At 48.4% G+C, this 70827-nt stretch overlaps 1 protein-coding gene across 4 annotated transcripts; it reads left to right on the top strand.

Moving 5' to 3' along the window:
• Nucleotides 1-2220: 2220 nt before the first annotated feature.
• Gpam (glycerol-3-phosphate acyltransferase, mitochondrial) lies at nucleotides 2221-59870 on the top strand. Of its 4 annotated transcripts, XM_013111923.3 has the most exons (23): nucleotides 2221-2430; nucleotides 24305-24464; nucleotides 29287-29369; nucleotides 30183-30313; nucleotides 31568-31690; nucleotides 33519-33592; nucleotides 36001-36114; nucleotides 38565-38711; nucleotides 39281-39377; nucleotides 42084-42220; nucleotides 44779-44878; nucleotides 45185-45397; nucleotides 47068-47181; nucleotides 47314-47399; nucleotides 48249-48361; nucleotides 50269-50339; nucleotides 50994-51258; nucleotides 51609-51751; nucleotides 52745-52822; nucleotides 53760-53900; nucleotides 54707-54896; nucleotides 55825-55883; nucleotides 56484-59870. In XM_013111923.3, exons 4-23 carry the CDS (start codon nucleotides 30212-30214, stop codon nucleotides 56598-56600), a joined length of 2484 nt encoding a protein of 827 aa, XP_012967377.1. In that variant the 5' UTR covers nucleotides 2221-2430; nucleotides 24305-24464; nucleotides 29287-29369; nucleotides 30183-30211; the 3' UTR covers nucleotides 56601-59870. The 4 variants fall into 4 exon arrangements, with proteins under 4 accessions (XP_012967377.1, XP_012967384.1, XP_040598705.1 ...); XM_013111930.3 differs by lacking the exon at nucleotides 24305-24464; XM_040742771.1 differs by lacking the exon at nucleotides 2221-2430 and having other exon boundaries at nucleotides 24118-24464.
• Nucleotides 59871-70827: the final 10957 nt, after the last annotated feature.

Here is a 70827-nt window from a genome sequence, read left to right on the forward strand (position 1 = left end):
ACCCGGAGCTCCCGTGTCTCCTGCTTGAACAACCAAAGCATCAGGGGATGTACTACCTTTAACCCAGTTTCGGGGAGGATGGCAACCTGAGTCAGTGGCGTCCGGGAGGAAGACACTGCACTGTGGAGGAGCCTGCTGGCTCTGAGCCTTAAAGACAAGGCGTTTCATCCCCGCTAGCCTTATGTAAAAACCTTTAGTCATGGTTCTCAACGATAGGCTCCCTCCTTCACTTTAGAAGAGTCATCTTGGTTTCTTCTCGCATCGAGCTAGGCATCCTGAAAGCCAAGGCTGACTCTGGACAAGAGCAAGGAGACGTTGATGTGTGAGGAACCAGGGTAGAAAGGACGGAAAACTTCTGGTTTGAGTTCCTGGATGGGTAGCTTTTGTAAATCACTCAAACTTGCCGGCTTCCCACGGCCAACCCCTTGAGATGGCAAAGTGTCCCTTTGTCTTGCCATGGTTGACAGAGTGGGGAGGGTGTGGAAATGAACGTGTAACCACTGCTGTGTTACCCCGCTTCTGCTGAGGGAAAAGCCCTTCGGTGGCTGCTTCTCTCATCCGCTTCTCCATCTTGTCCCCCTGTGACTTTGAGGGTGAATATCCCTCGATCGTTATTCATAGTTGCAAAATTTCTTTATCAGCGGGCAAGCAGGTTGTAGTATGTTTATAGAGCGGATATTCCTCCCAGTAGAAGCGGAAGGCATTACGCTAAGTGAACGAAGCAATGCGTGGAGGTGACACATTTATGACAGCCTTTCGGGAAAAGTGTTCGGGACAGGAGAATCCACAGAGAATACAAGTAGAGTGTGGTGGCAGGGGTTCTTCTGGGGGAGTTGGGGAAGAGGGAGATGGATGGGAACTGAGTGCTGACGAGAAGAGGCACCTTAAAACTCTCTAGAAGACGGCGTGACCCTCTTTCAGTGTTCAGCTGTGACGTGGCAACATGGTTAAAGGGTTTACGTCTCTGGAGTTGGGGGAAGTTCCCCTGCATTTAGCTTCTGCAGTCAGGTCTCAGGGCTGGCCGGACGACGCAGTGCCCTTATGTAACCCCGGGCCAGCTGAGCCTCCAGAGTACGTCTTCTTTACCATAAGTCTTTTATCTTAAAAGATCAATGCTGCCTTGGAAAGAACGTGTCTGCAATGGCTGGGCAGATGGAGACTCCCCGTCACTTACAAACAGGAAAGCTGACATCAGGAAGGTACCATCCAGTCAAAGTGAGGGAGGAGTGGTACTGTGAACAAGGGAGTCAAGACCATGACAGGGAAGCCCATGGAATCAGCTGACCCGAGCTAGAGAGAGATCACTGAGTCAGGTCGGACAAATGGGGAATCTGCATGACATCAAGCTAGACTCCCTTAATACAGGTGACAGTGGTGTGACTGGGACAATATATGAGGCCACTGGCAGTGGGCTCAAGATCTAACACTAATGCACAAACTGACTTAGTGGAGCCCAGTCTATACTGAGAGATACTTTGCCCAGCCTAGACACAGGGATGTGGGGGTGGAGAGGTTCCTTGGTCCTGCCTCAACAAGATGATGGGGCAGACTTAGAAGACTTCCTACGGGAGGCCTTACCCTCTCCATGGAGCAGGTGGGGGGAGGGGGTGGGGAGTGGAGGGAGTGGGAGGAGAGAAGGGAGGGGGAACTGGGATTGGAATGTAAAAAAAATAAAAAGGCTATTATCGTATGTGGGTGCCATCTCAAAGGGGTGAGCTAAGATCCCCAAGGTGTCTCTGACCTCATCAGCATCGCCAACAGGGAGCTGCATACCCAGTGTCAAACATGCTTGCCCTCTGCTGACCCCATACCATTGCTCAGCTCCACTCAAGTCTCCTTCCCAGCCCCCAAGAGGCAGTGAGAAAGAGCTCTGGCAAGGTGGACAACAGCCAGGCTGGGAGCCTCGAGCTTCGTGCGACCCCTGTGATGCTCAGGGCAGCTGCCCCACTTAGAGAATGGGCTATTGAGCTCAGAGCTTCACTCTCTGGTTAGGAAATCCCCACCAATCGAGACACCCCAACACCCCCCTGTCCTCCCCCCCCCGGCAGTGCAGCATCATTAAATTGTAACAAGCCCTAAAACTGGCTCCAGGAGCTGGGCCTGCCTCCTCTCATGCTCTCAAGCTTGCGATTGGCCGGTTAAGCTCAGCCTAGCAGGCCTTATCTCCTGCTGGTTATTATTTGATGAGAGAGCCTCCCTTTCCCTCTGATGTTGCAAAACCCATCCTGGGAGTGTTGGCTGCCGCCTGAGGTGCTTTCCTGGGGTTACTGCCGTGCGCCCAAAGGCCTCCGGCCTCCAGCCACAGAAATAGGCCCCTGGAGGAGCATTCATCACCCACGCTCCAGGCTGTCTTCTTCTGCAGTCGTGTGGGACAGCTTTGCTAGTCAACTGACTGGAAATAATTCCTCGGATACCACGTCAAGGATACAGGTACTTGAGCAGCTGGGGACATGGGGACCAGTTTCTTGGTACAATGGCTTCAGATGTGGGGATGGGATGAGTCTGGGGAAGAAATGAAGTGGAACACGGAACAAGCAGATGGAGGTGGGGGGGAGCACGTCTAGGAAGAGAGAGCTGAGAACCGCGGACACTCTGGCGGTGTGGAAGAGCAGCACTCTTGGGCGGAAGACGTTTGCAGCTTGGGTGAAGGAAGTGCATGGGGTGTTTTTCTAAGACAGCCGTTGTGCGAATTTGTTTGTTTGCACCTCCCAAGAAATTCTTCTTGAGGTCTGCACACTCTTTGGACGTCTGCCATCTGTCACCCTGGCTCAGAGGAAAAAAAACGCAGTTGCTTTCTCTTGAAACGTCCCTGAATCTGAACGTGCAACTGGGACATGACCTTCAAATGTGCTGTTGAGGGATAAGAATCCAAGGCCTTGTGTCCATATTCAGGCAAAATAAAAGGACAAAGGAGAAGCTCTGAGCTGAGGCACTTCGTGTCCGGCTTAGCTTCCCAGTTTGACTGACATCTGTGGTGTTGGAGTGTCCCAGTGCCATTGTCCTCAGCACAGCGGCATTTTTGAGCTGGCATCTGGTAGAGAGCTCTGTGGTTGACGATCTCCTACAGATGTGGGCTGGGCTCCAGGGCGGATGAAAGACAGGTGAAGGGACCTAATTGTTAGTTCACACCTGGAGGTGGTTGAATGGGAAAGGTTCTTTCATGCTACTTTGGGGTTCTTTTGTTTGTTTGTTTCTTTGAGACAGGGTCTTACTCAGCATCCCTGGCTGGCCTCAGACTCACAGAGATCTGCTTGCCTCTGCCTCCCAAGTGCTGGGATTCAAGGCGTGTGTCACTGTGCCCGGCTACGTTGGGTTTCTTAAGTGCATCCCCAGTGCCCACAGCCTGTCACAGGTGAAGGACTAACCACACAGATAGCCTTTCTTGGTCACTATCTTTATTCCCAGGTGTGCCTCTCCTGTTGTCACAGTTCTTAAATGTTTGGGTCTAGATCGTCTCTACTTTGCTGTCCGTGGCGGAAGGGAAGGTTTTGTAGGCCTCTACTCAGAAGGAGGTCTCTCCTGGCCCTCTACTGTGTGGGTTCCCCAGGAGCTGCTTTTATGGGGCCCCAGTGGCCTTTCTGGGAACAAGTCAGGTCTGAGGGGCTCACCGGAGTGAATCCTGCTCTTCTGTGTCACTGAAGGGGAGTGTGGGGTGGGGCAAGCCACGACAGGGCTTAGCCCCCGGCCTGCTTCTCCGCTGTTTGGGGAACGTTTCCTCTTTCCCATGGCCTGGTTGACCTGGGTTTGCTTCTTCTGCTGGCCTTCTTCTTCAGTCTTTTTCCTCTCTGCTTTGCTAAGTGGATGTCACTGGAGTCCCACAGCCCTCCATGCACAGACCAACCACATCACGTTTAACGCTGTCTGCTCCAAAGCACCCTTGCTCTGCCCCTGATCGTGGGTCAGGTCAAGTTAAAGGGCTACTATGTGGCTTTCTCTCTGCTGAGTTTGCCTACTCTCTCAGCTAGCACGTCAGGAGTCGACGAACTTCCTTTACTGGACTACTGCAGGTTGTCCTGTGATCGCTAGTTTCTGATCTGTTTCTGGTGCCGGATGGGCAGTTCCGCTCGGACACGGAGCAGGCTTAGCATGGTAGCCAGACCCTGGAGCCGCACAGTTGCTGACTTGCGGTACTCTCACTGCTCACAGCGCCTAACCCTGATGGAGAAAACTTCTGTCTGCTCAGCACTCCTAGCGCTCCGCCATTGCCTGGCTCAACCTTCAGACCAAGCTGGCGGAGAAATGTGTCAACACATTTGGGGCGTGAGCAGACTGTAAGTTAAGGAACTCGTGTGAATTTCTGCAGTAGATGTCGATTCTAGAGTCCCACGTTTTCACAGCACAGTGACATGGAGCGGAGGAGAGAAACAGCTGGTGAGGGACAGCAGGCTGAGAGCAGGGGCGCGCAAGGGCCCCACCTGTCCTGTTAGACCCTTCCATGCCTGTGAGCTGAGAGCACTGACTGCGTGTCAGCGTGTGAGCCTGGCCGCGAGGTCATGGTGGTTACGCGGGTACAGACCTCCAGATGAAATGCTCTGGGGTCTGAGCTTCACCCTCTGTCAACATCTGCCTTCCCCGTTAGCCACCCTCCTGCTTCTGTAGATGGCCTTACCCGTCACAGCTCCTTCTACAGACGGAGGGAGATTTCACACTCGGCATTGAAACAAACTAGCTAGCAATGTGAAGGCTGGGTGTCTCATGCACCGTGCTCTGTCCTGATGAATCTCATTGTCTCCTGCACAGAATGAGGATATCGTTCCCCCCCCCCCCCCCGTCATCTCCTACTTCAGAGTAGCATGGATGGGGTACCGTCACCCTGTCCCCCTGTCCCCCTGTGCTTCAGCACGGCCACTGACAAGAGCTGGAGCTGGGGCCACACATCAGGCAGGTCTAGACTCAGCCTGGAACTTTGTCACCCAACGTGCTCATTCTTTGGACCCTTGGCTTTGGACTCACTGCGCCCTGCTGCCTGGCCTCTGGAATATTCCTGTTGGGCAGATAACCTGGCCCTGTCTCCCTCCCTGTCGCTGGAGGATCCCCCATGTAGAGAGAGGGTCCTCAGCCTCCCGTTTCTTCCTTGGCCCATCTCTCTGATGGAGGGGCTGTTTGAGAAGGAGGGACTGGTCCACTGCATTCCCCAGAAGTCCCTGGCCAGCATTTACTTCCTACCTCCCACTCGCAGTGACAAGTACTTCCTTTTTACTCCATCTCAGGGACTGTGTTCCTCCTTCACCCCACATCCTACAGGTACAGCGTGGAGCTGACCTGGGAGCTGAAGATCTGGAGACGGGATCTGGGTCTCCTGATAGTCCACGCGTGCTCCCAAAGCGGCCCATTCGGCCTGCCCCAGGAGTACCATGTGCCTGCATCTTTTATGAACTCAGGCCCGGACATTAGAGACAGCATTTATAAAAGTTGGTTAGCATATTTTCTAGACAAAGCTAGTGACTAGGGAGGCGGCTGGAAGGTTGAATGACAAGGAGACTGCTAGCCTTAGGCCCCTGAACAAAGGTGAAGGATGATTCCTTAACTTTCTCCCACATTTCCTTGTAAGATCTGCTCCCAAGGTCTTTGGCAGCACACCATCTCCCTTTCCTTGCTGGGGCCTCGCTCCTGCCGTTAGCAGTCTGGGGGTCAATCCCTGCCCATTGCTTCCTGGGCACAAGGTGTAAAGGGACCTCCCAGGGACCTGGATGTTTTGGCTACAGATGGCCCAAGGAAACAATTACTGGGAGGATGGACCAGCGCTGTGATTTGAGGCACAGAACAGTCTGCACTTGTGTTCTGGGTTTTAAAAGTCCTCATTGGATTGGATACTGAGAAAGGGACAAAGATGTTAGGCAGGGAAACAGTACACCAAGAGTATTTCCAGAGGCATTTCAGGCGGCACACAATACTCCAAGGCAACCCACGCCTCTCCCTCCACTCAGAAGAAACTGACCATTCCAAGGGGGAGTCCATTGTCAGCATTCTGTTCCCAGAACCCGATCGCCCCACATCATCCAGTTCTTCAATTGCCTGCAGCGTTTCAGATGTGGAATGGGGTTCTGGGTGTCATGCCGGGTGTGACAATGAAAGTACTCTGTCACCAGTCCAGGGGCCTCAGCAGCAGCCTCAGCTGCAGCAGCAGCAGGCCTGGCTTCCTGCTTTCCTGCCTCCTGCTACTGCCTCACTTGATCAGGATGCTTAGCTTTGTCTCCTTCCAGAATGGGGGTGTGGCTGTGTATTGGGCTTCAAGTCCCCTGCCACAAACCAAGGCACTCAAGCCCCCTAAAACAAAATAAAAAAAACACCCCCCAAAAACAAACTACCACCACCAATCCCTTTAGCTGCTATACCTGAGTCTTGAAAGGCCAGACATCCCTTTCCCTGTGACCCTCTCTGTAGAGGAGGGTGGTGGCAGTGCATGGGGACTCTTGAACACCGCTGGCAACACTGTGTATTCTGAATCAATTCCTAATAGCGACTTGGGAGAACTGGGCCTGGGAAAATGGGAGCATCGGCCTTGACAATAGAAACTAGAGGATGAGGCAGCAGCAGAACGCTGGCTCCTTCTCCCTTGGTGCCGCCCCTAACTGGGCCTGTGCAGGGACTCGCAGCAGCTGCTGAGATTGTGTGGACAAGTCCACAAGCACCTCGCAGAGTCCTAATCCCAGCGAACTTCCCTTGAGCCCCATGGGATTATCTTGTTCACTGATGCTTGGGGTGAGCCAGCTGAACAGGGTGGGGTGCCCGCATACCAGGCAGCACGGCGGGCGCCCAGGTAAGCATCACTCTGGGTCCTTAGTACTTTGTTTCTTCAAAGCCCCTTTGGTAGGCCCGCATTCGCATTCCTACCTCTACTTAGTCCTGGACTCAGCAACAAGGCGGAGGCACCCCCACTTACGGAATTCACAGCCCAGAAGAGGGGGAGGTCATTAACAGGAACTGATTGTGACATCGTAATGTGCAGAATGTGACTGTGGAGCAGTGCAGTGTGTTCACAGGGCAAGGCTGTTTCTCGTGTGACTCCTGCTCCCCTCTCTGCCCTTGCCTTGGTGTAGCTTCTTACTAGCCAGACCTCTGAGTCACATCTCCAACCATCTCTCCTGGCTCCTCCACACCCAGAGCCACATACAAAGCAGTGAACTAACAATAAAACTGCACGGTGTGCGCGTGTGTGCATGCGTGCATCATGTGTGTGTGCGTGCATGCGTGCGCTGCAAGTGTGTGCGTGTGTGACTGTATGTATGCATGTGTGTATGTGGGTGTGTGCACGCATGTGTGTGCGTGCATGTGTGTGCACGTGTGCCTGTGTATGCATGTGTGTGTGTATGTGTGCCTGTGTGCATGCATGTGTGTGTGGGGGGTGGGTGTGCACGTGTGTACAGGCGTATGTGTGAGGATGTGCATTGAGGAACGGAGGGTGGTCTCAAGTGTTGTTCAGGAAATATCCACCTAGTTTCTGAGACAAGGTTTATCACGAGGACCTGGGGCCTGTGTCTGCCACCCTAGTGGCAGAATTACAAGTGTGCACCACCACACCCAGCTTCTGACTTGAGTGCTGCCGATAGAACTCAGGACCTCATATGGGGTGGCACACGCCTTTAATCCCAGCATTTGGGAGGCAGAGGCAGGTAGATCTCTGTTTGAGGCCAGCTTGGTCTACAGAGCAAGTTCCAGGACAGCCTCCAAAACAATACAGAGAAACCCTGTCTCGAAAAACCAAAAAAAAAAAAAAAAAAAAAAAAAACAGAACTCAGGTCCTCATATGAGGTAGCAATATTCTACCGACAGCTTATCCCAACCCCCAACTTTCCCTAATTGCAGGTTTTTAATACATATGTACATATCCAATTTAAGGACTTTGTCTTTCTGAGAGTCTGTCTTTCATGCTTGTTGGGGTGGGAAAACATTCTCTTCTTACAGAGGACGGTGTTGGTCCATTGACCGATGTCCCAACCCAAGCAGAGCCACTGGAGTGTGCCTCACAGTGTCTGAGTCCCAGCCTGGCTGAGTGGCAGGGACACAGTTGAATTTTATCACTTCCTAAGATGCTCAGCCAGTATTGTGACAGTCAGGCCCTTAAATAGAATGCACTGTGTCCTTAGTGTCCCAGGCTCCTGTATGTTTAATGCCTTGAGTATCTGCTTTCTGGGCCAAACTCATGAAATTCTAAAAGGGAATTATCCATCTCAGACAGCACTTGCAATGGAAATAAAAACCACTGGCACACCATGTTAGCAGACTGCTCAATGTTTCATTGGTATCAAGATAAAAGGGGTTGTGTTAACCCAGGTTGTCACTTCCTCTTAGATGTGACCTCTTATAGACCATTGTAAAAGCTGCCAGTACCCTGGTCTAGGCTCCTCTGTCCTCCTGCTGAGGCTGGGGAATCATAGGATCATTAGATCTACTCTGCGTACACAAGGGGTCAGAGGGCATCTGGCTACCTCACTATTTTCAGTATGGTCCAGAGCATTGGCAACCCACCCCCCACAAGTCAGTGCTTGAGGGAAACGAGAAAATGCCCACCATGTAACTGAAATTCCAATAATAACAACAGTAGTGTCCAAGTAATTGGCCTGTAGTTGCTTGTTTCCAGGTTAGATGTTGTTTAAAATAAGCAGGTCTTGCTCAGCTTGGATGTTCATCTGATGGGGAAGTCCTGTGTATATGTAAATAAAGCACTGTTGGCCAATAGGGAAGCAAGATAGGTGGGACTAGGAGTTGAGGAGGATTCTGGGAAAGAGAGACACAGGCAGACATCATGTAGCTGCCATAGAAGTAAGAGGTCTGGACCCTTTCTCCCGTAAGAGAAATACTTACATGGGTTAAATACTTAAGTCAGAGATAGCCAGTAAGAAACAAGCAAACGGCCAACAGCTTCATAATTAATATAGTGCCCTGTGTGTTATTTGGGGGTTCAGACAGCACAGCAGGGTCCAAGCAGCTGGCAAGGAAAAGGCTTCACATTCACCCTACATTCATCTGTAAGGTGGGTTTGGCACATTCAACTGCACAGAAAAAGCTCATGCCTGGCAGAGAGCTGCATGGAGTCCCCTCGCTGTCTGCCACATTTCTCCCTTGGGACTCAACACATCTCTTTGCATGTGCCATACATAGCATTATCCCCTGTCTAATGCAATTTACTAATCTGTTTTAGAGATAACTACTTTCTGGAAAGTTTCTACCTTAATCTATGTGACCCTTGACTGCTCCTATTTTTGACTTGCCCGTTTAGCTATTAAAAGTTTCCTTTGCCTTCTTTACTGTGACCGGTCAGCGACACAAGCCCGGGAAGGGGTGGAGTGTGGGGAGCAGGAGGCAGCAACAGCCCGCAGGTGAGTATGACGTTGGGTTGCTGCTTGGTCTGGAGCTGCTGTCTTCTGGGACCTTCCATGGATGCTTATTCCAGAGTTGTCCGGACTGGTGAACAGCAGGCACTGTCCATTTGAGCTCACATAATTGGAGTTGACTTCCCTGGGCTTTCCCCACCGCACTGGATCTCCAGCAACAGCATCTTGCTGACTGCTCAGGGTGTGTGCCTCGAGCACAGGGAGGTATCATCAGCGGTGTTCTTACCGTAGTCGTCCCATCAACCAGGCGTGTGAGCAGAGCAAGGGTCTTTTATTTTGTAGATTAAGAAATTCTAGCATCTCTGTGCTTTGAAAACTTCCCACATGTATACAGTGTATCTTGATCGTACCCCATACTCCTTCCTGCTGACCCACCCACCCTGCATCCCCGCCCTCCTCAACAGAACTATCTCCCTACCAACTACACGGTTTTTTTTTTCAAAATAATTTATAACCCCAGAGTCCTGCTAAGTGCCACCCATATGCAAGTGGGCATGGGGTCCCCTTCTGGGATCCCACACAAAGGAAAGTGATTCACCCTCCCCCAGAGTCACCAACTGCCAATAGCTCCTCGGCCATGGGCAAGGCCTTAGGACTCCTCCTGGCTTAGTGCTGGAATTTTAATTAATTAATTCATTCATTTTGAGACAGGGTCTCACTGTGTGTCTCTAGTTGCTCTGGAATTCATATGTATACTAGAATGACCTGGAACTCACAGAGTGAGTGTTGGGATTAAAGGTGTGTGCCACCACATCTGACTCATGCTGGAAATTAATTAACTAGCGTTACCTCAGGGAGGGGATCTAATTCTCCATCTTAGCAGGAAGGAGAGAATAAGTATTACACATCACATGTTCACACACACAGAGACACGCAGACACATACACAGGCACACACACACCCATACATACATGCCATACAGATAGACCACACACATAACTACACATACCATACACATATCACACATATATTATAGATACATACTATACGCCCCATACACATATAGACCAAACATACCATGTGCAAGTCACACAAGTCATACATGTCACACATACATATACTATCTACACATCAGATATACACACCATATTCACCATATACCACATATGCGCACCATACTACTTACACACAACACACATCATATATATACCATGTGCACACAATACTACCACATATATCACACACACCACATATATATATGCCACATACATACCATGTATACAATATGCATACCACATACATGCACCATAGACACCACATCCACACCACCATACACACCACGTACATATCACACATGTACACCACACACATACCACAGACACATCCAACACATTTCACGCACACATAGACTACACACACACATACCACAGATACATCCAACACATTTCACACACACATAGACTGCACACACACACACACATACACACACACATTACAAAATACGCAATTCTTCCCCAGCACCATCCACTCCCTTTCTGCATACCACATATACTTCATACATACATGTGCATGCTCACATTCACTCTCATGCATTAATTGCCTCTCAATGCAGAGCACCAAGGAGGACAGACCCTTTAAAATCCACCCACAGCTGTGTTGCTGATGCACAGCCAGCGCTGTAAAAACATATCCTTTGTCCCTTGCTCACGCCATCTCAAAGTTCAGCACAGATCCGGGACTGGCAAGCTGGTCTTGTGCTGTGATGCTGACACTCAGGGCTGAGAGCTGAACACAAGCAACGCTCAGCTTCTCAGTGAGGTGGCAAGAGATCCCTCTGGGCTGGTCAGAGCTATGGTCCCCATTTTGCTTGCGACCTGTCATCTATCACCCCAAGTCTGCCTGCTGGGAAATCACCAAAGTGTCCAGGCTCGGTTGGGAGAGGCAGCACCCAGCAGTCACTTCATACGCTCCTTCCTTCGGTGGACGGTGACTCCTGGTGTACACGTGTGTGCAGGTGTTTGAGGGTGTTGGCGTGTGACATCATGTCTCATTACACTGTGAAAGAAACCTTGGCCGAAGGACGTCAGCTGCGTTAGTCTCCATTGTGATCCTGAAGGACAGTTACACTGCAGTGAAGACCATAGTTAAGTACAGTCAAGGGTTCAGCACAGCCCTGTTTCCTGTCACAACCCTGCCTCTGTCTAACCTTCCCAGCTGGCATTTGCCTGCCTGCTGTCTTCCTGTCTAAGAGACTCACCGTGCTTACTTCCTTTCTTACACTCTGCTCCCTGTCGCTGTCTGTCTCTGCCTCTGTGTGTGTGTGGTTAAGTGTAGTTCTGTGTGTTCATGTGTGTGAGAAGGTGTGTGTACATGTAGTCTGTGTGCTCATGTGTGTGTGTGTAGTGTAGTCTGTGTGTTCATGTGTGTGTACATGTAGTCTGTGTGCTCATGCGTGTGAGCAGGTGTGTGTACATATAGTCTGTGTGTTCATGTGTGTGAGCAGGTGTGTGTACGTGTAGTCTGTGTGGTCATGCGTGTGAGCAGGTGTGTGTATGTGTAGTCTGTGTGTTCATGTGTGTGTGTGTGTAGTCTCTGTGTTCAGGCATGTGAGCAGGTGTGTGTATGTGTAGTCTATGTGTTCATGTGTGTGTATGTGTAGTCTCTGTGTTCAGGCATGTGAGCAGGTGTGTGTATGTGTAGTCTGTGTGTTCATGTGTGTGTATGTGTAGTCTCTGTGTTCATGTGTGTGTATGTGTAGTCTGTGTGTTCAGGCATGTGAGCAGGTATGTGTACGTGTAGTCTGTGTGCTCATGCGTGTGAGCAGGTGCATAGCTGAGTGGAAGCTGAATACTGAGTCACATGCTTTTCTCCATTGTTCTTCACCTTGATGCTTGAGACAAGATCCTCTCCCAAACCTGAGTTCACCAACTCATCTAGACTTGCTGGCGGGCACACCCCAGGAACCGTCTCCCCGCCTTCACAGCACTGGGATTGCAGGTGTGTGTTTCAGTTTCTTCCCAGAATTACATGGAATAAGGACTTCATAGACGGATGGTTACTGGTAGCCCCTTGGCCAATTCCTGCCCACCACCTGCTTGGTAAATAAAGTCATGCTGGCACACATCCCCATTGATTTGCCCACGTATTTTCTGTGGTCACTTTCACAAAGCAGGATCGAGCAGTTGTCATGGAGACCACATGGTTAGCAATGCCCACAATATTGACTGTCTGGCTCATTAAAAAATAATGTACTGGCTCATAACTTATAGTATTAGTGTTGGGGTCAGTCACGCTGGCATTCAAGTGGGCTTTGGGTGTCTTGTTAGCTGAGATGTTGGGGAAGGTGCATAACCCCTCTATGACCCCGGCATCTACTCAATGGGGATGACTGCCTACTTTGAGGACGGGGGGGGGGGGGGGAGGATTGAGTGAGACTGTAGACGCCTACACCATGTGCCTGGCACTGAGGAAGTGCTCAGTAGGAGGTAGTGCTGATGGCCATTCACTCCCATATCAAAGCAAGTTTGAGTGTGGATGACCGCCCACCCTTCTGCATGGCAAATGTCTCTCATACTGTAAGCCTCACACACGTAAAGACTGTAGTCTGCCCTCCCTGAGTTTGCACTCTGCTAGGAGCAAGAAAGGTGGTGATCAGGAAAAAGAAAATGACAGGTTAATTTTAGGCGGCGGTAAGTGCTGTAAATAAAACAGAACGGCATAGAATAAAATGACAAGCCCGGGACAGAAAGTGCAAACGGGGCTAAGAGCTAAAAATAAGAATGAATCAGCAATACAAAACACCCGAGAAGGCCCGTTCCTGGCAGGAGGAGTCAGAAACACGGAGGCCCTGAGCCAGAGATGAGCTTAGACTGGTTCCCGCAGAAAGAGGTGGCCGCAGGGACGGTGGCATTGAGGGAGAGGAAGAGGCAAAGGGTACACGAGGAGCAGCAGACAGGGGTGGAAGCAGGGGCGAGCCTGTGCCCTGGGGAAGGGGTTCAGCTCAGCATCAGGGAGATCTGAGACACAGCGAAAGCCCGCCTGTGGCCTCTTTCTTCGTCCTTTGTAGGAAGAGGTGTTCCTCCTTGATGCTGGCATTGGTCACCACTGGAACCAGGAGTGAGCACAGGAAGGAGCAGGCCCCCGTCTCTTTTGTGAAAATCCCCTCACTCCAGCCTGCTGAGCTCAACCATCTCCTGGGGCCTTTTTCCACACAGGGCCCTAACCTACCTGACAGATCTTTAGGCCGACGCCAGTAACTCTTTGAAATCACTCTTTATCGGGGATCTCGGTGCTTCTCCAGGTGGAGCACTTAAATGACATGTCAGTGAATGTAGTCTCAAGAGCTCCAGCAACAGAAGACCACCAGATAAGCATTTATGGCTCTGGTCCCCATGATTAGCATTTCTCTTTTGTCTGAATTGCTGGGTGGGCGTGAAGGGCCTACGTGATGATGATATTTTACCTGTTTGAAGCTTTGTGAAAGCCCCAGATACCATCAGCTACCCCAGCTGCCCCCACAACAGCTAATAATAGCCACGTAGTAGCCACAGTCATGGAGTGCAACTATATACCCCAGTTGGTAGTGACAGTGTGCTCTTAGATTGCCTACTGTATCAATTACTTTTCTTGTTGCCATGACAAAAATCCCTGACGGGAGCAGCTCACAGAGACAGGGGCCATTTAGGCTCACAGTTCCAGAAGGTGCCATTCACCCTGGGGGAGCATGTGCGGTGTCTTCAGGGGCTCACTCCGGGGTGGCAGCAGTGGTGGGACAGCTCATTCACATCTTAGTGGACCAGGAAATGGAAATCTCAGTGGTAGAATGAGGCTGGGCTAGAAATCTGAAGCCCCTTCCAGTGGCTTACATCTAACAGCTAGGCCCTATGTGCTAATGGTTCCAGAACATTCTCCAAAGCATCCCCAGCTGGGACCAAGTGTTTGAACACACGGCTCTTGTAAACGGAGGCGGAGCTTTCACATATGGGACTGCACAGACCCAAACAACCACAAAGAGACTTAATAATAATTATAAAGGCTCAGCTGGTAGCTCAGGCTTATTACTAACTAGCTCTTACACTTAACCCATTTCTATTAATCTATGTATTGCCACGTGGCTGTGGCGTCTACCAGTCTGCTTGTGTCTCTCTCTTTCTCCACTGCTACTCATCCCAGTCCTCAGTTTGATTGTTCTGTCTAATGCTATCCTGATTGTCTAATGCTATCCTGATTGTCTATTGATCAAACAGCCCCTTATTATCAACCAATGAAAGCAACGCGTATTAACAGTGCACAAAAGTGCTATCCCACAGCAGACCCTGTGAGGGACAATTCATATTCCAGCCATAGTCCCTACTTTCTAATTTAGATTACTCCTCTTCTTTTTTATCTTCATCCTCCTCCTCCATCATCTTCATCATCCTCAAAAAACCCTTTATTGAAGTATTTAATGACCTTTGTGTCACTATAACAAAACCCAAGGCAGGCTGATTTTACAAACAGGTCTATATATTACAAAAGAGGTCTATATAGTCAGAATTCTGGGGGTGTAAGGCTGAGGGACCACGTATGGTGATGGCATTCTTGCTGGCAGAGATCTGTGGCATCACAGGGCAAGAAACATGGAGGCCATGTGTGTATCTGTAATTCCTTCCTACTTGTCTCAAAAGTGTCAGGACCCAAGCGTGGGCTCCCCTTCTTGTTGCTGTACATAACCCCAATCACTTCTGAGAGGTCCCACTTCTAGATATCATACTTGGACTAAGTTCCTGTTCTTATTACCGTTCACACGTGACTCTGCTGATTAAGCTTCTGTGTGAGGGCTGGGATAACAGCAGCTCCGTGGTAAAGCACTTGCCCAGGATGTCCAAAGGCCTGGGTTTAAGCCCAGGATAGCTCCTCTCTGTCTCTGTCTTTCTCTCTGTGTCTCTGTCTCTGTCTCTCTGTCTCTGTCTCTGTCTCTGTGTCTCTGTCTCTGTCTCTCTCTCACACACACACACACAACATATCCTATATTAGAAGTATTGTGCAAATGTGTGTTTCAAGAAAACACATCTTGCTGCTGGGAGGTGGTGGCGCATGTCTTTAGTCCCAGCACTTGGGAGGCAGAGACAGGCGGATCTCTGTGAGTTTGAGGCCAGCCTGGTCCATTGAGTGAGTTTCCGGACAGCCTCCAAAGCTACAGAGATAAGCCTGTCTTGAAAAGAAAGAAAGAAAACACATCTTTGCCTCACATATGTAGCTGTCTTACTTATTCATTCTTTCACTCATTTATTTAGTTATTTGCTTATTTATTTTTAATTTCAAGGCAGAGCCTTGTGTAGCCCAGGCTGGCCTCAAGCGGAGACTGGCCTTGAACTGCTGATCCTCTTGGCCCCACCTCCTAAGGGCTGGATTTCTGGAATGTGTCACCATACCCAACTGTGTAGCAGTTTTTGGTGGTGAGAGTGTTTAAAAATCTACTCTCTCAGCAATTTTCAGAAATATCATCTCCCATTGCTTGTCTCCTCTGCCAGCCTGGGTCACTACTATTATACTCCCTGCTTCTCTTTGAGAACAACATGGTCATAGTTAATGCCAACTTGAAGTTATAGAGTATTTTATTTTTAGTGCCTGGTTTATGATGCTTACTATAGTACATTCCAGGTTCACAATTGTCTTGACAAATCATGGGATTTCTTTTCTTTTTTAAAAGCTGATTAGTTTTCTTTGTGTGTGTTTTATATATTCATCCATCAGTAGGTGTTTTAGGTTGATTCTATATTTTGGCTGTTGTGAATAATACTTTAATAAACTCTCTTCAACACACTGATTTCATTTTCTGTGGATTTACAACCAGAAGTAGGGTGGGTCATTTTGTAGTCCTGTTTGTAAAAATTTAAAGGAACCTAACACTGTTTTGCATGATAGTCCTACAATAGATACATATTCTAAAGCACAGGGCCCATCAATGACCTTAGAAATGTTTGTGAACTGGCTAAGAAGAAATGTAAGCATTGACACACTTATTTTTCCAGAGGGAATGCTTGAAATTCCATGGGATCAAGCTCGTTACTTTGATGTCACAATGTTATGAACTATTGCTTTACAAACTCTGTCAATAGTATGGTTGCCACCCCTACAAGCGAAGCCTCTAAGATAAGGAAGCTTATAGTTATCAACTAGCATCCCTGAAAGCAACTGGGACTGATTCCTGGGTTACTTTTCCAGTTCTTCTAAAGGTACAACACAGTTATCTGTTATGAATCAGAGTCTGTCTCAGAGATTTATATTTTTCTTAGACAAGGTCTTGTTATACAGCTTAGGCTGCCCTCATACTTACTAATTCTTCTACTTCAACCTCCTGAGTGTTTGAATTATATGTATGATGTCTTTTAACTCTAAACCTTTGTCAAAGTTTAAAGTAAGCACTATTACAAGCTTTGTTAGACAGATGCAAAAAAGGGGGAATAAATGAGGGAGTGAGAGACGGAACATTGACAGTTATATGATAGATGATGATAGGGAATTAAAAACAAATTGCATAATTGCATTTACATCCACATTCCTTCCCTAAATATGGATTTGTGGTTGGTCAGGCTTAAGTATGTGTTCAGAATAATTATACTTTTGCATTTACATCCACATTCCTTCCCTAAATATGGATTTGTGGTTGGTCAGGCTTAAGTATGTGTTCAGAATAATTATACTTTTGCATTTACATCCACATTCCTTCCCTAAATATGGATTTGTGGTTGGTCAGGCTTAAGTATGTGTTCAGAATAATTATACTTTTGGACATATCCGAGCAGCAGCTATGCCTTGCTGTAATCCCAAAGCAATTCCTAACTAATAACAGGATACATATATGTGCCACCATGGTTTTAGGATAATAAAAGTTTGCCAGTCCTATGTTGAGGGCAGGCAATTGATTGTTCTGCTTAATTACAGTTTGTCTGAGAGTCACTCTGGCTAAACACATAGGGTTAATTAGCTACACAGGACATTTTATTTTAGGTAGGATTATCATTATTTAAGATTCACATAGTGTACATGGGCTTGGCTCAACTCTGTAGAGCTAAGAATCAAGGAAGTCTTATCTCTGAGAAGACAAAATTCCCTTCATTCCAGCATTCGATCAATTGCCGAGGCTTTAGATAATCATTAATTCTTGGTCTGGATTGTATTTGTTTAGTAGTTAATGAGCAAGTGACCTAGAGATTTAGGTGGACTACTCTAAACACTTCACTTATAAATAACCCAGAGAAAAACCAACCTCACTGGTATTGACATTTACTTACCTATCTGTTGACTGAAGTTCCTAGGAATTCTACGATACGTGTGTGTAATCTACACATGGACGTGCAGCAGGAGCTCATGAACAGAACTGATCACACCCTTCAAATAGAGTAACCGTAGTGTCCTTGATAAATGGGGGCATGCTGTGTCACAAACAGAGAAACATGTGCAGAGGCATGGATGTACTCTTTGCCCTCAGTGACAAGCTGGTTTCACCATTCAGCTAACTCGTAGGGTAACAAGAGCAGATGGAGAGGGAGCTGCAGCCTTGGATTCACCTGTGACTTTGGAAAATGAAAACCCATTCCCCAGAGTCTGTGTTATGAGATGGCTTTTTAACATGACAAGTGACTGTCGAGCTAGATTTGATTAAAGCCATACTCAACTGAATTTTGTATGTACATTTTCCTTTGTGTTTGATTTATGTAATGAGGTGGACATACTCATCACTTTGAGTGACAGGTTGGCTGATGATTAACTCTTTATTTGGAAACCATTTCTTTGGGAAATTTGTGAGTTAAAAAAACCAAAGACATTTGGATAGAGGATGTTTCTGATGCCCAAGTGAATACATTTCCTGAAAGAAAATCTTTGAGCCTTTTTATGTCTTTGGAAGTAATAAAACCAAATTTTCTCAGAAGTATGCTAAAAAAAATAGGGTGTTGATTAAACTTGGTTGATCTTTTTCTCAATTAGACTTAATGAGTGGAGTCCTAGTTTTCTTTGAACTCATTAGAAACAGAAAACATGCCAAGTAGTTCTGACCTTAGGGTTTCTACTGCTGTGAAGAGACACTATGACCACAGCAATGTTTATATAAGAAAACATTTAATTGAGGCTGGCTTACAGTTTCAAAGGTTTAGTCCATCATTTCATGGCGGCGTGCAGGCAGAGGTGATGCTGGAGAAGGAGCTGAGAGTTCTACATCTTGGTCTGCAGGCAGCAGAAGCAGCTGTGTGGCAAGGTGGGTGTAGCTTGAGCATGGAGACCTCAAAGCCCGCCCCCACAGTGACAGATGTCATCCAACAATGTAGTATCCACTCCAACAAGGCCACACCTCCAAGTGTGCTACTCCCTATGGGGCCATCTTCTCTCAAACCATTACACCTTCCTTTTCATGAAAGTTCCTTCCTTTGACAGGCTGACACTAAGAGGAAGGATAGCGAGAAGACCATTTCTGGCCACTTCTTGTTCTTCCTTTTAAATATTTGAAACGTTCTTTCAGGGTTATTGGGCAGAGGCGTGTCTAGCTCTCATCTTCAACTTGGCTTTTATTCACGGCGGTGATATTCTAGTCCAGTGGCTCTCAACTTGTGGCTTGAGACCCCCATGGCAAACCATTATCTCCAAAAGTATTTACACCACAGTTCACAATAGTAGTAAAAGCACTGTGAAGAACTATCAAGAGAAAACATTTTACGGTTGGGGGCACCACTACATGAGGAACTGCATTAAAGGGTTGTGGCATTAGGAGGTCGAGAACCTCCGTTCTGGTCCATGACCCTCATGTAGTCGCTCACTACTCCCTTTTGCGCTTATATTGTTTCCTTCACGCTGACCCAGATGTGGGTGCGGTGTGGAGCGGACAGGAAATCCATGGTCATTTCCCCCTCCGTTGTCATAAGAAACAGTGTGCTCAGGCAAGCGCACCTGTGTCTTTCTTGGGGGAACTGAAAGAACGTGCATCAGTTGTTTTTCCGTTGCTGTGGTGAAACACCACAGCTGAGGCAGCTTACAGAAGACCAGGTTTGTTTGGGGTTGAGATTCCAGAGGGATACGAGTCCGTCATGGTGAGATGGCAGCCAGAGCGGGAAGCTGAGAGCTTGCATCCTCCACCACAGCCATGACGCTGAGTGAGTGAACCGGAAGAGATGGGAGGGTTTGACTTGGGATGGGCTTCCTCTAAGCAAGGCTGCAGCGCCTAAAACACCCAAAATGATGCCACCATTTGGGGACAGAGTGCGCAAATGCCCAAGACTGTGGGGCCATTTCTCGTTCAAATTAACACTAGATGCCAAGGTGACTAAATTTAGAAGAAGGATGAGAGGAAAATGAGGGTAGGGAGCTAGGTAAAGGCAAATGTTGACAGGCAGTAGAGAGAGAATATGTTTAAGACATTAGTGTATAGGGGATGGATATTGAACACATTCTAACCAGTGGTAGCAGGGATAAGCGTTTGCCATGGCCTGTGGTCTGCGTTGTCTTTTTCGATTTTGCTTAGGCGTAGAGAAGTTCCTAGGCTCCCTCATTCCTGCCAGGTCTTACTTTCCCCAAGCAGCTTACACAATAGCGTTCAAGAGCAAAAGACAAGTTTCAGAGACACAGTTCGAAACAATATTTAGGAGCAAAGAGTTTTTCCTAAACAAAGCGTTGTCTTCAGAGTTGCAACGCCCTGGCTCTGAGCAGAGACGTAGACGTGCTTTGTGCTGGCACGTGCAGTGAGCTGGATCCCTAGAACTTGCTCTGCTTCTTCAGGCCAGAGCGAGGCCTTTGTCTTATCCCAGCCCAACCGGAATTGCCACTGACTGTTCTGAAGAGCGTCTGGGCCGCTCCTTTCTTTCCCAGCATGCTTGGCGGGATTACTGTGTCTAGTAAAATGTGAACAGACTGATTCATGGGTGAGGAGGGCGTGGCCACCTTTCCCCAGTCTTAACAATCAGAGAGCCGTCTGTCAGTACAGGGCTACCTTTTGCTCGGCTTACTCAGTGATCTTCATGAGTACGGTCCCCGTAAGAGCCGTTTGCCAAGGTGCACATAGCATCTGCCCAAATTAACCTCTGCTGTCCTAACACTTGGGGCCATTTGTTGCTGCATCGGAACTCAGCTCATCCTGACTGAATCAGTGGCACTCTTTGCCAGAAAACAAACCTGAAGAGCTTATGTGAGCTTTGGGATTTTGGAGAAAAAAATCTTTGCTGGGATCCAAGCTCAAGAGAATAGGGTTCTTGCTTAGGGCCCGAGGACTCCACAAGGAGTATGTTTCCCAAGCACAAGGCTTTTTACACCATAGATCTTTGGAGGTGGGGACTGTCAAAAAACTACACTAACGTCCATAGCACGCCTCTACTAGGCATAATGATGGCTGCCATTGAGGGAACCCACCCGCTGCAGGTACCGTGCTGGCGATTTTGTACACATTATTTCATTTCCATTCCTAAATAATGCCAACTAGTAAGTGAACATCAGATAATCAACCGTCCAGGTGGGTGAATTAGGGGTCGGAGAGGCACATCCAGGAGGGAAAGCAGGCTCTTTGTCTCCACATTCCTCCCAGAGCTCTCTTAGAAGGGTGTGTGTGTGTGTGTGTGTGTTTACTCTGTGTGCGTTGGGGTGGGTAGCTCTGATCTCCCAGTGAACCATTCAGTTCTTCAGGTAATTCCATCAGAGTAACAGTGCTCTGTTCTCCTCAGGCAGAGGGTCTTCACAGAGGGGTCTGCTTTCTCAGGACGTGGCATCCCAGGTCTAGTGACCAGGCTATGGCTAGGTAAGACTTATGGGCATGTGTTCTAGAGTCAGACAGCTGAATTCATGTGAGGATCCTGACACTTAACTACATCTGCTTGACTTTCTAGCCTGTAGGGCTGTGGGACGGACAGGTCCCCATTTCCCTTTTTGACATCCTATGGTTTTCTGCCTTTCCCACTGCCCTTCCTCATTGAGGAAATGAGCTAGGCATCCCTGCAGCTTATACCCTGCTCATAGGAAGTCCAGCCCGTGCTCAAGGTGCCGAGAGAGGGAAAGGCAGGCTCTGGTTCTCTTGCTGGGCGGTGGCTCTGCGGTTTAGGCACCTCTGGGCAGTTAGCTTCCTGTGTCCCAGGTGATGGTCCTCCAGATTTTGGGAGCATAGTGATTTGTGTTCCTACTAGTCTCTGGGTTGCCTCACACAGCAATTCCAGGATCTTTCTAAGCGGTTCTCTGTGTGAAAGTCCCACTCTTGAGCTCTCTGGCATGGACTGTGTTTTCCTGACTTCTCCATGGCTGAGAGGTTAGTTTGGTACAGTGACTACAGTGTGCTCAGAACTGTGTTTGGCATGTAGAAAATGCTGGATTAAGGGAGCCTACAAAATGAACCTACTGCCCACGAGTTCCTGCCTGCACTGCCAACTTGCCCCCAGGCAGGCTCCTGGGAACACCAAGGCTCCCCGGCCGCTGCCCACTACTCCTCCTCCCAGATCGCTCGCGTCTTCAGACCTGTCTGGTGGCTCTTACCTAACCCAGCAAGGTGGGGGAGATGCAAACTCCACGACACTCGTATCACATGGCCCAGTTCTCCTTTTAAGTTTTCAGACTTACCGTGGCTAGCAGCACCTTGCCTTACCTGCTTCTGACTTTCTTCTAGCCCTCCTCTGTGACTTCAGGCTACCTCAAACCCATTGGCGTAGGCTCAGCTTACCAGCTCTGTCTTCCCTCTGGGCTCCGGAATGTTTCTGTGCCTCCTGGGTCAGCTATTCTCTGTGCTCCTTCTGCGGGGAGGTCATTTTCACCCTGGGTAAGTGTGCAGCCCTCCACCTAGAAACGCTCTCTGAACGTTACTGGGATTTCTGGCTCCCCTGGGATCCTCAGTTCTGTGACACTAATCATATGAATTTAGATGAGACAGAGTATGGTATAGAAGGTAAGCAAAGGTGATTATAGAACAGGAGGCATTCTCAAGGCTGAGAGTGAATGGGGACCAAAGAGACCATCGAGGAAGGAAAGGCTCTCCTGGGGTGCGGGTGTTGACAATGGTTGGAGATGACTGTTTAGGAGAATACTTTCATTCCATGAGAGTAGACATAGGCCACATCAACCTTTATGGTGACCCATTTGTTTAGATAGACTTTCTCCATTTCTTGAAGTTTCAGGAATAGGTATCTTCCCAAAGGCTGTTTTTCTATCCAGGAAACTGACAGATCGGCAGGCCCATATGTATCAACTTTTCTTTTCTTGAGATAGGTTAAGCTGTGTAACTAGGGGTTACGGTGAGTTCCCAATCCTTCTGCCTCTACCTCATGAGTGCTGAGACTACATAATGATCTTCCAGCCTACTAATATATAGTTAAGAGAGCTACCATGACTGCTGCAAGACTGCTTGCCTCGCTATTCTGTGACATGGACTCTTGATAGTCCTTATTTTGTCTTTCCAATTTTGTTTGTTTATTGCCTCCCATCCTTCTTCCCACCTCTGTGTGCTTGGGTTCATTAGCCACTTCCATGCCTGACATTTTTATTTTTCTACACCGACACTTAGCAAGACACCTGCTGCAGAACAGACTGAGTGGGTTCTGAAGGAGAGCATGTTGACTCACCCATCTCTAAGCCGTTCCTCAGACTTCAGAAGTGTTCATCTTTAGAAGTCTGCCCCTGCCCCCTACCTGGGTATACATGGTGCATGGGGGACCATGCAGAAACCCTGACTCATTTTTGCTGGGTCTCTGCAATCTCTGCCTGGGCCCTGTGTGGTTCTCAGAGCTCTGTTCCTCCTGTTACAAGCTCCACCGAGTGGGCCTTCCCCGAGGCTCCAAAGACTCGCTTCACCATCGAGGGCCTGTAGCCTCCAGCGCTGCACTGGTGAGAGAGATCTCACATCTCAGTGACCGTTAGGTCCGCCAACTCTGTTCACTTTTCAGTGTCCGGGATATGCTGAATTCTAAGCCCTTTGCAGACAACTCTTCTCTCTCACGAAACCAAGTTGAACTCCAAGTGGGAAACTAAAGCTCTCTTGGGTTCATCTTGTTGTCAAGAGATCATTCTTTTCATGTTCAATCAAGTTGGCTTCCCTGATAGGAAGACGTGGGAAAGCCTGAATACACTCCAGAGCAGAGAGGAAATATCGTTCATTCAATAAGAGTGAGCTAGCGTGGCTCTTTAAAGACATACTAGCTAATTTCTCTATTGCCCGATTGGCTCACCTATATATAGACAGTTTCTCTTTTGAGCTTCCTACCCTGAGGCATAGCTAGTGGCCGGTGGCCTGGAATACACCTAGTTTCTGCCTTGTTTTCTTCCTGAAAACTTTAGCCTTGCCCCATCCACCCTATCACCTAGGCACTAGGCCATGCCAGGGCAGGTTTCCCTGAAGTCTGGTCATTTCTGCTGGATTTGAGGGCCACCCCCAAAGGCTGTTGCCTCAGTCAGGTTCAAGCAGCCTTCAACCATTCCAAAACCATTGTATAGTTACAGCTGTTTGCAGCCAATGCCATACTTAACGTGGAAATCCTCCTTTGGGTTTACTTAGAGCTTAACCCATGTAGCCATTCACAGCTGAAGCAACTTCCAGTGAGAGTGAGGTCCTCACAGTGCTATGAATGTGTTCAAAGTGAGTCAGGAATGCTCAACCCCCTGTGGCCTGAAGTCACTCCTAAGAGATGGAGTCCACCCCTTCCCCTGACAGCCCTCAGCCTGCTAGGCTGACAGGGTGGATCTCTGAAGCCCTTGTCTTGTATTTGTTCCTTCTTTCACGTGGTTGAGTCACTCCCGCAGCGGGAGCTGTGCCACAGTTACAGTCAAAGCAGATGTCCCCTGCCTGAGAGGAACAGAGTTCTGTCAAATGTCCAGACAGCTCGACTCCCAGGGAGAGGCAGGGAAGCAGCAATGCCCACGGTGTCCCTTTAACTGGGGGAGCAAAGCTGGGCAGTCCCCACAGTTGCTTTTCTCTTAGGTCACATTGCCCCGGGACTAAGTCATGTGACCATCTTGGCTGCAGCAACAGTTGCAATATTCGGGAATGAGATTATCATAATTGGCTTAGACACCTTGTTTCGTTCTTTTCTCAGAGCCTGGCAAAAGATCACCATGAACAAAATCAGAGGGAAAGGACAGATAGATGTTACATCTCTCAGGGAGAGCAACTAAGAGAATCCTAGAAGCCACAAGCCAAAGAGTTCTAAAGCGGAGCTTTGAATCTTTTGGGGAGCAATTGCTAACAGGAGTTGAGTAAGTACATCTGACTCTAGAGAAGAGACAGCACTGTCTTGTTAAAGCTATATTTACAGCGGAGTGCCTGGCATAAAGGAGAGGCGCTGTAGATATTTACTGAATGATTGAATGCCCAAAGGGATCCTGGAGAAAATTAAATGATGAGGAAAAAAGATAAAGCATAGGTCTCCTCATCATTCACCTGACTTCTTCAACTAGAATTTTCTAGAATGATTGTTATATTTTAGATCAAGGGATGCCATGGTTACTGCATGATTGGGTTTTGAAAAGTCGGGTAATACCATTATCTCTTGGAGAAGTGTAATTTTGTAAGTGGATCAGCAATAAATGGAGCAAACGAACTCAGGTTCCTTTTGATCACCAGGGAAAGCCTTTAGGGGAGGAACTGTTAAATGGGCAGTATCAATATTGGGCAATGTAAATGTTGGAAAAATGGGGGACTTAATATGAGAAAGGTTTGGGTTCTGGTCCCTTCTCTGTTACCTCCTGTCTCTGTGGGGTTGGACTCCCTACTCTTGCCATACATGTTAGCTATACATGCTATAAATTCCACGGTATATTGTTTTTATTTTTGTTTGTTATCTTTTAAAGATATTTTAATAAGGACATTACTTGGAGGTCCTTAAAATCTTGTAATTCCTTTGTGTAGATTCAGATTTCAATCTGTGGCATGTTCCTTTCTGTTTGAAAACCAGTAACATTTCTTACAGCCCGGGTCTTCTAGAGATGAATCTTTCAGGGTTTCCCTTTCTCCTTTCCTTCATGCACCTCAAGTCCCTGATGCCATGTTCGTCATTTATTTCCAGTTCCTCACTGCTGCATTCTGCATAGTTCTGACACAGGGTTTTAAAGTAATTCATTTTATTTTTCAGTAACAATTAACCTGTTGTTAATTCATTTCAAGTGTGCATGTATTTATGTCTTTTAAAATCTCAATGATTTTATAACATCTGTTTGATTTAGATTTTTTTGTTGGAGACAGGGTCTCTTGTAGCCCAGCAGGCCTTGAACTCATCTTGTAGAGGAGGATGAGTTTGCACTCTGTTCCTTTGCCTCTATTTCCTAAGTGCTGGGATTAAAGGTCTGTGTCACGGCACCTGCTCTTATGTGGTGCTATGTATGGAACACATGACTTCACGCATGTTCCCTAGGCAAGAAATCTACCACCCGAGCTGCATCTTCCCTGCCAGTCTAGACTTGGCTTAAACTCTTGTCCGAGTCTCTACTCCACTTGCTACTAACCTACTATCTCTAGGAGCCTCAATTTGCGGATGTCCCCATTTCTGTTATGCACCACTCTTTCCTCTTTCTTCTTCTTTTTTTTTGCAACCTAATAATTTCAATTTGACAACACCTAGAATTTCACTGTGAGGTACAGGATACAGGCAGGATATTTTCTATTTCCTGTAAGTATTCTCATGCATTATTCTTGAATACACACACACACACACACACATACACATACACACAAATTGACTAGAGGGTTGGGAGTGGAGCTTGGTTTTTAATATTTGTTAAATAGGGTCATAATAGACTTTATTGTAGGGCTAGTTTTGCTCTGCTACCGAGGTGAGATCATTTGTCTCATGAATTCTGGGGTTTTCAGACTCTTTGAAGATCAGGCATCTCACAGTCTTGCATGACCACTGAGAATCTTTGAACCCTGACTTGTAGGAACAAGGATGATTCCCCGTCTTGTGCAAGCCACAGCGAGCGCTCTTTCACCTCTTCATGCTTATGTCTTCTTCTTCCCTGCGTCTGGGAAGCTCCCTGACATGTGGAAGCTCATTAGCTGAAGACTGGACTGAGGTCTGCAGGTCTACATGGCTTCCTGTGCCACACAGCTTTTTCCTCTCTGGTACTCTGCTCCAGCTCCAGTTTACCTACACCTCTTGAGTTTTTCCTTTTTGTATTGAAGCCTGGTAACAACACAATTCCAGGGATTAGCTCATTTGCTTCCCCTGGACTGTCCATCTCAGATACACGATGTTTGAATGTCATTTTTTTTAAATGCCTGCCTGTTTGGCTTTTGTTGTGTTAAACCAGGCAGTGAATTCACTCATTGCCCCATCTTGACTAGCTGGACTGGTTACTGTTGACAGAACAGATTGCTTAGGGTGTCACCTGTTTCCAAAACAATTTTCATTAGTAACCTGGACTTCTTGGCATGGCAACCAACATTTACACACACAGTGACCCTTGTGCAAGAGGAGTCCGTACAACTAATCTTATGTAAGACACATTTTCCCCCTGGCTTACATTTTATAATCTCTCTGTTGTCATTTTTTTCTATTTCATTTCATGTTGTTTTCTATCTCCCTAAGGCTTTTCTTTCTATTTTTTTTCTTCCATGTTTTGTTGTTAGGGCCCGGTATCCTGTGCAGAAAATTTCATGTTTTGGGCTAAGAATTCCTCTTTGTAGTTAGTGCACAGTGCTCCGGGACTTTAGTGACGTGTGTTTGCTTTTTGCCAAGGTTCATGTGAGGCAGGATAAAGGCAGCGTCTTTGACTTCAAGAAGCTCTGTATTGCTTCTTCTATCAACTCCCACTTCCACTCTCTGGGGTTGTTTTCCAAAAGAGAATGTTTGCTTCTTGGGATGGGTTATAAAGAGAAGTAGGAAGTTCAAGTTAAGAGACTCTTGTTTTTCTCATGCCCCGGCTTCAAGTGTTTATGGGGAGCTTATTATAGCGTGGCACTGAGCGTTGATTAGGACTCTGGTGCAAGGCACTGCCTTCATGAGTTTGTAACCTTGTGGAATCCTGACACAGATTGATAAGACATGGTGCCATTGCTAATCTTTGAGATGTTACGGGAGAATGTGATAACTAAGAACAGGACTGAGCAGGAAGGCCTGGAGAACCAGTTTAGGGACTAAAGAGTGTGGGGAGTAGCACATCTTAGAACCATGGCAGGGACAACTGCGGGGGACAGGGGGAAAAGAGAGGATCGCTCACTGTTGTAGGCTTGATGTGCCCGGCCCAGGGATTTCAATACTAGGGAGCTCTGGGTAAGTTTTATTGGGTTATTCGTGCACAAAGATTTATTGGAGCAGATGAGAGTGAGAGCATGCAAGATGGATAAGAACCAATAGCAGCGAGTTGAGGACAGAGCCCATGCCTTAGTCATCTCCATGCTCCCAGATTCCAGTTCATATTCAATGTGTGTGGAGTGGTATTTCAATTGCAAATGCTTTTGGATAACCATCAGCCTTGTCGATAGCTTTGGCAAATATTGCAAAAGAGCCCCTTGCTGCCCCCGTGTCGTTTTTTTGTTTAAATGGCTCAAGCGAGGCAAAGTTTGACCCTGACTTCCTCAAGCCGGTTTTTAAAAAGGTGTTTTAAACTGTAAATTCATATATAGTTGTTTACACACGCATACATAGGAAGTAAAGTGCTGTTAATGATTTATGAATACAATGCAAAGTAACTAAGTTGAGCTAACTAGCATCCCATCGTTTTCAAACACTTCGCAGTTTTTGTGTGATAGCATTTGAAATGTACATTTCAAAACCTCCTAGGAAGTCAGAACACGGTGATTTAGCACAATCACCGCACACACTATTTTGCGCAATAAGATCTCACAGGGGGAGAAAAGCTAACTCTTCCTGCCTTGGCGGCTTTGTGACTTTCAAGCCTTACCTTATCCATTCTTCATTTATTTTTTTCCTCTTTTGAGGCTCTGCAACTCACAGATATTTCACAACGCTGCCTTCTGCGGCCGCCACCCCCACCTCTTACCCCCGCCTCCACATTCTTAACAAACTCAGCTTACTGTCACTGGTCTCACAAAAAGGGCAAGATCACGCCTAGGTGGCGTCTAAACACACACAGCCACAGCCCACATGCACTCCACGGCGGGGTCCGGTGCGGGTGGGGGCACCGAGGTCAGCTGGGGTCACACAGGGAAGGGGACGGACAGACTGACCCTCCGACCCACGCAGGAAGCATGCAGCGTGGGCAGCGTAACCCCGAGGCTCACTCCCCCAGGCTCAGCGCCCTAACCCTTTCCCTGCATCCAAGCGCCTGACGCAAGGCCCAGCGGCCGGCCGCCCCCGACGTCACCGCCGCGCGCCGCCTGCGTCGTCACGGTGCGCCGCCGCCACCGCAGGCACCGAGCTGGAGCGCTGGCAGCCGCGGGCGCCCGGGCGCGAGCTGCCGGGCAGAGCGGTGCGGGCTGCGGCTGCGGGGCCGGAGGAGCGCGGGGCCAGGTGCGTGGGCGCCGCTCTCCCTGGGCCCGCCTGGGGCTTTGCAAGTGCCCCGGGCGGGCTCCGGGTTCCCCCTCCATGCGGGCCCGGGTGACAGCACCGGCCGGGCTGTGGGTCTGGGACCCCCGGGGAGCCCCGCGAGCCGCCGCCTGACAGCCGCCCCGCGCGCGCGGTGGGATGGAGCGCTTTGCGTCCCGCGGTGTACCGGGCGCGCTGTGCGGACCATGCTCTCCCTGCAGCCCCAGGAGAGCGCGTCGGATGCCCGGCGGGCGGCTCATTTTCCAGATGGGAAGAGCGAGGCGCAGCGGCTCACCCGCTCGTGTAGCCGGGGCTCCGGACTCCGGAGGGGCCTGCCGGCCTCTGCCCGTGTCCGAATGTCAGGGTTTGGTTTGTGCCCTGATCAGACAGCTGTCTGGACGCTTTCGGATTTTAGTTGTTTTCTTTCTTTCTTCTAATTTTCTTTTTTAATTTCTCCTCGTCTCTCCTGAAAATAAATAAATAAAATCTGCCTTGACCTCGGGTAAACCCTGTGGGGCGGGAGGAGCGAGGTGTGGATCTTCTCTTGGCACTTAGCCTCCCTGTTCCTCCTCTGATCTCCTCGTTTCTCTTCCCAGGCTCCCCCTGTTGTGTGGCCGTTCTGGACCGGAAGTTTGGCAGCTGAGGCCCGAATCTTTATGACACGGAACTTTCCCCTCAGGTGAGATGCTTCGGTGGTCTCTTGTGTGGGCTGACTGGTTTTGCAGAATGCTGGTGTTCTGAGGCTAAACAGCTACTGGAACAAATCCACGTGGGGGTGTGTGTGTGTAAAGAGTCCACGTGCTCCCTTTAGGGAACGCCGTTCACTGAGGGAGCTCTTTGGGTTTTAAGAGAAGACTCTAATGCTAGATGGCAAATAGCCTACAGCTAAAACAATTAAAGATTGTTAGAAGAAGGATTTTAGAAATGAAAAAGAAATCTATGTCATACATTTAAGCTTGCGCTGCAGCCGCAGAGATGGGTCAGTGGTTAAGCGTGGTGGCTGATCTTTCAGAGTTTGGTTCCCAGCATCAGCAGCAGGTGCCTCACAACCACTCTAGCTCCAGGTGGTCTGATGCCCTGTAGTGGCCGCCTCAGACACTCATGTGCATATGTGCATACATGCAAAACATGTCTTCACCCTTGTAGGAATCACTCGGTTATCAACAGTGCAGTAATTTGTTGCATGCTAGCATTAAGTCCTTCTTTCTTACAAGTGACTCTTCATGGCAGTTTTGCTCAGGAATCTGAAGGGTACACATGTTGTATCCGTGTATGCTTAGGAAACACTGGTATACAGATGCTGACTTTTCCCTCTGTGGTCAGGGCAGCTTAACGGGAACATCAATACGTCAAGCCAGGTAGGCGCTCTGCTACCAACCTGGAGTTTCTATGTAGCCACTTACTGAACCAGAAATCTGTCCATACCCTGCTCCTGACCAGAACCCTGCAGGCCACAGTGTTTTCACCCGCGTTAAGTACCTATTTCTTGCAGCACATGAGTTGGGACTTCCACGTTGTGACATGGACGAGTCTTCAGTGACGCTTGGCACAATAGACGTTTCTTATCTGCCCAGTTCATCAGAGTACAGCCTTGGCCGATGTAAACACACAAGGGAGGACTGGGTAAGCTTAGGGGACGTCTTCAGAACAGTTGAACTCTTTGCCTTGTATCAAGTAGACTGATCACCGCAGAAACCGCTTCCAGCTCTTAGAAGTGGGTTTGCGACCTAAGAATAACTTAAAATTTTTAGTAGTATTACTTGGCAAAAAAAAAAAAAATTGGGTGGGAGATTTTGAAATAGTGATTATATTTAAAAAAGCAAATTACTTGTCCAGAGGCATAAACACATAAAACATTAACCACCCAAAACGGTAGTGTGCTCATAATTTCTTTTCCTTTCAGTATCTATGCCACAACTGTAGTGAGCGTGAATTTTATGTTGGAAATGAACTCTAAAAACATTAAAAATGGGAAACTTTGCTTATTAAACTAATTGAAAAGGCATGCATTTTCTTGTGTTACTATTTCAAATTACACGGAGTGTTTAAAATACCTCAACACAAGTTTATAACATGGTTAATTTTAAGACCGTTGTATCAGTGAGATCTGAACAATAAACAAACCTGAAGTTAAAGAGAAATCTGAACACAGTTGAACAGGGTTTGACTCCAGTCAAACTATCTCTGCTTTAAATCCTAGTCTCTTGCTAAGAGACCACCCTTAAGCACACTTTATTTTTGCTCTTAAGTACGGTAAGAACGCCTGCTTGCTGCGTCAGGCCTTTGTAGCTTTGCTGCAGCAGTGATTGCAAGGGCATGAGGCTGACTGAGCATGGGGATTCAGGAGTCTGATCTCCCTAACCCACTGTCAGAAGTCCCTCTGACCTTTGAACTTCGGTTACTCTTCTACTCCCTGCTTCTGTGAGGCCAACATTTTCAGCTTGCACGTGTAAGCTTTTGTGTGCCTGACTATTGTTAACACAATGAACCCCAGGCTTTTTTGGGTTTCATCCCTTTTTTTTGGTGGCTGAATAATATTCCACTGGGTAATATGTATGCCATGTTTTTATCCATTCACCCTCTGGTGAATATCAAAACTGATTAAATCTGTGAGTGTCGTTCCAAGCATGGGGCAGCTGTTACAAACTATATTTTTAGGAAACCAACTTTTCTTTACGTAACAAACTTTTTTTCCAAGTGGTGATTGTGGAACAAGATAGCTTTACGTGAGAACACTCAAGGCACATGCAGTAATACTGCCCAAAGAAAGAAACAGCATAGCCTCCTGTTTTATTAAAAGTATTTTAGTTTTAGAGACCAAGGGGATGAGAACAATTTTCTGCCATTGAGACACAATCTCTGCCTTGCATTTACCAGGGAGACTGTGGGTTCAAAACTACCTTCTTCAGATCCGCGACACTGAAATGGAAGGAGAGCCTCATGAGCAGGAAGAGGCCCTTCGTGGGAAGGTGCTGCTACTCCTGCACGCCGCAGAGCTGGGTAAGGTCTCCCCTGCTCGCCACAGAGCTGGGTAAGGGCTCCCCTGCTCGCCACGGAGGGCGCTGGGTGAGGTCTCCCCTGCTCACCACGGAGGGCTTCGCTTGTGTGGATTTTATTGTTGGGTCTTAGTGGGTTTGATTCCTTCAGGACCAAGAGCCCTGCTTATATATAAGTCAAAAGTTTCAGGTAAAGAAATGGACTTAATTCATTTACTCAGTAGTAATTGGCTTGCAATCAGGGGGAGAGTAGATTTTTACTTTGAGTTAACATCCATTGAGTTGATGGGGTGCTGACTTTTCAGCCCCCAGGAATGCCCTTGGTTTTGGTTGTTTTGCTGAGAAATAAGCATGCCCATGCTCCTTCCTCATCCCCTGAGAGGAGCTGACTGGGTGAAAGGTGAGCTGCTAACCATTTGGCAGAGGGGGGATGAGTTGGCAACCCTGGAATTTCCTTTCTTCCCTACTGTTCCAAGGCGAGAGTTAACATTGTGAAAGGTTGCAATTGTTGCTAAGCTGTTCTTTGGATGAACCAAATATTTAGGAATCAGAAACGGATGTTCACAGAGAGGATGCTTATAATTTGTGTGAATTCTCCACCGGAGGCTGGTTAGGCAGGAGGTGTAGTTCTGAGCCTGGCATAAAGGACTTTATTAACGTTGGCGAGATTTAGGCAGAGCCCGAGCAGTTCTTAGTGTTCAGGTGCGCTCTAGAGTGGCTTGTTAGGGACGCCCCTTTATACAGTAAGTGCCTTAATGCAGGAATTCGTTACCACTGAAGAAGCATGAAAATTACCAGTCCAGGAGTGAGGCCAGTTGAGATTTAGAGGTCAGTGGAAACACAAATGTTAAGTAGAGGGTCATGTGGCTTTTCTTTTTAGACTGACCTCTCACCTAATTCTAATTTTGAATGCAAGATGATGCCTTAACTACAGTTTTACACCAAACAATATTGCAACCTGAGTGGTGCAGAGTATTGTCAGCCAGAGCTTCACATGAGCTATTGGTGGTTGTAAGGCTATGGCCTGGGGTTGGGTGGGTATATTATAACAGGCTATTGCTTTTTGTGTAGAGGTAGTAATGGATGGAACTACATTCTTCTTGAATTTCTTCCATGCTCATTCAAAGTAATTTGTTAGTAAATTTTTTTTATAGTTCTTGATATTTGACAGGCATTCTTTGAAACCCTGGTCTTTTTTTTGTAAAGAATTTCATTGAATTAACCTTTACATCTAATCGACACACGCTTTGGTATTTACTGCTTGGACTTTTACTGTTTTGCTCACATTGTTAAAAGGGTAGACTGTCGTTCCTAGATCCCCTGGGAAGACAGTGACTTGTAGGTAGATGGATGTACTTTTAGGTGACCATTAGGTGGTCAGTTGTTTTAGGGAACGGAAATGTCTGACTGCTCAGGTTTTGGCAGCTTTAATTTTCATGCTCATATAATGGGTAATTTTCTTGTGTCTTAATGGGCTGAGGGGTTTAACTCAACAGTAACTGGTGTTTAGGATAATAGATTGCATTTGGGGAACACTGAAATCTGTGACTTTGTCACTGAAGCCGATTGTAGGTCCCTGCTCTGTAGAGGGGACAGTGGTGGGAAAGGGAAGGGATACCATGACTTTTGGTTTTAGGGTTTCAAAGTTAAACTTGAGTTTGTGACTGTCTTTAAAGCATAAAAAGTACTTACTATTTACTAAACCATGTATTTTCTTCATTCTGTAAGTTTTGAAGCCGCTTGAATTTTAAGTGTCTTCTGGAGACATCACTGGGATTCGTGACCACCAATCCAGCTGTGAACTCATGTCTGCATTCATTTTGTTCTTTTAGGAAAGGTTTTTCAACCCCAGTATCCCATCTCTGGGTTTGCGGAATGTTATTTATATCAATGAAACTCACACAAGGTAAAAAGACATTTTCTATACTTCTCATGAGTGTTAGAAGTAAGAGTCCGTACTGCTAATTAGCTGCTTTAAGGTTTCTAGAGTGGCTAGAGTGTGAGTCTTTGAAACAAGCAAGTTCATGTAAATATTAGAAGCAGGACAGACAGACTGCCTCCCGAGCCCTGCCATGGTGACTGCTGCTCTGCTGTCAGACATGCCCATGTGGTGTAGCTGTCCATGTGGTAGTCCTTAACATATGTAGGCCCTGGCTTTTGCTACACTGGGAAGTGTTTCTTTGACAAGAGTTAGGTTTGAATGTCTTATGATACTTTGTAACTTTACTTCCAAACATACAAATGTGACCAATGAGATGTCTTAGCTTGATGACCTCCCAAGTTAGATTCCTGGAACCCATGATGGAAGGAGAACATCATCTCTGGCTGCCATATATGCTCACATGTGTGCTGTCATACATCAACACATGTGTGCAGTCATATACCAATACATGTGTGCAGTCCCACACCAACACATGTGTATAGCTGCAGACCAACACGGGAGTTTAAAAAATAGAACAGATGATTAAAAACCTCCTCACTCTGTAGAGTCCTGGAACGTATTGTCTCCCGGGTAAATGCCCCCTTTTGATAGTGAGCGTCTGTTGTACAGAGTGGTGAGTTTCATCCTATTTTCATGATGTTCATCACTGTCCTGCGCTCAGATTCAACCCCCTCTTTCCCTTTGTCCCTTTTCCCTCCTGTTGGTCCCCTCCCTGCAGTAAACGTTCTTTGATTTACTTACTGAAGGTAATTTAAAAAAATGTGTTCTGACTTCCAAATCCCAGAACATGGGACTTGGTAGGTGCCAGGGGGAAAGGAGCCTTTGCTTCCTAAGTCAAGGGAAAGGTAGAGAGTGTGTCTGTGAAGCAAGAGGAATAGCACCTAAGATGCCAGTGGTCATTATGGTCCTAAGAACAGATACCTCAAGGTGCTAAGAGGTGTTCGTGGTTATGGGAAATGCTGAAATTCTGTGAAAGGTGATCCAAGAATGCAGTACATGGATTTGGTCCTCAATGGCCCTGCTCTTACCGGGGTGAAGATGGTCTTGTGTGAGCGTTGAGACCTGATTGTATGTTCAGTTTGTAATAGAACCAGAGTCCAAATCCTCTCTTTCTCCTTGTTTACATTTAAAGCAGAGAGGAGAGACTGGTCCATGAGATTTGCTTTTATTTCCTGTTTCTTAGTTGGCATGACTGCACATCCTCAGTAAAGCAGCAGTTTCTTCTTCATGTAAATACATATTTTACATATGAAGTCAATTTCGTTGTCTGTTATCCCTGTTTGGAGCAGTTTTTAAGACATTTTATAGGGCGTAGGCTGTGTTGACCTGATGGTAGCTCAAACTGTTACCTGAAACTGTTGCCTGTGAGCTGCTTGTGTGTTGAATGAGAACGGCTTTTAAAGCTTTCATGAGCATGGGGTGTGCACTGTCCTGCTGCAGTGGCCAGGCCAGGCCCCACACATTCGTGTGTGCTGCTTCTCCCTTGGGTCCTCAGTGCTCACTCGCCCACACTTCCACACCACACAGACGCCACGCTTTATAGGCTGCAGAGGCGTTTCAGAGAGCGCTTGGGCTTTTGTTGTAGTGGGAAGGGTTTAGGGAGAATGCAACACAGAGAGCTAACTTTGGGAGGAACCAGGAGACATGTGAGACGTTACTCACAGGCCGCTCCACTCTGTGTCTTTTCAGTTACCGACCTCATGTTTGAATCTGCGGTCAGTGTCACTATGGAGGAAATAATAGTGCTGCCTTATGCCTCTGTGGTTTCAAATCATTGCAGTGGGACTCATAGCTTCTTACTCTGAAATGCGACTCTGTACCTCCAGCCAATCTCCACATAGTTGCCACCGCCTACAAGAGTGTGTCCTTCCCCTTAGATAGGCCTGATGTGTGCTCACAGAGGAAAAGTGCGACATTCCAACGCTGAGTGTCTTTGATCTTGGAAGAACGCGTTAATACAAAAAGTAGCCCTTTGTGTTGGAAGAGACCTCCATGTTTCCTGTTGGTAGCCTAATGCTGCGGCTCTGAGCTGTGCACACCTGTCTACCCCTGCTCATACACAGCTAACGGGTAGCATCCCCACTTGCTGTCCCTGTAATGCTATTGAGAAAGTCACTTTTTGTTTTGTTTTTAGATTTGGATTACTATTCAGAAAAATAGGACAATTTAAGCATTGATAGACAGTTTCTCAGTTTCGGTTTTACCTGAGAGTTGACGAAAGCAGTTATGAGTCCAAATGTCTGCGCAGCATCCTGACCTCTAGGGCCGTTGTCTGGGATAAGTGACTGAAGCTCTCCCCGTGGGTGGGAAATCACTGTGTGGTGGTATACTGGAGGACTTGCTGAGAAGGTTTGTGTGTGTGTTTGTTGCAGGCACCGAGGATGGCTGGCAAGACGACTTTCTTACATCCTTTTTGTTCAAGAGCGGGATGTCCATAAGGGCATGTTTGCCACCGGAGTCACTGAAAATGTTCTGAACAGCAGCAGGTGAGTGCAGGACGCTGTTGATAAGGTGGGGACAGGCTGGATGTGTGGGGACAGGCTGGGTGTGTGGCGGTGGGAGGGCAGAGGGAATTAGGCCTCTTCTGTTGCTGTCTTTGCTTTCCTCTAGGGAAATGCTTACATTTCTGAACAGTAAGTGCTAAGACGCAAAAGACTGGAGGGAAGTCGGGGTGGGAGGTGTGGTAAGATTGCGATGTAGGTGGCGGGCAGTCCTGTTTTATGGACTGCGTCCTGAATGGTCCTCTAGAGTGTGAGAGGCCAGTCATGTTAGAGACGCATGCACATGTGCCTAGGATTCCCCGTCAGTTTTTCTGTAACATGAACACCAGGGACAACACATTTCCTGTTTTGACAGCCCAAAGAGAGGTGCTTGGTGTTTTGCCCACTGGTTACTGAGACCCTAAGTCCAAGTCCTTGTAGTAGGAAGCCACTGCTACAATCTTGGGGATAAGATTCTCTGCTCTCCGAGAAAATGTTTGCCTGCCAGAGAGGCTGACCTCAGTGGACTACCAAGAGAAAGAGGCGCGCCTTCACTAATGTGTACCAGCCTCCAGCAGAGCCTTGCCAGTGCAGCGAGAAGCCGGAGTAGAGAATCTGGAGCAGTCGCAGGGAGCACAGGGAATGGGAAACGGGCATTCAGGTAGTTTTGAGGTGTGAATAGCTGCAGGGGACCGAGTGAGCCAAGGAAAACAGTAGTTGGGACAGAGTTCTCCTCTCTGAGGGACACAGATGAGCCATGGAACTGCATGGGGGACAGAATGATTGGATCACCCAGGTAGCTGGAAGCCTTCCTCAGAGGACTAGTGACATCACCCTGCCCCTGCCCAGCAGCCTTCCCTACCTGTTGAAAAGGATTCCAGGAGTTGCTGAGAATCTCGTCTGTTTGGGGAGAAGACTCTGTCAGATAGGGAGTTCCAGAGAGCCCCCTCCCAGTGCCTTATATCAGAGGACATCTCGGAGAGCTGGGGAGTCTGAGGCAGTTTCAGGACCTTCCATTGACCTGTAATTTAAAGTTCAGTTTGCCCCTTACTTTTCGGGGTGGTTTTCTGACCCCCTGCCTGTGGGAGCTTGGGTGAGAAACTTACTCTGCTTCACCTCTTGGGTGTGGCTGGAGCTGGAGATGGGGGTGACTGAAAACTTGGAATTCACAAGGTTTGTTTATAGCCCTGTCAGGGGTGGTAGCTCCATCCTCAGTAGTGCTGGCTCATAGTAAGTATTTAGGAAAGCACGTTAAGTGAATTGCTGACTAGCCGAGAGTGGAGATGTCACAGTAGATACCCAGAGGAACAACCTACGTCCATGCAGTAAATGCTGTCTAGAGAAACAGGCTAGGCCCTCCCATGCAGTAAATGCTGTCTAGAGAAGCATAGCTAGGCCCATGCATTAAATGCTGTCTAGAGAAACATGCTAGTCCTGTGCAGTAAATGCTGCCTAGAGAAACAGGCTAGTCCCTCCCATGCAGTAAATGCTGCCTAGAGAAACATGCTAGTCCTGTGCAGTAAATGCTGTCACTAGGGTGGTGGGAATGCTTGCAGTCAAGAGAAGATCTGTCTGACTGGGGTGAGCTTTTTCTTCAGCACACTTTGTATAGCTGTGCTGATTTTGATCCTGAACCCTGCCTTGGTAAAATGACTGGTTCAATTGGACAAAAGAAAAAGTAAATAGTTGTTTCTACTTTAATGCTTTTCAGAGAGTTTTGCATGCAATTCTAGTGCTGTGACAGCATAAACAAATGACAGATTATGATTTCTAAGGAAAATCATGCACCACTTTGACCTTTTTGTGGCAGATTGTTTTACTTTATTATACCAGATTGCATGAAGCCATTTTCACAGTTTGCATCTTCTTTGAGAATATTCTCCATCGTGTGTTATGTATGCTGCAGTAATCGTCTTTATCCCTACTTTGCTAAAGTGTAACGTGACGGGGCATTCGAGTTCCATAGCAGCCACTTAGTGAATCTGAGTAAAATCACTAGGTCTGTCCAGAAGATTTGTAAGGGATTCTTTGGCTTAGGAATGTGTTGCCTATTTTTAATATTATTGTTGTGTGTGTGTGTGTGTTGTGTGTGTGTGTAGGAGGAGGAGGTCAGAGGGCTGGCCAGTCCTCTGGAACTGGAATTACAGGCAGTTGTGAGCTGCCTGATGTGGGTGCTGGGAATCAAATTCAGGTCCTCTGCAAGAACAGTACAGACTCTCAACCACTGAGACCTTTCTCCAGGCCCTGGCCATCAGTTTGGATGGACAACAAGGCTAGTGGTCTTGAGCTTTCTCTTTTGCTTCTATACTACTTCTTAAAGAGAATATGCATTTTTTACATATTAAAAACAATGGACATTTTATTCTGTTTTCCCATCCTATTCACTTAGCATAGTTTTAGAAAATACTGAGTAACACGGAATCAGTTTAATTGTCTGACTCTTACTTTCACATCAGGGTCCAGGAGGCGATTGCTGAGGTGGCTGCTGAGATGAGCCCGGATGGATCGGCCCAGCAGCAGTCTAAAGCCCTCCAGAAAGTGAAGAAGAAAGCCAGAAAGATCCTGCAGGAGATGGTCGCCACCGTCTCCCCAGGCATGATCAGGTAGCGAAGGGCTGGGTGGCTTGAGGCCAGACCCAGCGTGTCTCCATCAAGGGGGTTAGAACTATTGGGCCTTCCTTTCCTAGCTCAAGGAAAAGATGTGGACAAAAGACATTGGTGCATTTCATGTTAATCTCCCCACTCAAGTATGAACCGCACAGCGGAGGCTTCCATCTGCCTTTGTCCCCACTGATGGGTAGCAGCCACTCTGTTATGCCTCCTCAAATGGCAGAGTCTTGTGTCTTACAGGGAGGGGTTACGTGTGTTAGAACGGTCGTTTTGCTCACTAATTTAGCATGGCCATTCACCTTCGAAGGACTAAGTGCTAGTAGAGAAAAATGTGTTCATCGTCCACAGTGAGGAGATAACCTGTGTGAGCAGTTTCTTAGTCATTTACAGTGGAACACTCATTTGTTAGTCCAGATGCCTAAGTGCACAGGAGAAGTCATTTATAAGTGCTTTTGGGTTGCGGGTTCAGAAGCTGTGGGAGGCAAAAGTGAACTGTATGCAGATTTATAATACATACATGCTTGTCTATGTTCGTATAGATTGAGATGTTTTTATTTCTTCAGGCTGACTGGCTGGGTGCTGCTAAAACTCTTCAACAGCTTCTTCTGGAACATTCAGATTCACAAGGGTCAGCTTGAGATGGTCAAAGCTGCGACAGAGGTATCACTGTGTTTCCCCTGAGTGTGCGGCATGCTGAGCTCTCTCAGGGGCCCCTCTGTGCTGTTGGGGCTGTGAAGCCTTTTGGAAAACCTCCCACTTTGTGACAACTGCAGTAGCACTTCAGGAGAGAAGCAGGGTCTACAGAAAGTGTATAGAATTCTTTTTGTAAGTTACCTAGCAACAACCCTGAAAACCAAGTTATGCAGTACCTGCTTTACACACAGCAAAATAGAGGAGTAGGTAGAGGGGAAACGTTGGCCCAGGTCACAGATAGTAACTGATTTTTTCCATGCTTTAAACCACCCCGGCTCCAGAACCTCTGCTCACTTTCCATGGTGAAGACCCCCTCTCAGGAGAGGTGTGGTCGCCCTGGGCCCGAGCTGTTCTTCCTGCTAGTCACTATGTAGTAGTGGGTTTGCTATCTAGATGTGTAGGCAATGAAGAGTTACTGGCGCACTTTAGAATTCAGTTTGTATTTTAAAATAGTCTTTTCTCATTTTGCATACCAAGCCCTGTAACGTGTAGTTTTCCCCACCAGCCGCCTGGGCCCTGCTGCAGTTTCAGCCCCCAAATAACCCACGAGACACTGTATTAATTATGAATCTGTTGGCCATTTGCTATGGTTTCTAATCGGCTAGCTCTGACTTCATTGTTGACCCACAGTCACCAATGTGTATTTTTATAAGGACTTACCTTTTTGAGAACTCAGACTCGAATCCCCTCTTCCCAGGAATCACATGGCAACCAGCTTCTTCACTACATTTCCCAGAATCCTTCTAGACTCCTAGTCCTACCTATCTTGTTTCCCTATTGGCTAACTGTGCTTTATTGACATATACACAGGACTCTCTCATCATCTCCTCTTTTCTGTCTAAATAAAAAGAAAGGTTTTAACTTCAACATAGTCAAATTATATATAACAGAACAGTTATCTAACATTTAGTAAGATTTAAAGAAAGTATTTTATCATCTATCTTTGTGAGTCTAAAGTCTTATATAACTTATCTTTTATCATAACTAAGGAAAACTATAATTATGACTAGCTGTCTTTAACTCCATCAAAGACCACAGAAGGATAATATATAAACACTAGAATTGACAGAGGCATCTCGCTGCCTGGACAGTCATGCGAAGTTCCGCTGTAACGTTTGGGCATCCAACTTCAGCCCATAGGCCACAATGTGTCTGGAAGACTTCTCAGCAAAGCAGGAAATTTCAAACTGTCCATCTGCATTGGCAGTCTGTCATTCATTTTTCAGTGTCCTGAAGAAAGTCTCGTAGACTCTTCCGTGAATCACGAACCCTGAAGGACTGTTTGAGTTCAACAGTCACTTTCCTGTGGGTGCTGCATGTCCAGATTATACAGCAATAGTCAAGCAGTCCAGACAAGAGCAGTTTCTTGCCCAAATGGCTAATCTTGACATGTTGAAAGCAAACTCCATATCAAGTTTCTTTGATGCCCATCTTCCTCTCAGATGTGATTGGTGTGCTAGGAACAGACATTTCTTATTGTCAAGAAAAACCATAAACCATTTTAAATGCCATTTTCTGAAGGTCTTTGAAAGGTTTGAAGACTATTTTAAATATATCTCTGTATATCTAGAAAACCTAACTTACCTAAGTATAAGTTTTAACTATTATAGGCAACTATTTATAATCTGTATTTAATTATACATCACATTTTTAAAAGATTAGTATAAACACAAGAGGAGAAATATACATATCACAAAATTGACCTTAAATTTGTATCAATAAATGAAAGTCCATTCCAAGACAAAGTATTCATTTTTATACTATATTTCCTTTTTTCCTTTTAGAAAGTGATTGACTGTGATCATTACCATTTATAAACAACCCCATTTAAATGAAAACAAAATTTATGAACAGTATTTGGGAAGTTGGGCGTAGTTCATTCTAAACTGCTTCCTGCTGGATAGGGACACTGTCTATACCCTGGGGATCATGACAAACCACAGCAACCTGGCCAAGTCTTTGATTTTGTAGTCCTTAAGGCTGCATCATCTCAGCTGTTTTATGTTGGATCACCTAGGCCACTGCTTCCAGGGGTCTTGGTTTTTCAAACCACAGAGGCCTGGAAGGAATCCACAGCTTTCCATTTTCTGTGGAAACAGAAATAAAATATCTTTTCCAAAGTAACATATCCTTATACTTAATTTTGAAGTCAGGGCATTTTCAAAAGATATAAGTTGGATTAATTAGCAGCATTTATAATCAAGTATATTTTAGCATTTGTTGTTCCTTCCTTAGCAATTGAACAACTGAAAAACACAATAGTATACAGTATCTATGTGGCTTTTTTATTTACCTATTATTATTACTCTATTTCTTCTATTTGTTTCTCTGACACAGGGTTTCTCTCCACTGATGCTTGGGGGGAATTCCCCTAGTGCAGGGCTTCTCACTAGCCCCATAAATGGCTCCCTCAGCCAAGCTACCTCTTTCCTTGCCGTCCCTCCCTGTCCTGCTCCCATCTGGACCGTCCTGTTCCCTCGTGTTCTCCTCCGCCGTCTCCTTCCTCCTCCCTCTCCCCTTATGACCTCCCTTGTAGACATCGGGTCATTGATTAGCCAGTGGTGAATGACTGAGACCACTTTGCAGTGGCGAAGGGGACTGAGCGCTAAAGTTGGCTCCTGAGCGCTAAAGTTGGCTCCTGAGCGCTTAAGTTGGCTCCTCCCTGTGCCCTAGACGAACCTGCCGCTCCTGTTCCTGCCGGTGCACAGGTCCCACATTGACTACCTGCTGCTCACCTTCATTCTCTTCTGCCACAACATCAAGGCCCCGTACATCGCCTCGGGCAATAATCTCAACATCCCCATCTTCAGGTGAGGCCAGCTGCATCTGCGGTTCAAGGTACTAGAAAGTGTTCTGTCAGACATGCTGGCGTTTCTAGAGGCTGCTGTGTACTCTGCCCAAAGGGCTAGTGAACTAAGTTCCTAAGAGTCAGTGCTTGTCCAGGTGAGGGCTCAGCAGAGGGTGTAGGAGACTGGTCTACTGCCTGCTGACTGAGCCTGGTCCCTGAGGAGCCAGTGAGGACTGGGTGGAGCTGAGAAGCGCAGCTCTCAACCCCAGGCAGCACGCAGAGGCCAGCTCTGTGAGCCGACGTGAGTTAGGACGGTGAATGCAGAAACCGCATGAAGAGCTGGTGGCCAGGCAGGTGGGGCCCCCCACGGTGGCATTCAAAGTCCCGGCCTCCGCCTCAAGGTGCAGGTCTCTCTGTCCTGGTCCCCAGAGAGCTGCAGCTAGCCAGACTGGTGTCATAGCACACACACACACACACACACACACACACACACACACACACACACACACTCACACACACACACACACACACACACACACACACACACACACACACACACACACACCCACACACACACACACACAAGATGGAGATGGACAGAGACAGAGCAGGGAGACAGACAGACATGGACACACAGAAGCCTGGTCTCAGAACTAAGGTGGCTCTTTCTTTGCTGGTGCTCTCCTGTGGCCAGATAGCTCAGATATTCATTCCCTTCCGATCTAGTTTTCAGTAAGGCTTTTTGTTAAGTGCCAGATGCTTATGATTTCTCATAGTTGAGCATTTCTTTTTAGGAACTCATGCCAGCTGTTGCTTAGCTTGCCTTTGCTTCAGATATAGCGGGCTGTAGACAAATTTGTGTGTTTGGAGTTTTCTTTCATCACATTTAAGTCTCCACAGTGACAGGACATATCTCAGGGGACATTGTTCACTCAATGAATTTATTCTGAAGAATTTCAGAGTGACTCTACACTTCACCCACATCTTTCCCTGACTTCTTATGTTAACATTTCAATATAGTATTGCTACTTACAATAGTGCAATACTAATGTCTGTTTGAAAACAGTTCTCCATTTGAAAAGCCCAGGAAGGGGCTCACAAACTTCCAACTTCATACCCAAGTGTGTCAGTGTTACAGAGAGAGACTTGGGGTTGGAAGCAGATTGTTTTGCTCCTGTGTATGCAAACACACAGGCCGGAAGAAGGGATCTGACCCCGTGGGGTTAGAGTTAGAGGGTTCTGAGCTGCCTCATGGGTGCTGGGCATTGAACCTGGGTTCTCTGGGGTAGCAGTCAGTGCTCTTAACTGCTGAGCCATCTTTCCAACCCCTGTTCCCTGTTTTGTAAGGATGCTTAGATTTGATTTCAGTTAGATAAAATGGTTCTCATCATCCCTTTTAAACATTAGTTATTTGAGAGTGTTTTTCCCAAAGAATATTTGTTCATTTAGCCATGGGCCAGTGTTTCTTTGTCTGAGACTCAGTGTCTTGAGAGCATGGACAGGGTTTTTTGTTAATGTTTTTTCATTGTTTAATTATTTCTTTTTCCCATTTCTGAGAGACAGAGGTTTACTGTGTAGTTCTGGCTGGCCAGCAATGTAAACCAGGCTGAACATGAAAATTCTGTTGTCTCTGCTTCCTGAGTCCTGAGAGTGAAGGCATGGGCCGCCATGCTCAGCCACTGGTTTTGTTTTTGACGTTTCCATAGATGTATGTAGTGTTTTCTGATTACTCTCTCCCTCATTCTTCTCCCATTTCCCTCCCATCGCCGTTAACCCTGCCCCACCCCTAACAGTCAGCCCCTCTCAAACTCATGACTTTTAGTTTGGTTTTGTGTGTGTAACCTGTTTATGCTTAATTTTTAAAAAAGATTCATTTCTTTGATGTGTATGAATGTTTTGCCCACATGTATGTATAAGCATCACTTGTGTCCTGGTGTCCAAGGAGTTCAGAAGAGCATGTCATGTCCCCTGGAGCTGGAGTTATAGAAGAGCATGTCATGTCCCCTGGAGCTGGAGTTATAGAAGAGCATGTCATGTCCCCTGGAGCTGGAGTTTAGATGGTTGGTGGTAGGAATTGAACCAACAAGTAGCCAGTACTCTTACCTCCTGTACCATCTGTCCCGGCAGTGAGCATTTAGTTTAGTCAGGGTGAGGACTCCTATCTGTGTGACCAGTGGACAAAGGACTCCTATCTGCTTGCCTGCCCAGTGGATGATGCTGTCCTTAGAGCCTGGAGGACTCACCAGTGGATGCAGAACTGAAGACAGTGACTCTGTACTTTTAAATTTAGAAGCATCTGAAACCTTCAAACCTGTGTCACATTGGACAAAGCTTTGCGGATGACCTCACATTGGAACTCCCTTTTGGCTTAGAAATTATGTGGCGATTCTGCGGAGGCTGAGGGATGGGTGAAGCGTGTCTGTAACACGGGAGATGAGCGTCTGCGTTTCCACTGTCAACATCAGGATGACATACATACGGGATTTCTGTCTGAATGGAAAATGTTTCGGAGTACTTGATGTTTGAGTCTTCTTTTTACATTTTCCCTTATGAATAATTCATGCATTCTCTCATTTGCAGTACGCTGATTCACAAGCTTGGGGGTTTCTTCATCAGAAGGCGGCTCGACGAGACCCCAGACGGACGCAAAGACGTTCTCTATAGAGCGTTGCTTCACGGGGTACGTATGGCCTTTAGTCCCTCAACACTTAGTGCTGGCTGCCACAGGAGAGCCCCAGAGATGTTCTGGAACTAAGATTTTTACAGATTTGTTCTTTGGTTTGGGAGGTGGCTGTCTAGATAGGAGTGGTCCTTTTCTTTGTCATCTCCCAGATACAGGTTTGGTGGGATGCTCTGCGGTTATGGATATGGGGAATGTTTAGTCAGTGGCAAAGTTATATTTTTCCGTGTTTTGTTGTAAGTTATGCTGTCTGACCTCATCAGAACGGCATGGTCTTAGTCTGTGTCTAATTTTTTCCTGTCTCAGCACATAGTTGAACTGCTCAGGCAGCAGCAGTTCCTGGAGATCTTCCTGGAAGGCACCCGCTCCCGGAGTGGGAGGACCTCGTGTGCTCGGGCAGGACTGTTGTCAGTGGTGGTGGATACGCTGTCCTCCAACACCATCCCTGACATCCTTGTCATTCCCGTGGGCATCTCCTACGATCGGATAATCGAGGGTCACTACAATGGTGAACAGTTGGTAAGCAGCCACCCTGCACAAGGCCTCTCTTTCAAGCTTTGCTTTTGCATCTGACGGTTAGCGTTGGATCACGGTGGCGTCCGCTGACGGGGTTGTTGCTTCCTGTTGTCAACCTTCCTGAGTGTGCACAATGAGCCGCCTTCGTCTTGTCTGTCAGCTTATGAGTGCGCCCTTGCGCTTCCCTGGAGAAGCACGTGAGCTCGTGTGGGTGCCGGCCTTGGTCATGGGATTGAGCGAGTGTGGTCTCCACCGTGGCGGGGAGGTTATCCGAGCCTTGCTCTCCTGAGGACTGTGGATCGATTTTGAGTGAAGTTTGGTAAAGCCTGAAGCCTGGTTGGGTCATGTTGGGAAAGCAACTGCAATCTAATATGAGAAATGGAGTCATTTTCTCAGGACCCCAGAAATGGTCCCCACACCCTTCCTGTTAGCTCTCTCCAGGAGAGTCACCTGCCCACCCTCTTTGGAAAGATTGCTTTTCTCCTAATACAACAACAGCAACAACAGCAATGTTCCTTTGTATCTGATCACCTGTGTAAGCGCAGCCTTGTTGCAGAATGCGGTTCAGACCCCAGGGGCAGTGTCCCACCGTGGGAATAAACCACAGTGTCCCACCATGGGAATAAACCACAGTGTCCCACCGTGGGAATAAACCACAGTGTCTCGCCGTGGGAATAAACCACAGTGTCTCACCGTGGGAATAAACCACAGGCATAGCTCCTTAGTCTCAACACATTTCTCGTGGAGCCCCCTGGGCTCACTTTGGTGTGTACTAAGGAAGGGAGGAGGTAGCTGTGCGTCTAAGTGTACTGATTCCTAAGCACACCCCATACGTCAGGCACACCCGCCTTGGCTTTGCTAGCTGAGCACTCCGAGGAAGTCCAGTTTTACTGACTCAGTGTGGAATCCTTGGGGACAGCATGTGCCTCAAAGGCTCTGTTTCCAGTGTGTCAGAACTTCCACATAAGGGTTGGGCATTGCATTTCAGCCCACTGATGGCTGTCAACAATTTGTGCTGCCACTGTGTGTGCCTTGTGGGATGATGTGTTAGGCAAATCCACCACGAGACTGGCTGGCATTTCCCCGTCTCTTCTGTTTCCAGGACGTTGTGTCGTTTTGTCTTTTACTTTTTACTTTGTGAATTGAGGGAATGCACACTAAACACACTAGTGTTACATGCTTCTCTTTGTGAATTGAGGGAATGCACACTAAACACATGAGCGTTACATGCTTCTCTTTGTGAGTTGAGGGAATGCACACTAAATAGAGTTACATGCTTCTCTTTGCTCAGTTTCCTCCCATGAACGACAAGGCTGTATCTTGTGTGCATCTTTGCATACCAGCCATTGTCTGGCAGGTTTCAGCTGAAGCAGTCAGGCTTGTCCAGTCTGTCCTGTGGGTCACATGATCCCAGGGAAGCTGTGAATGTGGCTCAACCCACTTAGAGTCAGAAAGCTGACAACCCTGCCTCCAGCCTCTCATTTTTCCTTGTTTATTATCATTGTCTTTTTTATCAAGATAGAACTCAAGTTTCTACTAAGAAATTATTCTGAGTCGGGCGTAGTGTCTCCTGCTGTCTCTGAGCAGTTGAAGGGGCTGTGGGAGTGCAGATTTGGTAGCATAGTGAGAAATACCAGCACACCAGAGCACGCTCCTCCCCTCCACTGCTCTAGGGCAAGCCCAAGAAGAACGAGAGTCTGTGGAGTGTGGCCAGAGGGGTCATCAGGATGCTGCGGAAAAACTACGGATATGTCAGAGTGGATTTTGCACAACCGTTTTCCTTGAAGGTGAGAGACTGACTGTTAAAGCACTCTGGCCTGAAGCTTGTTTCATAAACAGTTCCTCTTAACTGTTGAAAATCGAAATATAGTGTGTATGTTGTCATGAAGGTTTTTTTTTCCCCCTTTTAATTTTCCCAGGAATACTTAGAAAGCCAAACTCAGAAACCAACGTCTACTCCCCTTTCCCTGGAGCAAGCCCTGCTGCCAGCCATTCTTCCTACAAGGTCGGTGTGCAGCCCAGTGCTGACTCAGCTGTCCCATAGCGCTCACTCCCTGCTGCTCACTCCCTGTGTTGCCTGGGGCAGTGGGTCATCGGTAGGAGGAGCATGCTCCTTCTTGTTCTCTCCTCAGTGCAGTGATGGTCCTCCTGATTTGATGGAGGATATGGGAGTGCTCTCTCTCTCTCTCTCTCTCTCTCTGCAACCTTTGTCTAATCATGTGTCAAACCGCTTTTGTGAATTTTGTAAATCTTGTTGGGTTATTTGATTTATGCTTTTGGATATCTGAGCTGAATGTATTTGGGGGTCACTTGGGTTATGCATATTGTATGTGAGTGAGTTTCTTAAAAGAGTAACAGTAACTGAATTTTCCAGAGCTGAGCATTCATTGTAATTTAGAGCCTTCCTTTATAGTAGGTAAAACGCTGAGTTTTCAGATACTTCTAAAACAGCATCTCCCACTTCCTGCGTTTGGAAACGATGTATTAATAGACTACTTAGTCATTAGCAGATGAAGTATTCTGTCTGGAAAAGACATATTAGGCTCTACATTGTAGAGGAGAGCAACCCAGAGAAACGACTTATTTATAATTTAAATTTAAAGTGTGTGGCGATCAGAGCTATCCATACATTTAGAAGTTAGTCCTATCCTGTGAACTGGGGCTGTGTGTGGTACCTGTACGTCACCCCAGCAGCCGGAAGGCAGGAGGAGTGCTGCAAGCTTGGGGCAGGCCTGGCCTGTGTAGTGAGTTTTAGCTAGCCTGGGCAGCAGAATGAGATGCTGTCTCAAGAAAGTAAAGTCAAATAAAGTTGAAGTGTGAGGCTATAGAGAGCTGATTGGACGACTCTTTTTAGGCCTAATGATGTTGCAGAAAGTGAAGACACACCCAGCGGTGAGCCCAGAAACACAGCAGACGAGGCCTTCCGAAGACGGCTGATTGCGAACCTGGGCGAGCACATTCTCTTCAGTGAGTAGCACCCCACGCTGGCTTGTCACGTAGTGCACACCACCTCGTGCTGAGCAGTGTAGGCCGTGCAGACCGGACGTCTGCCCAACTTAGGTCCTCTTCAGAGTCTGTTCCAAAGCCTGTGATAGGCAGGGTGCGGGCCGGAAAGTGACAATGGGGGATGGGTGGCTGAAAAACACAAAAAATACCCAGAGGGTGTCTGACAGGAGCCGTCCCTGTGCTGTCAATTCTCGTGCTTCTTAAGACATTCTGTCAGGAGGATTTGTAGACTCCCTTTGCCTATGAATATGTGCCTGACCTGTTGGACGGTGTGGTATCTGAGCTGATAGCTGGGTGTCTCCCTCTCGTCCATGCATGTTTTAATTCAGGCCACCCATCCTAACGCCGTTTTAGCTGTCGCTCTGCTCTCCAGCAGCTTGTGCACTGTAGTGTGTCTAGACTAACCCCAAGCAGACGGGGAGCGGCCACCGTCGAGCCTTCCTGAAATCCCGAGTTGCAGCATTGTGCGTGGGAGTGGCTCTTGAAGACCTGAACATGGCCCTGTGGTGCCCTGGGGCTTAGCCCTTGTTGGCTGTCCTTCTTTCCACTTCCTGGGCCACTCTGTCGAATTCTCTTCACTTCCTGTGGACCCTGTTGTAGGGGGTTCCTTCCTTTAGCTTGTGCCTCCCATTCTCACTGTGACTGCTGCTTTCCCCACTTGACTCCTGGCCAGAGGATACTGTGTGTGTGTGTGTGTGTACACACGCGTGCGCGTGTGGATGGATGGAATTGTGGGCCTCACACATTCTAAGCGGGCGTCCACCCATGAGCCAGGCCCCCAGCCCAGAGATCTCTTCCTTAAGAATATGTGATTGTGTCTCCCACACCTCAGATATGGAAGCCAAGGCGGATCCTTCCTAATTGTCAAAGGTTTGGAAAACAGAAGTGAGATAAATAGTGAGAGTCACTTCCTGACAGGCAGTGGTGTTGCTGTCTGGTCTCTAAAATACTTTGCGACTGTGAATTGCTTTCTTTTTATTACATATTTACTGGTGTGTTTAAGTTTTTCATAAATATTTTTCCTAATGGCTGTAAAATGGTGCTGGATACTTTTCAAACAATGGAGACAGTTTTAATTGCAAGTGAAATATTTCTAAATTCACTGTTATTTCAGAAGGCCCACAGATGGCATTTCTATTTCATATTTCTCTATATGATGACAATTTTTCTACAGATTCAAAGTGCTGGGCTCCAAAGTATAGGTGTTCTAAATGCGTGTCCATGTCTCCCCCTCCCAGCTCCTCTGGACCACACTGAAAAGAGGAAATGCAAGTGTACTGAACATTCTTGCTCTGAGTGGCCACCAGGCAGTCAGCCTATTTCGTGTTTAAAAACGGAGGGTGTGGAGTTTGTGAATTCACAGTCATGAAATCAGTTAGTGTAGAAGTTAGAATTTGAGCCCAATTTTGTGACTTCAGGCCTTCTGTTTCTTTGTCCTTGTACTTTGATTTTACACATGGAGAGGCACATGAAGAGGGAAATAAGGCTGTAGCCCACAGCTTGCCGAGGCCCACGACGGAAGGGCCCTTAGAGTTCCAGAGTGTGGGTCCAGTTTGGTCTTGGGTCCTGGTATTTCAGTAAAGACATCCATGTAGCGATCTGACCTCACTGCTCTGGATTGAGGGTGGGCCTGCCATAGCATGTGCTCTGGATTGAGGGTGGGCCTGCCATAGCATGTGGTCTCGTGGCTGGCGATTGCTGTGAGGCTCCAGAGCACTGGCAAATCCAGTGTGTCTGCACTGTAAACTGCAGTTAAGGAAATATGGTAGAAGACGTGGCTAGCTCCACAGCTCCTGTGTGAAGCTAAGGCACTTTCACAGTCTCGCTCTCGTTAGAGCAAGGCCAGCTAATGCTCTGTTTCTTTACAGCGGCTAGCAAGTCCTGCGCTATCATGTCCACCCACATTGTGGCCTGCCTGCTCCTCTACAGACACAGGCAGGTGCGTCTGATGCTCCCGGTGGTTCCGTAGGGTATTTGTCAGCCTGTTCCGGGCTAAGGCTGTGAGAAGCTTAGTGACCTGCCCAGAGTTCACCAGCACAGCGAGGGCAGAAGTTTGCATGAGACCGAGCCAGACTGTAAACACAGAGCAGGAGGACGCCCTCTGGTGTAGTTAACTTAAGGTGTAGTTCAGTGACACACAGTGTGCGTTCTCATGGAGAACAGTTTCCAGGACGTTTGCTCTGTGTGTCAGAGCCCCCTCTGCCCTCCCATGACAGGCTTGTGCAGCTCTGCGGTGAGAGACCCTGTCTTTCATGTCCACTGTCATGCGCTTGACACCAGACATAGGGTCTGTTATAGACACCAAGTACACATTTGGGGGGTGGTGCTTAAGAGGGGGGTCCTCACTGAACGCTCAGCATGACTTTCAGACCGTCTGTGTCTTCTCCTTCCCTTTGTGATCCCTTGCGCTCACGTTTTTGTGATGTGACACCTGCCTGTGACATTCCCGGGGAGCAGCTTGTTAGTGCCTTTCCTACTGCTTGAGTCGCTGGCCTGGGCCTGTCTCTGTGTATGCCAGCAGAACACCCACAGCAGGGAGAAAATCTGGGGAAATCAGGCTGTCTGCTGTCACAGTCCCTTTCTGTCTCTGTAGGGAATCCACCTCTCCACATTGGTGGAAGACTTCTTCGTGATGAAGGAGGAAGTCCTAGCTCGTGACTTTGACCTGGGATTCTCAGGGAATTCAGAAGATGTAGTCATGCATGCTATTCAGCTTCTGGGAAACTGTGTGACAATCACCCACACTAGCCGGAAAGACGAGTTTTTTATTACCCCCAGCACAACTGTCCCATCGGTCTTTGAACTCAACTTCTACAGCAACGGGGTACTTCATGTCTTTATCATGGAGGCCATCATAGGTACGTGAGGGCCGAAACATACCCAGAGATGTTCTGGTGCTGCAGGGACACAGAGGGCGCCTGGTTGGTTTAGGTGCCAGCACCTGGCTTGAGGGCGTGCAGCGCCGTAGTTGAGTCTGCAGTGGAGACCGTGTCTACTGAGTCACCTCCACAGCAGTGCGTGTTCTATGGTGGGGGTTAGGGTTAGAGCCATGGGCGGAACAGAGGGCCTGAGCCGCTCACAGAAGGGGAAGCTGGGGGCTTGACTTGAACCTCTCCAGCTACTGCAGACTATCGTTTCTTATTTGTTAGTAGGCTCTAATGTGAGAGCCACCCGGCTCCGGTGACTCCTGTCCCTTGTGTCTCCACAGCCTGCAGCCTGTATGCACTTCTGAATAAGAGGGGCTCGGGAACGTCTGCTGGCGGCCCTGGTAGCTTGATCAGCCAGGAGCAGCTGGTGCGGAAGGCAGCCAGCCTGTGCCATCTTCTTTCCAACGAAGGCACCATCTCGCTGGTGAGCGACGGCTCCCCTGTGCTTAACTGTTTGCATGAACGTGTGAAATACCTTTACTTTCCTCTTAGAGGACATTTGTCCCATTGCTGCAGCGTTCTGGGCCGCTTCTGAGTTTCAGGGACTACTAACCTAGTTTTGGCCTCGACTGTCTTGGTTTGTGTCAGACTAAGTGTCCAGTGCCCTGGCCCTGGGGCATGAGAAATTCCTGGAAGTTCTCAGTCAGACCCCAAGGTGCTGCACAGGGACTGTACGGAAGCTGTACTGAGTTGGTTGTCAGTAACCAGCACACCCACTTGTGGGTGTCGGAGCCCAGGTGATAAGTGGCTAGCCCAGAAGTGAGCTGTTGCACACCTCCTCGGCTTACACACCCAGAGGCTCAGAAGTGTGTGTTCACCTTATCACATCTCCACGCTAATTGATGTTTAGAATGAGGCCCGCGGAGCACGCGGACTTTGGATGCTCAACACCAAGTAGACTGTGTTTTTCTCATATGACTGATTATCGCGGCATTCATGAGTCTGAGCATTGTGGATGTGGTCTTCTTGAACACACTCCTTGTGTGTGGTTGACACTTGGGTGGCGGGATTGGAGGGGTGTCAGCCTGAAGTAGAGAGCCTCGTCTTTTTTATGGGTCTTTTTTGAGTAATTGGGGTGCTGTGTTCATTGCCTGTGTGAATTGTTTTCACTGTGAGATAGCTCCTGCGTGGAGATCATCATAAAACAAAAGAGACAAAAGTTCCTGAAAGGTCCAGGAAGCTGCTCCTTCCAGGGGCTGGTCCTACCCAGGGCATTGGGATCAGGAGCTGTCTCTGAGGTTGGGACCACATAAGTGCGCTCCGTCCCCGGGAAAGTACTCTCTTCTCTGGCCTTGGTATGACCATTCGTTAGGACAGCGGCTCGTAGGCCGTCCTGGGCGTGGATGAGGTGGTGGAGGGAGAGGACGAACCCTGCCCGAGGCCGACTCACTCACCCGTAAATGACTTTTCTCCTCAGCCCTGCCAGACGTTTCACCAAGTTTGCCATGAGACAGTGGGGAAGTTCATCCAGTACGGCATTCTTACCGTGGCGGAGGTAAGAGAGCACACACGCTTGCCTTCATGGTCCTTGTTTGTAGAGCCCCAGCCTGGCTCTAGAGCCGCGCCAGTCCCAAATGAACACACAGGACGCTGCGTTAATTATGAAGCTGTTGGCCTTGCTGGTTTCTTGCTGGCTAGCTCTGACTTAAGTATTTATCCCATAATTGTTAATCTAAGTATTTCTCTTACTGGAGAAAGGGTCCGGACCTCTTATCCCTATGGCGGTTTCATCTTGACTCCCTGTGTTTCTCCTCCTACCCAGAGTCCTCCTGGACTCCTAGTCCCACCTACCTTGCTTCCCTATTGGCCAACAGTGCTTTACTGACATATACACAGGACTTTCATCAGTTGTCCAGCTCTTGTCTTCACTTTCTTTTTCTACCGATTATTTACTTAAACCCGTGTTCCCACCAGTTATCTCAACCGGTAAAGTGCATTTGCCAGGTATTTATACCGGGATGACAGAAGAGGACAATGAGACTGTATCTTGGGATTGTTTCGTTTTTGGGTTTCCTTTGTAAATGGTGTTTTCTAGATTAGAGCATATCTCGATTTGATTCTCTGGCACCCAGAAGTTGACTCTGGGATGAGACATGAAGCTTGTTGGGGCTTATGCGTAGTGAGTTTTTATCTCCTGAGAGTCCAAGTCTGGCCTGACAGACTAAGTGTAGTTCAGAGGGACTGGGGAAGCAGCTAGAGACGATGGGAACGTCCCGTCTTGCAGCTCTCCCTCGGCCACCGTCTGTCCTCCTCCCCTGCTGCCTCCCAAGGGTTCCGAGTTTGGGAGAGGCTGGAAGTTAGCATGAGGGAAGTTAGCAGAGAATGTGCAGGCAGGGTCTGAGAAGAGGGTGGGTTCGTCGGGGGTCGGTTGAGACAGTAAATACATGTGAGGCAGGCACATGTATTTACTGTCGGCCATGTTCTTGGAATAGCAAGATGACCAGGAAGATGTCAGTCCTGGTCTCACAGAACAACACTGGGACAAGAAGCTTCCAGACCCCCTGAACTGGAGGAGTGATGAAGAAGATGAAGACAGCGACTTTGGTGAGGAGCAGCGAGATTGCTATCTGAAGGTATTTTGGTGAAGGATTCTGGGTGTATAGCAATGCCGCGTTAAGCTTATGTCGCAGTTGGATGATGGGAACTGGTGACTTACTCATGTCTAACCAGCTCTGGGACTTCTCACCGAGTGAAGTCATTTACAGTTAACGCCTTATATTGTCAAGTTTGGGGACTGGTAAGTGGAAAGGGAACAGGATTTGCAAAGCTAGGGGGAGGGGAGGAGGTGACGGAGGTGACTCCCAGCTCTCCTGAGAGATGCTCAGGTGGCGCCTGGTACCCACTCTCCACGGGGCCGTGGCCGTGTTTCCAGATGACACTCAGGAATGCCTGGTACCCACTCTCCATGGGGCAGTGGCCATGTTTCCAGATGACACTCAGGAACGCCCTCTCTTTCTGGTTGGGTTTCACTGGTTTCACACTGGACAGTGGTCCTGCTTCTTGCCCTTGAATATGTAATTGCTGTCTCCTGCTTTTTGGATGCATGAGTGACTGTTACGCTGGACTTGTAAACCCTGGAGGGCTCAGCCCTAAACCAGCTGTTTTGGTGATGAGAATTTGTTACAGTTTTGTCAGCCAGATGGGACAGTGTCCCCTAGCTGACTGTTGTTGACTGGAGGCAGCCCTCAAGTCCTGTGGCACTGAGTGATTGCATGAAGAGCCCCTGACCCCAGCTGCTCGTTCCTCGTTAGCCATGAGCCGGAGCAGCATGCTTGCTGGGGGAGGGGCATCGTAAGGACTGTTCTCCCCAACGCGCCCAGCACCTGGCTCTGCTTTCCCATCCTGCCTTGGGGCCTCACGTCCTCTCTCACCCTCTCAGGTGAGCCAGTCCAAGGAGCACCAGCAGTTCATCGCCTTTCTTCAGAGGCTCCTGGGGCCCTTGCTGGAGGCCTACAGCTCTGCCGCCATCTTTGTCCACAACTTCAGTGGTCCAGTCCCCGAGGCTGAGTATCTGCAGAAGCTGCACAGATACCTTATCACCAGGACAGAGCGGAACGTCGCAGTGTACGGTATGTGGCAGTCCCCAGGGTTATGGAAACCTGTCGGTTAATTTTGGGAAGTTGGGAAAAGCGCAGAATCGTGCCACCCTCTCATTCCGGAGATCTGCCATGGTGTGCCATGTAAGGGTACAGCCGTGCATCCTGTGTCTGCCTTTTCGCAATGGACATGATGAGTGAGAGTCATGCATGTCCCGTGTGTTTCTGTCCTCCACGTAGTCGGTCCCTGTGAAGTGCCACCTGTCTTTCATTTCGCTGTTGTGAGTATTGAGCCATCGGCGGGGAAGAGCTAGCTCCTTTGCGAGTCCCGCTCTGCACCTGTCTGCATCCAGGTAGAGGGTTACCACAGAGTGTGTGCCCTTGACGTGTCTGTAGGACAGTCAGCTTTCAGAGCAGAAGAGATGCAGAGACAGTCAGTCCCCTCATGCCACTTCAGGGACAACTGTCCCAGGCCCTTGGCTAACTGGTGGCAAACATGGGTTAGAACTCTTGCTTCCTGACCTCTAGACTTGAGCTTCAGGTGTGGTCATGGGCCTAAGAAGCATCTGTGCACCACTGTCCAGGTTTAAAACTTTACGCCCCATCTTGTTTGATTCTCACAAACCCCTGCAAGACAGATGCGGTGTGTGTCCTCCGCCTCTGCTCTCTGCCTCCTCTGTTTTTGTAATAGATGATGGAATAGCTTTAAAGAGGAAGCAGTACGTTTGAAGGAGGCTGCGGGAGCTGCAGAGAACTCGCTCCAATCTGGACGCTGCGTTCATGCTCTCTGGAGACTCTGTGTGTGTGTGTGTGTGTGTGTGTGTGTGTGTGTGTGTGTGTCTGTGTCTGTGTCTGTGCGTGTGTGCGTGTGTGCATGTGTTTGTGCGTGTGCATGTGTAGGCACACGCGTGTGCGTGTGTGCGGAGCCTGCACACTGACAGGCCCTGTTGTCTCTCTGCAGCCGAGAGTGCCACATACTGTCTTGTGAAGAACGCTGTGAAAATGTTTAAGGATATCGGGGTATGTGTCCACGGTCGTGCTGGCCTTTGTTTCTCGTGGCTCTAATCTGTTGCCCTGCTTTGGGTCCCCAAGGGGCATACTCTGCTGGGCTAATTGGGAATGGATTTCCTAGGGTGACGTTGGGGCAGGGCATGTGTTGAAGGCTTATTTGAATGTATCAGGATCCTGTGGGTTTCACATTCATTCCCAGACTATAAACACCAGCCATTGGGCAACTAGTCCATGTTCTGTTATTTTCTTGCATGTTTACTAGCATTTCTAGAGTTCCGTCAGCCTTCTTTACCTTCATGTATGATGATCTGCATGTGACCTTTTATAAGGGCGTGTTTCTGACTCTAGCCTCAGCTGTGAAACCCAAGGCTCTGGCTGATCTCCCCCCAAACACTCCATCTCGCGCCTCCAGGCTTGCATCAGACCCACACACCTACAGTGCTAGCCTCGGACACCTCCATGCCACAGTTATGTAAAGCTTTCTGTCTGTACTGACAGCAAAGGGTCAGTCTTTCTGAGTCTTGGACGTACATCCTGGGCTGCTAACAAAAGTGCTGTCTCTACCCTGTTTGTTTTTTGACTTGTATTTTCTCTCACCTCTCTCTTTAGGTTTTCAAAGAGACCAAGCGAAAGAGAGTCTCCGTTTTAGAACTGAGCAGTACTTTCCTACCTCAGTGCAACCGGCAGAAACTCCTGGAGTATATTCTCAGTTTTGTGGTGCTGTAGGGATCTCTTAGCACCTGTGGCGAGGGAGGGGCTGTAGATGAGTCCCTCGCAGGCTCCAGTCTGACCCAGAGTGGCAGGTGTCCTGGTGTTGACCCAGCCTGCCTTACCCCGAGGAGATCTCCAGGAAGATGTGTGCCTTCTGCCCCCTTCCCCCCAACCCCGTGGACGCTCCCCCCAACACAGTCACAGTGTCCTGCGCAGAGACTCCGTCGGGGCCAGTGCGGTCTGACTCATGATCACTAGGTCACTAGGTGAAATCTCAGTAAGTTATTCCGGAGTTGATTAAAGGTTCACATTTTAAGTTTGACTTTTAAGGACTAGTTACTGTGACGGACACAGAGGCGTGTGAAGAACTGACTCTTGTATGTAGTGACCTTTCCTTTAAGACAGTCGGGTCATCCGTTCTCCGTCTCCGTCTTACCGCTGTCAGCAGAGCTGTGGTTATGTGAGAACCCTTGCGTCTCAAGCGCTTTACTAAGGAATGACTCTGCCCTGGGCTGGCAATCTCCGCATGTGTTTGAATAGCTGCCTGAAAGCAGACGATACTGTGTAGAGCCGGAAGCGAGGTGTTGTAACAAAAGAGCCCGTGTCAGGAGGGGGTCTGTGAAGCTGTGCCTGGCCAGGAAAGTGGCGCTGGAGGCCTTGCTCACACGGCGAGGAGCCACCGGGCTGTAATGCTCACCAAGGGTTTAGAATTGCCTGCTGTTGGCTGGCTGTGCCCTCCCAGCCCTTTAAGGGCAGGAGTCTGCCGCTGCTTAGGGGTCCTCCAGCCGGTGAGCCTGTGAGCTGCGTCCTGGCTCAGCTGGAGGGACCGCTGGCCTGTCGCACCCTGGGTGCTGCACCCAGGTCTGGGTGACCAGTGCTCAGTGGCTCACTGTGCAGCCTGTGTGGCAGCCACAGTGACCTGCAGAGTGGCAGATGGTTGGAGCCTTTGGATTTGAAGCTCTGAGAAGGACCCTTGGTTCCTTAGACATTTATGTGGTCTACATACCCAAACTCCGTTGCCACTTGAAGGCAAATAATATGAAGATTTTCTGTTTTCAATGGGTAGGTGCCTTTTTGTGAGCAAGGAGCATAATTGCTTGTTATTTGTGGTAGTTACGTAGTTTCTTAATGATCATGTGACATTAACAATCTGTTGTCCGTATCTCTATCATTTTATGGAATTAAGGATTTTTCTGATGAGTGTTCCATAGACGATTTGAATTTATAAAAGTATTAGGGATGAGCTTTTGTACTTTCCTGACTTGAATTTTGAACACTGATAGCATCCAGTGAGAGGCGTGTGTGTTCGGGGCGGGTGGGGCCCTTCCTGGCATCACACAGGGATGGCTGGTTTGGAGCTCATCGCCGTAATGCTGTGCTCCGGTGGTCCCCACCCTCCCGTTGCGCACGCCAGATCTCCCTTCCCTCTGGGTCAGTTCCCTGTCAGTTGTGGTGACGTGGGTGTGGAGTGAGATGTCACCTCTAGCCATGAATTCCTACTGACCGTAGAACTGCCCTTCCCTTCCGCTGGACTTGGGGATGCCCAGGGAGTCTGGCTTACTCCCTTGGGGCGCCCTTCTGGGGACTCCAGTTAGTCTTTCTTCCTTACCCTCTAAATGCAAACCGAAGGTGGCTCCCTCTGTCAGGTGGCTGCAAAGCCGCGGACCTGACCTCCCAGTGGATGCTGCCGCCCCGCCCGCCCGTCACCTGCAAATAATGGCGCCTCTGCAGCCTGAGCAGAGGAACACACGCACACTTCCCTTGCTGTGCTCTCCCTTTTGTCCGGCTCATTTTAGGGATTGCGCTGACTTGCTGTCGGCAGACACTTGGCTCACTGTGAGGAAAAGCCCACATGCTTTTTGTAATTAACTGGTGCTTTGAGACCGAATCCCAACCAAAGCTATGCGCGTCCCGACAAGCTGACCCTTGAGTTAATTTAGCACAACTCATTCTTCAGTGCCTCGTCAGGAAGAGGGAGACACAGAAGGCGCCACAGTAAGGCTTGCAGGCAGCCTGCTGGCTGATAGAGACAGTCCCTTGTTTCCTGCCGTGGGTGGCATCCTCGGAATGAAACAAACCAGGTGCTTGTATCTAACTTACTACAGTTTACTCTACTGCATTTCTGTCAAACCGAAATGCATGCCCTTTAGGGGAAGACTGTGAGACAAGTTAAAATAAATAAAAACCGAATAGTAAGCAATATGAAGCTGCACTCTGTTTTTAAATGGGGCTAACCCAAGTAGCTCAGAGAGGGCAAGGCTGTTCGCTTCTCTCATCCGAAGGGAAATGAAGGCAGAAACGAGTTAAGGTGAGCACAGCCAGTAATGTGCTGCACCCTTGGCTCTGGGTGCAGAAATTAGATCTGGGATGGCAGTGCAGGGGACCTCAGACGGGAGTTTCCTGCGCCCTGCTCTCCTATTGTGTTTGCATCAGGTGGGTGCTCTGGGTGTTGCTGGGTTTTGGGGTGCGTGGGAATGCTACGGCGCATTGCAGAGCTGAAAGGGTCTGCATTCAGCAATACATAACCTGGAATTCCCCAAACTGCTTTGACCTCAGGACCTTTCTCCCCTCTGGGACACCTCACTGCACGCTGTGGAAACTGTATTCACTAGCTCGTTGAGCAGACCAAATGGCCCCAAACAGAGTTTGCATGCTTCTGTGTCGTCCCTGATGCAGCCCGTGGACGTTATTTTTCCTTGCTGGGAAGAGTGAGCATAGGGCATTGGCTGGAGCGCTTTCCTTTGGTGGAAATCAGCTACCCATGGCCCTGGCCTTTTAAAACAAAGTGGCAGAATTAATACAAGGATTGATTGGGGTAAATAATGAAGGTTTTAATGTAGATCTAGAAGAAAACACTGCACAATTGAATGCAGATTTTTATCCATAGACAACTGTAGTGTTTTGCAATGATAGACCCTATCTTTGAGGTTTATAAGACTTACTATGGGTTGTAAATCTGATTTTTAAAAACACTTTTTAGGAGCTTGAGAGCTGCCATCTGGCATTTAGTTTAGTACAACCAATGACAGCTTCTAGAGGCTCTTGACCTTACTTCCCAACAGCTAAAGGGCTAACTGTCTCTATGAGGTGTTTGTTACATTGTTTGCCCATTGTACAGAGTATACTAGATTGTTGTAAAAAGAATTGCTACTGTAGAATAGCACTGTATGATTTTATGAATGACACTGCTTTGGAAATGTTGGCTGATTTTTATGCCTGATGATGGTGTATCCTGAAAAGCATGGAAATGGAGTTTTGTTTTAATAAATCAGAAAAAAACCCCAACTTGTTGTGGAATATTATTTTACTTGTGTAAAGGTGTGTTACATTTGTTTCTGCTGCTTTGTTACTGATGCAAAGACACGTTACATTTGTTTGATTAAATAAAATTAACCTTGTTTCGGGAGGTTGAGTCAGCAACTAGCTGACAGGAAGTGGTAGGGAGGAGCTAACTGTAGCGAGGGTTCTTAAGTGGTAGGGAGGAGCTAACTGTAGCGAGGGTTCTTAAGTGGTAGGGAGGAGCTAACTGTAGTGAGGGTTCTTAAGTGGTAGGGAGGAGCTAACTGTAGTGAGGGTTCTTAAGTGGGGGCTGAGCAGAAGGACGGCCCCATTTTTTGGGAGATGTGAGCAAGGAGAGAAGAGGGAGAGGAGGATATCAGGGCCCAGTTGCACAGCCAGGCACGGAGTAAGAAGGACAGAAAGACGTTTAGAAGAAAGGTTAAAAAAAAGGCCCAGGGGCAAACTGTAGAAGGGGAGAAATGGGTTAATTTAAGTTAGAAAAGCAATAAAATCTTAGCACCCAGAGATAATTTTACGAAATGTTGAGGCTGAAAGTAACAAATGTCTTTTTACTTTTGTTACGTTAGTTACCTAGTCGTAGGTAACTAACGTATGTCCTGTCTGGGAAGAGGGAGCCTGGACTGAACTACTGGACTCTACCCGCTTAGCCTGCGATTGCGTCTGAGGAGCTGTCTTGAGTGAAGTTTGGTGAGGGAGAGGGCCCTGCCCACTGCGGGCGGCCCTGCACCTATGTAGGTGGTCCTGGGCTGTGAAAGAAAGCTAGGAAAATACAACCAATGGGAGAGCCAGTAAGCGCCTCCAGTTCCCGCCCCGACTTCCCTCCGCGATGGACGGTGAGCCGAAAGAGATCTGCTCTCCGAGTTGCCTTTGGCCAGAGAGTTGTATCATAGCAGAGTGAGACTAGAGTACAGTGTTTGCTGTGCAGACATGCAGTGTGGGATCTCAGCACGGATGTGGAAAGCCAGGCATGGCAGAAAATGCTTGCGCCTCCAGTGCCGTAGAGGGTGAGGACTGTAAGACCGCTCCGGCTTGTTGGCTTCCAGCCTCGCTCCAGGTTCAGTGGAGACCCCATCCCAAGGGAATAAGGTGGACAGAGAAGGATACCCAAGACCTCCCCTGTCCTCTACATCGGCACGTCTGCACAAATACCATACGTGTACACCACATGCACAGAGATGGTGGACGCTGACCCGGGGGTCTCTGTAGCCAAACCAAGTGCTACAGACAGGGCGCCACCTAGAGATGTGTTCTGGAATTAACGTAGACATTCCAAAATAAGATTGAGTGCTTATGTAAGACCCTGGCAAGGTCTTTTATAATACAGACCTTCAACAAGTATGCAAATTAGAGTTAGTTCATTGCTTACATGACTTTGTGCATATGCTTGAATTCACCCTTTTATAAATTGGGGCTAATAAAAGTAACTGCCGTGTGAGTTCACTCAAGTGTTGCGGAAGTGTAATTCATTCTTAGCTGGAAGGTGGACTGCTTTATTGTACTGGGTTTTCTTGAGGCAGGTTTTTTCAGTGGGTTCAGAAGGCCTCTGACCTATTCCTTCTGGGCTACCATTGACAGTCACCTGTGGGAGCTCCTGTATGCATCTCTTCCTGAATCTGCCCAGAGTGCTGGTGAGCCAACACGTCTGCTTATAAGGTGGGGCCCATCAGTGACTCACAGCCTCTGCTTGTAGCTTCTTGGCCTCTCAGGAACATTCTGAGGGGTCTAACACTCCTTTCTTGTTTTCCCTCTCCCTGTCCCCTTTGTCAGGCCCTTGCTGCCCCTTCCTGGCGTCAGCTTGCACATAGATGACTTGCTGCGGAACTCTTGTCTCGTGACTGGTCCTAGGAAACCAGGTGAAGACAGAAAAGTCTTCTTTACTCTTAGACGGTGCTCAGCTGTGCACCTATGTTGAGAGTTAGCATTTCCTAAGACTGAAGGTGGACAGTTAAAAATATCTTATGTGTACGTATGCACGTGCGCATGAGTATATTTCTGCACCATGTCTGAAGTGTCCTTGGAAGCTAGAACAGGGTATTGGGTCCCCTGGAACTGGAGTCTCCAACAGGTGTGAGCCATTATGTGGGTGCTAGGAAATGACCCTGGGTCCTCTAGATCAGCCAGTGCTCTTAAACACTGAGCTATCTTCCCAGCAACTCCAAACATTTCCGATGAGCAGTAGGAGAGCCCCACGAGAGGATGGTGATGGAGAATAGCCCCTCTGTGAGTTTCCTTGAGAAAGGTCTGCCTGCAATGGTTGACGATGTCAAAATTTGGGAGGCAAGTGTCCAGGAAGTGCTAGTACTATCCGGAGCCAACCTTTAGAGTGTGTGGGGATCATACAAGTGGCAAGTAGTCCTACCCTCACCCTGGGGCAGCACTGTGTCTCCCAGGGGACAAGTACCACGCCCAAGAAAAATTTCCTAAGGACACTGCAATTAGATGAGGTGGTTCCAGAGCCTGCTGGGCTGCTGTGGAGATGGGGGCTTGACTGGGGTTCTCATCCAATAGACACAACACCCTTTCACTGGGTCTTGAAGGAAGGGGAAGAACAGAGAGTTTAGATGGGAACCTTTCGAGATTTCACCTGCGAATTCAATTTGACAGCTATTAAGTGGTTATATACAGGATCTATATGTTGTCACCTCATCCACTCTGGTGACTTGGAGGCTCCAGGCTGATCTGCTTGCACTTGACTTTCAAAGCAAGTGACATACATTTTCTGAGCTGCTGGGAGCTTTGTTTTCATGTAAACCTCTGGCTACGGTTAAAGTTGATAGATCTACAGTCCTACCTAGACTTGCAGGTTGGTGAGGAACAGAGAGGTGTGTCTTTCTGTTACTGCATTTGCCCATTCCCTGTGCCAAGGGCCGTTTGATCACTGGGGCTGCACAGTTGTTTTGTTTTTTGCTTTTTCTTTTGTGTGTTCTTTTTTTTTTTTGAGACAGGGTTTCCCTGTGTAGCTTTGGAGTCTGTCCTAGAACTAGCTCTTGTTGACCAGGCTGGCCTCGAACTCACAGAGATCCTCCTGCTTTGGCCTCCCAAGTGCTGGGATTAAAGGCGTATGCCACTACCACCCAGCTGTTATGTTTTCTAAAATGGACAGTGGTGTCTCTGAATGCACACATCTTCAAAATGGAGAACAACCAGGCCATTTGAGTCTTCATATGGAGCAATTTGGTTTTTCTGAGCACAAACTGACAGCCAGTCTCATCTGTGGTGGGGAATTCAGAGGGGCGGAATGGAGAAGCACTCATTTCCTTCAAAGCATGAAGCCCCAGGCCATGGCCCATCCCAGTTGTGCAGCTGTGGCTATGTGTGAAGGTGTGGGAATCCCAATGTCACACTGCATGTGATGACCAGCCAATCTCACCTTTGGGACCTCAGGGAGAAGAAAAGATGACCATTGTGTGGAAGGCCATGGGCGAGTCCCTGTCTTATTGCCTTATTTTGGCAGGGAGCCCAAATTGCCAACACAAAATCGAAGCCCATATAAATTGGCTCCAGAATCTGGAGACACCTTCCCACCTACAGCATGACCAAAGCTTGGCTACCCAGTTCAAGTCCCAGCTCTGCACCTACCAACCACTGGATCTCAAGCCCGTTTTCTGATGACCTGCCTTTATCTAACAGGTGACACCGTGAAGGAGCGAAAATGCTGAAAGCACTGTCCCCGCCTGGCTTATTATGGCGACTGCTTCATAAATGTTAGCTCAGGTCAGGGTTCTGTCTCTTCTGATAATCTGGCAAGTTCAGTTTTCTTCTGGCTGGCCACTCCTTCCTTGGCCAGCGTTGGACAGACACTGGTCTAAGCTCTTCATAAACAGGCTTTGGGATTCTCCAACCTCAGCATGTCTTAAAGTCATACATTAATTTTCATTTCCTTCAGTCGGGCCCACCTGCACTAGGACGCTGGGTGTGGCCCTGCCGCATTTTTGGATCTGCCCACTAGGTGGCGGTAGAACTTCATCAAGAGTTCTTACCCGCATACCTAGGTAGATGGCGGGGGTGGGGGTGGGGGGGGGCGGGGGAACAAAAGCAAGGCCGAGGCCGCCCAGACAGCTAAGGTGGGTGCTGCGTCTACGAATACTCTTTAACAGTGTTGCTTGTCACAGACATCCAAGTTAGAACCCAAAACGGCTTCCTCAAAGGAAAGCAGGGCAGGGAAAGCCAGAGACCCGGCCTGGGCATGGGGCGTGGCAGAGGGCGTGGCTCGGGCAGCTCCGCGTCCACGGGAAGCTCGATGACACCTGCTGTCTAGGAACCCCTAGGAATGAATGCCTGCAAGGGCTGCGGAGGTGAGGGGTGGGGTAGGTCTTAGCTTTTCTCCCCGGCTTTCCATTCATTGGTGCGAGGGGACTCCAAGCCCATCACTGAGCTCAGAGTTCGTCTTACTCCCCATTTTGGCCTACCTTTGTTTTATCCGAAAGTAGGTGCAAACAATTGCCCAAGTCCATGATGAAGGAGCAAGGGCCTCCCGGCCACCCGGAAACGTCCCTTTGGTGCCCAAACACCGTCTGCCCAGACTTTGCCCGTGGAAACCGACTTTCTCCCTCCCGTCTCGCATTTTAATCTCCTTTATTCACCCACAATGTGGGTTTTACACGAGAGCAAAGGAGCAAACTGGGAAGGGGGCTGTGGGGTGGTGGTGGTGTGAGTTTGGATCTGATCTGTGTGAAAATGGGGGACCCTTCTGGGGGGACGAGGGCTGAAGACTGGGTTGTCCCTTGCTGGGTCTCCCCTGCAGGAAGAGGGCCTCTGGAGCCATTAGGACAGTGGGCGTGCCGTCCACTAGAAGGCGCAGGCGTCCTTCAGTTTAGCCTGGAGTTGGAGCCAGCTTGGAAGTGTGAGCTTTGGGGAGTAGTCTCAGGGACCCCCGAGGCCCGCAGGCTACTTTCTCGCATCCCCTTAGCGCCCTCGACCGACAGTTAAGGCTTAACCCTCTTCCTGCTCAAGTGTGCCTGAGTTTCCTTGGGCGTCGTGTGCTCAGGTCTGGCCCCACCTTTGCTGGAGTGAACTCTGGGGAGAGTGACTGGGGATTTGGGCTGCCCTGGGAACATCCTAGAGACTCAACCCTCACAGGTGTAACTGAGCTGGCTTCCAGCTCCTCACTGTGGCCGTTTCTTATGTGCGAGCTTCCTGGACACCACGGGGCACCCTTAGCACGTTCTTTTTTTTAATGTGTTCTTTTTGAAATTGGATTTGTATTTAGTGTTGGGGGCGGGAGTGTGTGCACGGAGGTCAGAAGACAGCTCTGTCCTTCCACGTGGGTCCCAGGGACGGAACTCAGGTTTGGCAGCAGGCGACTTTAGTGGCCAGAGTCACGGCGTTGGCAGTGTATGCTCGTTCTGCTTTATCCCCTCCAGGCCTGGCTTGGTCCATCGCACGGAGGTCACCGCCTCTCCTAGGCCCCCTGTTCTGGAGTCAGGGAGTGAACAGAAAATGACGGCGCTCCCCAGCTTCCCGGGCGCTTTCCTTCTCTTCTGCTAAGCTGTTCTAGGCCAGGGAAGTAGACTCTTACCCTATTGCGGTATGGCCTTTAGTAGTCCTCTGCCAAGCTATTTGGGGAGCCGGGGATACCGGCCACCAGCAGCTGTCAGGCTGATCAGCCACAGCCTTACTGGCCTTTCCCCTGGGACCTTGGATGTGTCAGGTACAGATGGTGGGGCTCCTGAGGACTTACTCCACACAGGCTGCACCGTGGTCTTGTCTGGGGCATCAGCACTGTGTGTCTGGGCCTGCTGGTCAAGCCACACCTGCCAGGCGGATTTTCTTCCGTAGATGTAGATTGTAGCAGCATGTGGCCGTGACAGTGTATTTGTGTTAGTGGCCACACCCCCTTTGGACGTGGCTTCAGATGCCGGTACAGCAGGGAAGCTGGGGCAAGCTCTTGCTTGCACTCTTCTCTCTCTAAGGTCTGGGATTGGGAGGACAGAGAGTGCAAACGCCGCGGTTCTTTATTATTATCATCTGTGTAATAAGACACCCATCTACCCATTTATAATTGATCTTGTGAGCTCATTACAATCCCGCCTTCAGTTGGTGACACTTTTGTCTCCTGCAGTGGGGCACCCTGTTCCTTGCAGTGACCCTCACTCCCTAACAACCCCCCCTGTTAATACCCTTGTTCTATAGTGACACCTGGGGGGTGTTTGCCGTTACAAGAACCTTAGTGATGTAACTCCCACGACCTGAAGTCTGTGCAGAGCCGTCGATGGGCCCCCAGGAAGCAAGTGCCAAGGAGAGGGAAGGCTAGAGGGCCACCACCTCCACCTCTGGAGCTGAGGGCCGCTGGGGACATCTGGAGAGCTGCTTGGTGTGCGCCAGCCGGGACCTGGGCAGTTCCCACCAGGGCAGGTCTCCTCTCTTCCTGAGGAACAGCAACAGAAACCAGCATGTAGGAGACCGTCAGTCAGTTGGTGTGATTTATAAGACAGGAGACTCAGGGTAAGCCAGGAAGAGATAGAGGCGGAGGTTTTTTTTTTTAATCATAGCATGCAGAGTTCTGTCTGCAGCTGGTACCCTAAGGACCAGGAGTACAGTGTTCATTTATCTAGTCAAACAATATTGCTGGACACTTGATGCAGGCTAGAGGCTGAGAAGAGAACTCAAGGGGATGCCCAGGTCACGTGACAAATTCATGCAGAATGTCAGGGTGACCCAAAGGAGAGGCCTACATCCTGGGCAGGAAGTCAGCAAATAGTAAGGCATGACCATGATGACGACCCTATTAGCTACTTGTCCTGGGAAGCAGGACTCCTTGCTTCCGAGACAGAGACTTGGAGAGAGTTGGGATGTTCTGATCTGGAAGTCTTCCTGGGAATTTTAGCCTCCTCCTTAAAAAAAAGATAATTCCTGTTCATCACCGAACATTACAAACACTTATCAGAGTGGTAAGAGCAGTGTCTTGTCATTGCTGGGTCCCACATGGGCTCCAACTATTGCTAACCAAGAGGCAACTTCTTCCCGACTGTGTCCTCCTCTCTTCTGCCCCTGGGCTGTTTCCAAGCCAATCTCCTACATCCTAACATTTCATCCATAAATATTTCCACAGACAGCTGTAGAAGGTAATGAGGCCCTGTAAGAAAAAAGTCAGAATCCAATGACACACTAATTACAGCCAGCACTCATTATCTCCTCCTCCTCTCCCTCTTCCTCCTTCCTCTTTTCTAGATCTATTTATTTTTATGTGGTGTGTTGCCTGCATGTATGTCTGTGTGAGGGTGCCAGATCACCCCCGTTGTGGGCTGCCATGTGGGTGCTGGGAATTGAACCCAGGCCCTCTGGAAGAGTAGCTAATGCTCTTAACCAATAAGCCATCTCTCCAGACCGCCTCTTCCTCCTCCCCTTCCTCTTCTTCTTCCTGGTTCAAGTGAGGATCCAATCAAGCGTCACACGTTGTTAAGTCTTAGAGTTGCTTCTGAACTGCATTTCCCTCTCTCTCTTTCTTTCCCTTGTAATAATTTGTCTAGGAAACTTGGTTGAGTCTCGGGTGGCTTCCCATACCTAATGTTTACTTTCTGTGCTGTGGTATCCCACCTAGCAAGCTGCCAGCGCCCTGTGTTTTCTGGTGTGTGTGACTCTGGAGGCTTGAACAATTCAGGCTTGACATTTTGGAGTGTGGCATCTGGAAAACACAAGTCAAAGGGCGACCTGCTGAGTGCTGTGTGTGTGTGTGTGTGTGTGTGTGTGTGTGTGTGTGTGTGTGCGTGTGCATGTGTGTGTGTGTGTACATATACTTGTGTTTGGGGGTGATTCTTCTTATCTCTGGTCACTTCCACAACCCTGTGTTCTGGTGCCCACAGGCTCTTCTAGGCTCCTTGTTAGGCAGGCAAGGAGTAAGTCAAAGGTGTCCCTGAAGCTTTTGGGAAACCTTAAGGAAAAGCAGGGTGGGCCTTAGTCAGTAGGCAGAATTCTGCTGGGGGGTGGGATACCCCCAACTGGATAAAATCGGAGTGTTGCATTGTTGAATTGTGTTCGGTGGTGACAGGCAGGACAAAGGAGGTTAGGCTTAAAAGCCATCACAAAAGAGTATGACGTTCAACATTCAGAAGGAGGGAAGGCCCAGGGAGAGGCGTGCTGGCTAATCCCCACTGATGACTTCCCTGGCTTGAATATTATCTAGGAGGCATATTGCAAAGTTGTTTCCAGAGAGATGTAACTGAGAAAGAAGGACCTATTCTGATTGTGGGTGTCACCACCCCATGAGCTGTGACCCTAAAATGAGAAGAAAGAAAAAAAGGACATACCGAGACTGGCATTCCTCTCTCTCTTCCTCTTAAGGACACGATGTAACAGCCTCTTCATACCTTCCCACAGTAATGGACCTAGTCCTCTAGACAGAGAGAGACACAGAGAGAGAGAGGTAGAGGGGGGGGGAGAGAGAGAGAGAGACAGAGAGACAGAGAGACAGAGAGAGAGAGAGGGAAGGAGAGGGAGAGAGACAGAGACATAGACAGAGACAGAGAACCAGCCCCTAACCGCCACATAACTACTATAGCCCAGTAGGTGGTACCAGAGGGGGGGCAATGACTGAAGACATCATGTCCTGTTGGCAAGACAGATGGCAACCAGGAGAGGCCACCTGCAGCTGGCTTTGCGGAAAATCTGGCACCAGAGTGCAGGTAATTCATCTAGGGAATCATTGAGCTGTGAACTTGCTAAACTGTGTCTGCTGGAGGCCCCGTGCTCGGCTGACATGGCAGTGTGACAGGCAACTGAGCCATATGGTGCCAATAGTAGCTCTGGATCCGGGGTCTCCTTAAGGGAAACCAGGGCACGGCAAACTCCTGGGCCTGCAGCCCGGGAAGGGCTGAACTCTAGGAGTGAGTGCGGCATGGCTGTCATGCCGGTGTCCACTTTGCCGAGTCCAGCGCATGCTCCGACGCATCCTGGTGCTTCCGTGCACCCTGCCTGTTAGGATGCGGCTGGTCCTCTTTAGGAATGGAGGTTGTGATGTGGGAAGGGATGGATGATGTGTCAGAGGATGCCAGAACTCAGGTTCCACGTGGACGAGGCTCTCAGTCTCCACTCCACTCTGACCGGGGTTTGGGGACAGAAAGTAGTATCTCAGACATTCCAGCCCTCAGTTACCTCTTTACAATGGCTTCAAGGGTCACATAGGCTAATGTAAAGAGAAGACTCCTGGTACCTTCTCGAGGACCAACTTCCTCACTGCAAGCAAGCCGTGCGCAGTGAATCTTGCATAGCCTATGTCATATACAAGCTGGATGGTGGCCCGGCCCGGAGTCACAGAAGGGGCGGTAGCATGTAGACCTCGGGTCCTGTCTTTTTAACTCTCTTTTCCTACTCCTGGAATGCACTTGCATTTACTTCCCTCAGACCAGACCGTGCGAGCCCCAGCTGCTCACCGTCGTGAATGCTGGCCCTTCCACACAGAATCGTATTAGAGGCTTCCATTTCCTGAATCCTTGTCTGTTTCTAATTACTGTACCTACCCATAATTAGATGAATGTGTTCTGAAAGAATGGGAGCCACCTGGCCTCGCCGGGTTGGCGTGGAAACTTTCAACCTCCTTAACAAACATTTTGGTGATGAACTTTTGACCAGAGGCTACACGGGCCCCCAGAAGCGCCCTTTGCTCAAAGGCTGCACGTGTCTGGCGGAGAGGGGGCATTCAGGTCCTGCATCAAGACTGATGGTGTTTCTCTGAGCCACATCTGCAAAGGGACAGCTTTGGACCCCACGGCTCCCGGGATTCTTTCATTACTTTCGTGAACTTGGATGCTCGTGGGAGAAATTTAGGTCCGGAGTTAGCTGCCGGGTTTTCAATGCCCTTCCGTTTTGGAAGTTGTTTCTCGGAGGTTGACCGTGAGCAGGTGGTGAGGTTCTGCGGCCCTGCAGGAGGGAGAGAGACTGGCTGGCTGGGTAGGCTGCTTGAAAGCACACTTCCATTGTAAAGGTGGTCTCGCCAGGGTTGTATGACGCCTTTAAAGCTGTCCCGAGTCTGGCTGCCTGCAGACCTTTGCAGCATGTGGTGCTCACGCTGCACCTTGGAACAATTGCAAGGGAGTGCTGGGGAGTAAGGGGTGAGGCATCAAAGTTCTGTAAAGATCACGTCCTCTATCCATGCGATAGAATAATAGCCAGCCATTGCAAGACAGTGTTGACAGACTCTATAACATGGGTAAGCTTTAAGAGTATTACTGTCTGTAATTGTAAAACCTAGTGAAAAAGACAGATGAAGGGTAGGGTTCTATCTATGTGAGGTATCCAGAGTGGGGAAATCTACGTGGACAGACGGAAATAGATCAGCTATGGGCATACCTGATGTCTGGGGAGAAGGAAGAAAGGGCTATACTGTGTTGTACATGGGGTTTCCTCTTGGAAGTAAGGAAACAGTTCCGAAATCACAGTGATTATGGCTGTATAATTCAGATACATACTAAAAATAATTAAGAGGTGTCATTTAAAATGGGTGAATCGAATAGTGCATAGATTATATCTGATTAAAACAAATGTGGAAGCTGGGTGTGATGGCACATGCTTTTAACCCTGGCACTGGATAGGCAGAGGAAAGTGACTCTCTGTTAAGATCAGTGTGATCCTGTTCTACACGGAATTCCAGGCCATCCAGAGCTACACAGTGAGACTACCTGTAAAAAAGGTAGGTGTGAGTGTGTGCAAGTGTGTGTGAGCATGTGTGTGTGTGTGTGTGTGTGTGTGTGTGTAGGAGTGTGGGGAGAAAAAGAGGTAAAATTACTTATCCTAACTGGCCTTTTTGTTGAAGGAACCAAGGGCAAATGGACAGGGTTTCCCCTGGGGCCATCTTGCAGGTAGAACAGGACCACACATTGGACTAGCAAAGTGAAGGGGCTCTGTGCTGCTCTCCTGGGGGTGATTCCGGGAATGTGTCCCTTCCCTTGTTTGTGAGGCTTCAAGGTTTCTCATCCAGGGATGCAGCACAAGTACCCCACCACAGGCA

Source organism: Mesocricetus auratus, unplaced genomic scaffold (genome assembly GCF_017639785.1).
Source record: "Mesocricetus auratus isolate SY011 unplaced genomic scaffold, BCM_Maur_2.0 Super-Scaffold_4256, whole genome shotgun sequence".
NCBI classification, from domain to species: domain Eukaryota; kingdom Metazoa; phylum Chordata; class Mammalia; order Rodentia; family Cricetidae; genus Mesocricetus; species Mesocricetus auratus.

Coding starts and splice junctions, on each gene's coding strand:
- Gpam (XM_013111923.3), top strand. CDS start 30,212: ATGGACGAGTCTTCAGTGACGCTTGGCACAATAGACGTTTCTTATCTG. Junction 33,593..36,000: donor ATCAATGAAACTCACACAAG/GTAAAAAGACAT, acceptor TGTTTGTTGCAG/GCACCGAGGATGGCTGGCAA. Junction 38,712..39,280: donor GTCTCCCCAGGCATGATCAG/GTAGCGAAGGGC, acceptor TTATTTCTTCAG/GCTGACTGGCTGGGTGCTGC.